The 72089-nt window shown below is 39.2% G+C and overlaps 1 protein-coding gene across 1 annotated transcript; it reads left to right on the top strand.

Annotated features, from left to right (window-relative positions):
- Nucleotides 1–22735: 22735 nt before the first annotated feature.
- Nucleotides 22736–57305, top strand: LOC138223968 (cytosolic phospholipase A2 gamma-like). The gene is made up of 14 exons (XM_069180150.1): nucleotides 22736–22786; nucleotides 38675–38817; nucleotides 39129–39148; nucleotides 42270–42410; nucleotides 42952–43005; nucleotides 44267–44344; nucleotides 46268–46339; nucleotides 47429–47542; nucleotides 47676–47795; nucleotides 48492–48539; nucleotides 50314–50451; nucleotides 51519–51673; nucleotides 52337–52502; nucleotides 55631–57305. Exons 1-14 carry the CDS (start codon nucleotides 22736–22738, stop codon nucleotides 55807–55809), a joined length of 1479 nt encoding a protein of 492 aa, XP_069036251.1. The 3' UTR covers nucleotides 55810–57305.
- The last annotated feature ends 14784 nt before the right edge of the window (nucleotides 57306–72089 follow it).

Genomic DNA, 72089 nt, shown 5'->3' with positions numbered 1-72089 from the left:
GTCTTCATTGACCTGAAAGATGCCCGCTGTTAGGAGCCCGTTCTTATGGTGCAGGATTTCGGGAAGCTGTTCCTCCTACAGACCCACACCTTGAGAAGGGAATTGGACAGCGTTCTGTCTCAGGAATTTGACGTAGTGGAGCATCCTCTTATGTTCCTGAGCAGGAAACTACTCCCGAGAGAACAAAAATAAACCATGGTAGAATAGGAATGTCTGGTCGTAAAGTGGGCTATAGAATCACCATGGTTTTATCTGCTGGGGAGGGAATACACATGCACATGGGAATGCCGATGTCCTGTCCAGGAGGCACAACCTGACCGCTTAGGGCGGACCACTCTAAGCTGGAAGCAAGGATGTGTGGTGCACCACTAGAGGGCCCTCTAACTGCTCCCTCTCTATCTAATTCCAGATGAGAATGTATATCCCCACCACCTGGTGTCATCATTAGAAACCCTATATTACATTCTCAGGTGATCTATGGTACCAGCTGAAAGGCTGCAGAAACCCTTTTTCCTTCTCGATTCTCGCTATTCAGTATTTCCTGTGGGCTGAAAGAACGCAACTCAAAGTGACTGCACATTGGTTCTTTACCTCAACCTGGGGTATCAAACCTCCGCCGGCGAAAAGGCAGCCAGAAATTCCATACTGTTACAATGAGACCACCTTCGGGGTGGACTGCCTAGTCATGTATATCAGGGGTGCTGGTTGCTCTGCAAACTGAGGAATAAACTTGAGGAAATCAGATCACCTGGAGAAAACCCATGTGAACCCAGAGAGAAGTGCAATTTTTATGAACGTGCAGTTTTATGAACTCCACACATACAGTACTCCAGGTATTGAACTTAGAGCCACAGCACTGGAAGTTATCAATGCTAACCTCTGTGCCAACATTAGAAATGGATGGGTAGATAGTAATCTTTCTTGTTCAAATTTTTGCATGCATTATTTAATTTTGAAAGCCACTGAGCCATCTAGTGTTACTGTTGAATTTATGACAAAGATACAAAAAGCATGCTAACCAGTGTGCCACCCTATTCGTCCGGTAAACCATTAAATTTTTATGAACAGTTACATTGTTATTAATTGTTGATGGTTTAGTTAGAAAAATATTTTAAATTATATTTTACCCTTTTTGATATTTTATAATTTTGTCTTTTACTTATTTTATGATAGTCAGACTAATCATATATTTGAAAATGTATTGTCAATTAATATTTTTACAAAATGTGAAAAAATTTCAACACTTTATTTCATTGCCAATTTTAATCTTAGCCATTCAAAATGCACGGTACAAACCCGCGGTACGGGAAAGCCACTGCAGGGCACCGCTGTAAGTGACTGACTGGCCAAAATGACCGACAGGGGCACTTGTGGTGCATTGGTTGGTAGTGAAAAGATTTAATAATTTAATCTCTTTACTGTGCACATTTTAATCCGCTTAGTAGTGAATATGTATATGGAATTTTACCACTAAAGGGAAATTTTAGTAGCTGAGCATAAAAAGAAGAGGAGCATAACGCATCTGAAGGTCATAAATGATATTAAATTAGGAACATAAACATTATTGTATGGAAACTGTACTGTGTATGGCTGTTCTTGGTAGTTTAAAGAAAAAATACACACCAGTCTTCCATTTCTCCCTAAACATTTTAAGCATGAAAGTTTTATGAAACGGTACCCAGATATGCGATTGCTGTATAGAATGAATTTTAATTAAAAAAAATATTTAACACGAAAATTAAGCTGTTTACATCTTCCGCCTGAGAACATAGTCATCCGTTGCTACCCAACGCGGAAACACAGCCACTAACTAGCAAAGAGAGGACATTAGCTAGCCAATATGATAAAGAAATAAATGATTATTTTGTTTATTTCTTTTGCACATTTATTTGAACATTTCCATCGATTGCACAAGCACTTGGAAATGCCCTTTTTCCATGTAAATAGTTCCCTGGTTCCGCAACCCGCACCAAACAAATTTATATTTCTTAATATCACAGCATGATCGAATTTAAGTCATTTTAATAACAATGAATAGTCACCTATGTGTTACAATATAAACTATTATATTGATTTAAATCGCGTTTAATTCACCTTTATTTAAAACCCATAAATAAAGCTGATACTGTTTAGGCTTTTAATTATTTAAAACTGTATTACAGCAGCGCAATGCACAATGCAACGTAAATCGCTATCTTTGTCTTCTGCGTAATAATGTTCACCTCTCTGTCCAGCAAATTAACAATAAGAATAATAATGAATTTTATTGTACATGGCGCCTTTAAAGGTGGCTCCTGAAAGTGCTTTACAGGATAAAAACAATAACAACAATAGTGTTAGGCTGGGCAAACGATTTTTTTTTAAAAATAGAAATACAAAATGAGATATAATGATGTGTCCCGGCTTAGACATTAACGAAGAGCATAACACGTGGGCGGCGTAGCGGTTGGCTCTGGCTTTCCCATCTATACTGATGCACTGCAAGTACAATCCCCCTCTCTGCGGGAGTGCTGGCTGTAACGAATTAAACTGGTTTCACAGGTATTTTCAAAGTAGAAGGGGGCGAGATTTCCAGCGAAAGACACCTCCCCCCGTCCAAAACCACCCAGTAAGTACAGTACTTACTAGTTAAGAAAGCTAGGCTCCTCAATTAAATCACTTTAACATGCTAATGCGTTGGTGTAACTGTCCGGGCGTGGCAAGCTTCTAATGTCAACCCGACTATGGTGAAAGGAACCCTTCTTTCATTGGAGGACAATGAACATATTCTAGCCCTAAATGAATTAATAGCAAACATGGTTTACATAAAAGACATTTTTCCAAGAAAGTTTAGCCTTAGTCACTAATGAAACCACTAAATAAAGACATAAATATAGAAATCTTAAGATTTTTAAAATACATGATTTTGCTAAAATTTATTTAAAAATAAAAACGATTACAAACGCCAGCGGAGAGAGAGAACAGGGGAGGGATGTTGGTTTTGCATAAGGGACTATGGAAATGAAGTCTATTTGGGACTTTGTGTAATGCCCCCCGCCAGGGGGAGCTTAACCTCTCATGTACAGCATTTGAGCCTTTAATTTTGAACTGTGTATTACAGCATGTTAATCATCAGTCATTAAAATGTTGGTATATTTTATGAAAGCAAGATTGCTCAGTTGGACAAAAGTACACAACCTACCTTTATCAGAAATATTTATGCATCAAAGCCTTTACTGAAGATATTACTAATAGTATTAATAATGGATGACTTTGGACAAGCTGTAAACTCAAAGTATAATTTCTTTAGCACATTTGTACAAGCACTTGGAATCTGTCCAAGCCATACTTTGTCAGGCATTTTGTTTTACTTCAACGGGCATAAAAACTTCCTTGCTTTTAACAGGGCGTTTCATAATTTCTAGCTACGAAAATGATTTAAAATGCGACACCTATCATTCAACTAGAGCTTAAAATATCACAAGGAAAATTACACACCGGTATTCCATTTCTCCCTAAACATTGTAAGCTTCGAAGTCTTTAACTAACGTGATACCGGAGTCAACAAGCATACTTTTAGAATTTGATTAAAAGGGAATATAATATGGAATCGCGTATCTAAAGAATTTAATAACGGTATGATTATATCCGTGTACTGCGGCAGGGCTGTGTAGGGGTGTTTCGCCTGCCTGATCATGCGACCTGTCTTGTAGCCTACTGGTCTAGGTATGTGACTACCAACTGGCAGGTTGTGTGTTCAAATCCAGCTGGTGCTGGACTTTTCATTTTTATTTATTTATTTTTTAATCACGTAACATAAACATATTACCGTATGCAAACTGTACTGTATACAGTATGTATATGTATATTTAATGTCTTAACTGTGCCCGTTTAATTGAATTAAAAAAAAATATTTAACACGAACATTAAGCTGTTTACATCTTCCGCCTGAGAACAGTCACCCGTTGCTACCCAACGCAGAATGGTCATTGGCTGACACTATCTGACACCCCTCTGATTGGAGAAAAAAGACATGCTGGTTTGCTATACACACTGTGCCAGGAAGAGGATTTCTTTCTATTCAAAACGTGTATTTTAAAAGTTTAAGAAGTAAAAACCTTACAGCGTACACAGATTTCTAAACTGATCAGGATCGTTATCTTTGTCTTATGCATAATAATGTTCACCGCTCTGTCCAGCAAATTAATAATAAACTTTATTTTATATAGCGTTTTAAACGAATAAGTAATTAGATTGCTCATAAACCTAATCACTTGCTTTTTCTTTTTATTTAGGCTCAGATTTCAACTATACATCGTATTATTAATAACCATAATAACAACCAACCAACAAAAACAACCATATAAACATAATGGTGGTGCTGGACCTTCCAGTTTTATTTATTTTTTAATCGCGTAACATAAACATATTACCGCAATATGGAATCCGCAATATGGAAACAGAACCTGTGTAATTGTTGATAGATGATGTACTCGTAACATTTTTTCAAGACGAACTACAACATTTAAAAAATGACTTGTATGTACTTGATATCTCTAATCAATCCACGGGTCCCAGCACAAAACGAAAGTAAAACGCATACCGTTTCGCGCTTCTTATTAGTTGCTCAAAAGTAATTTGACCGTATGAAATGCATAATATAAACCTAGAAACATATACGTGAGCAGTACTTAAGCACTGTAGTATCGGTGTTAAGACATACCTCTCAAATACTGTAAATCAAGTTAAAAATATCTCAAGACCGATTCTGGTCGTAATGAAACCATGCAAGGGAGTTTTTATGTCCGTTGCAGTTCTTTTGCAACATGAATATAATTATATCGTTATTAATTTCTTGAGATACGCGATTCCATATTATATTCCCTTTTAATCAAATTCTAAAAGTATGGTTGTTGACTCCGGTATCACGTTAGTTAAAGACTTCGAAGCTTACAATGTTTAGGGAGAAATGGAATACCGGTGTGTATTTTTTTCTTTAAAGTACCGAGACCAGCCATATACTGTATGTTTATGTTAAGATTTCCCTTCAGTGGTAAAATTAGATATGAATATTCAATACTTAAATGGGCACAGTTAAGACATTAAATATACATATACATACTGTATACAGTACAGTTTGCATACGGTAATATGTTTATGTTACGTGATTAAAAAATAAATAAATAAAACTGAAAGGTCCAGCACCAGCTGGATTCGATCACACAACCTGCCAGTTGGTAGACACGCACCTAGACCAGTAGGCTACAAGACAGCTCACATGATCAGGCAGGCGAAACAGCCCTACACAGCCCTGCCGCAGTACACGGATATAATCATACCGTTATTAAATTCTTTAGATACGCGATTCCATATTATATTCCCTTTTAATCAAATTCTAAAAGTATGCTTGTTGACTCCGGTATCACGTTAGTTAAAGACTTCGAAGCTTACAATGTTTAGGGAGAAATGGAATACCGGTGTGTATTTTTTTCTTTAAAATACCAAGACCAGCTATATACTGTATGTTTACGTTCCAAAATTAATATCGTTTATGGCCTTCACACGCGTTACAGTATGCTCCTATTCTTTTTATGCTCAGCTACTAAGATTTCCCTTCAGTGGTAAAATTCAATATCTACAACGGGCACAGTAAAGACGTTTACAGTAAGTCTTTCTACGATAGACCAACGGACCACGAGTGCCCCTGTCGGTCAACCAATCACGCACCGCGGTACCCCGTGTCATCATACCTGCGGTATCTGTACCGCGGTGTCTGTACCGCGCACTTTGAATGGCTGCATCTGTACATGTTCCTAAATCAATATCTTCTATGAGCATGTGAAAGGCATGGTGAATGTGAACCAGGGCAATACTTTGAGTTTACAGCTTGTCCAAGGTCATTCATTATACTGTAAATACTATTAGTAATATCTTCTGTAAAGACTTTGATGGCGACAGCTCAAACATGCTCCCCCCCTCCCTCTCTCGATTCATTTTAATTTAAGGTGCTTTATTACCATGACAGATGGGTACAATCAGTGTTGGGTATTTACTTTGTAATCTGTATTGCTTTGAGATGCCACTTTTAAAGGTGGTATATAAAATCAAGGCTTTAACTTGCTTTAACTCCGCAAGTCTGAGCTCTTGTGTCCGTCCTATCCGAGCCCGAAAGTATTACAATATGTATCTTTATAGCAGGTGGTGTACAGCTTTTTAGTATAGATTACACTTTTCTAAAATGTATTTAAAAAATAAAAATGATTACAATCTAATCTTTCCACGTTTGATCCCAAGATCCCAAGAAAAATAAATCTAAACGGGGAGAAAGCTGAAAGTTTATTAAGATACTTAGAAGACAAAGATATCAATTTATGTTGCATTTGTCTGATTGTGAGTCAAAAAACACATATATTTAAACACGCATTTGCGATTTAAATCAAAACGTGATTTAAATCAATATAAATGTTTATATTGTAATGCATAGGTGACTATTAATTGTTATTAAAATGACTTAAATTCGATCATGTTGTGATATTTAGAAATATAAAAGTCAATTAATTGTCCATAATATTGCTATTCTATTTTTTTAAAGAAATGTCACAGTACACGAATATAATCATATCGTTATTAATTTCTTTAGATACGCGATTCCATATTATATTAGCAGAAAAGCTTAAAACTACTACTTTTTTACACGCTATTTCACATGTTGGTTAAAGACTTTGATGCTTAAAATGTTTAGGGAGAAATGGAATACCGGTGTGTATTTTTTCTTTAAAGTACCGATTCCTGGAATCTGACTGGCTGACACCCTTCTGAAGTGGTTCCATAATATCTGGTATACGGAAAAGAAAGCGTTGATTTTATGAAAAATCAATTATGAAATTATGAAATGCTCTATTAAAAGCAAGGGAGTTTTTATGTCCGTTGCAGTAAAAGAAAATGCCTGATAAAAGTAGGGCTTGGACAGATTCCAAGTGCTTGTACAAATGTGCTAAAGAAATTAGCAAAAAAAGTCATTCCTTTATCATTCCTTTATCGTATTGGCTAGCTAATGTCCTGTTTGTCAAAGTAAAACGTAAAGTATTTTCATTTAAAATGACGGTTAGAAAGAATGTGGACCAGCGTAATACTTTGAGTTTACAGCTTGTCCAAAATCATTCATTATTAATACTATTAGTAATATCTTCTGCAAAGGCTTTGATGCATAAATATTTCTGATAAAGGTAGGTTGTGTACTTTTGTCCAACTGAGCAATCTTGCTTTCATAAAATATACCAATTTTTTAATGACTGATGATTAACGTGCTGTAATACACAGTTTAAATTTAAAAGCTCAAATGCTGTACATGAGAGGTTAAGCTTTATTGGCTCCTCCTGGCGGTTTTACAAGGTGATTCCAGATACTTTCCGGCATGACGTCAAATGACGCGATATACCCCGTGATACTGCGTTTTGATGCGACACGCCCACCGGGGTATACCGCGAAATACCCCAGCCATTTTGAATGGCTGCATCTGTATGCAAACACCTGACATTCTTATTTAGATGTACTGTATATAAAACATTAAAATAAGTGTGACATTCAGAAAACATTCAGAAATACAAGTTTTGTGGTATTTTTATAGATGGCACTTTTCCCAAATTTTCCATATGAACACATTAAATCATGTTGTATCTGCTTAGCTATGTCGTAGGTATTACGGCCATTACATACACTATCTTTCAAGAATGGTTCTCCCGTAAACATGAGTAGCTCACTTTGGAGTTAACTTTTCTTCACTAAAGCTGAATCTTCAATAAAAATAGAGAACAACAGGTAGACCTCCAAATAACACTCTTATACTGTACAATGATATTTCTTCTCCACGGTAAGGAAACAAAACGTGCAAAAAAGGTTCCACATACTGTAGTATATTGCTCCACATAGTATTCAGATTCCATGTACTGTATAAGACTGTAAATTGTTGTGTTTGATTGATCACTAACAGTTCCTAAAGCACTCCAGAAATTTACTGTTTCAATTTCAGATCATTTCAGTAAATGAATGACCGGCCCTCACATCACCATACTGAAATGTTTCTTCTGGTTTCGATGATATATTTTTCCTGACTTGCTAATAAATATCCATGTCTATCAACACATAATTTAAACATAAGATATAAACACAAATTGTTTGGAGATCTAAACAATAATGAATAATAATTTAATTAGAAATGCATAGGTTAATGAGGAGAAAAAAAAATATTTGTGTCCTGAGATTGGCTCTGAAAATCTTCTTTTCATACAAGGTGTGCTATAAAGATCTCTGCCAGGATATAATTCTCAAAAACAATCTCTCTTACTGTATCTCTCATACCTACTGTAGCTGAAAACAAAATGCCATTAACAGGTTTATGATTTTATTAGCAAAATGTATGATTCCAACTTAGAAAGCTGTATAATCAAATTACATTTGCTTAAAATACTGATAAGATTGTGTAAGCTCAAGTTCCAAGGGTTGTATTCTGAATCACTTTAAATGTTACTTAGTGAATTGCTTAATAGTCTAAATGCTCTGCACATACACTAACATGGAGGAATAATGATAAAACAAAATTATTTTCTAAGGGACAATTTTAAAGCTTCTCATCTGCAGTCTATTCAGGTGTTTTCTCAAAAGGTAAATTAATCAATAAATAACTTACGATGACAAACAGTATTTCTTTATTGAATTCAATAACTTCAACACAGAACTTACCGCCCTCTCTCACTGAATGACTATATACTGTACATCAAAGTAATAAATGCTTGACACTGACTTCTGCTAAGAATTGCTTTGAAGTTCCTTTCTATCTCTTAGATCCTGGGCTATTGCAAGAAATACTTAGAGATACTATACTAGGTTTTCTAAATAAATTTCACAACAGGTTTAGAAAATATCATTGGCACACGGTTTATATCAGCTTTCCCATGAGGATGATTTTTGTTGGTTAAACACAATCAAAAGGCCTATTTGAAATGGACACATTCACCAAATCAGAAATGATTTTTCTGTTTAAAAGCATGGACATTTCAAACTTCAGGTGTTTATAATTAGACACAATATAATGAGATATATAAATGATGAATGACTAAATAGTTTTTTACTTTTTTAGAGTTGATATTTGGAATTTCAGTATTTATAGTATGAGTTGTTGTTTATGAAGAACAACTAAATAGTTGTGTCTTGTTAAGAAATCCTGTATTCTATGTTCTATGTTTCTAAGTAGACAGGATAGGAGCTGTGAAAGTCTGGCCTGCAGATCTACAGTAGCTCAGGCTCCAAACGGATCTTGCTGAGCATGATAATCTCACTGCCGAGGCTAATAGGAAGCACATTGCAACCCAGCCTTCATTGCAATATTATTGCAGCTTGTCAGAGACATAAAAGTCATTTTACAACAAAGCTACACAGCACCAAATAGCTAGAGATACATAGACTGGACTTCATGGCCCCTGTTACGGCTAAATACTTGTGAAACATGGTGGGTTATCATGTTCAGCATAAACATAATGTATCACAGAGAATTACACCATTTTGAAAACTTTCCGTGCTTCAAGAACATATTGTGCAAAATTACAAATAATTTAAGTTTGGTGTTTCAACTATGAATACTTTTTCGGGGGGGAGGGGGGAGGGGTGTAAATACGAGTTAATTTTTTTCTTGTTTTTGTTTTTCTGTCAATAAAGTCTAATTGAACTCTTATCTGAGCTGAGATCAGTATCACTTTTGATAATCTTCTGAAACCTGACAAAATGTCAGAAACATTTGTAATACTAATAAGCAACTCAGTTAAGCACACTGATTACTCCAGTTTGTGTAAAAAAAAATTAATAAGCTATATTTAATTACGTGTATCTTCTTCTGCTCTAGTGATGTCACCAGTCACTGCTGTATTCAACGTAAACTGTAAACAGAGCATTTTACCGTTCCACTATACAGTAGGTACGTTAATGCAATAGAAAAGTTAATTGGCATTGCCAGAAATACATATAAAACAGTAATTATTATTTTAGGTGATCAAATTATATTTAAATGTGACTCAAAATCATAGTTCTTGCTTCAGATTTCCAATTGAGAACAGATCTCTCCGAGAGTTGGGTATCCTGATTTTCAACAAAAGGAACATTTGACTCAACATTATTGAGGTATGTTGTGTTTCTTTTCTTCTCTTTTCAGTGTGGAATAACCCTTTACTTGTTCGTTTGCAGCCTACTCATGCTGACACAGCTCCCCACTTGATATTTCACAGATGACAATTTACAGAAGATCTTGAGAAGACATGGAAATAGTCAGTTGTTGCAAATTAAACACAGTAACCATTTGATTCCAAAGATATTAAAACAATCCTTCAGTTATATCTAGATGCTGTCATCAAGGAGGTGTCTGTTAGGAGGTGTACTGCACCTCCAAATTGAGCTGCTGGGCAAGGGTAATACTGGATAGGGATGCAACTGTGAGGTCATTGGCTACTCTTACAGTTTAATAATGTGTTCTGCAAACAAATCAGATTTTATTCTCCCGAATTGTTTTATATCTTAAGTGCAATACGGTTTATCTGCTAACAGTGATAAACTACTGCCAACATAGACAAGACATATATATATATATTAATCATGTGCACCTTAACTCACTTCAGGACTCTTCTGAATTAAAATTTCCCTAAAATCCTGCAAAATACTTTCAGAAATGTGATTCAGCACTGTGTTATGTGAGTCAATATTTTTAAAGTGTTCTACTAAGATTGCACATAATTGACATGAATAGTTGCACATTGCAAAAAAACAACTTTGAAACAGACATTATTAAGCATCCAATTTATGCCATATCTTTATTGCTTCTGATTTCCAAGATGATTCATCAGTGAGCTAAAGTACAGACAGAACAGTTGTGTAGATGTCAGAGTGGATATAGTGGACAATTATGTAACTGAGAGCTCAAGTGGCATAAAAGAATATGACCCAGTTGGTTTTGTGAGAATTGAGTCTGAAACTCCTCACTCCCAATGTATATCTCCATCAAAAGACAGATAGTCATCTTATCTGCCCATATCTGTTAATCAGAGCTGATAACTTGACTGTGACACTAATCAGCTCATGAAAGGAATGTAAGATTAAAAGAGGCCATACCAACAGCCGCGTGTTGCCATCAAGTTCTAGCTGTCTGGAGTGCCCTCAGATGTCCACACAGCAATGACCGCTGTGGCTTTCCAAACACCTGAGAACCTGTTCAGAGCCACAGTCCTCCTCCCTCTGATGATCACCTGGCTGGGGCACTTCAGAGTTCACAGTGTGAAAAAAGCAGATGGGTCCCACAGTGCACATGTTCTTAATAGCAGTGGTAGCGTGAATTGAAAATTAGTGTTAAAGGAAAAAATATATACTTTTGGCCATGGACACCATCTGTAATCAAAAGAGGTTTAACTACAGTAGACTTCATGATAAATGCATCTGTCTCTTTCAGTTCCCTTTAAAGACTTTAGAGTTCTCAACTCACTTAGTACTTCACAAAAATTTCACATCTCACTTATCACACAGTCATATGACAAAGACCACAAAGAACAAAGAGCTCTCAAAACAAATTGGCAGCACAGTGGTACAAAGGCCCAGATCATGAGAAGGCAACTTCACTTTTTTGAGTACAGTCACATCCATCATTAAGAAGTGGAATGTGTGTCATAGCTCCCAGACCTCATCTGCTGTAGATCAGGCCAACTTCACAAAAGAGCAAAGGGACCAGCAGAAAATGTACCATTAAAATCAGCAATAATTTTGAGAAATGTGTACATTTCTGTAGCTAAGGTGGTAAAATATTCACATAGGCCTAATAACTCAGTGCAAGGGAAATTGTCCATTCCATACCATGCATAAAACAATAGATTGATAGATAGTAGTTTTCAATTGGGGGATAAGACAAGGATGTTCTTCAGAAGAAAGGGAGTAGTGAAATGCTGTGCATGTTACTGTAACTTAAGGAAGAACACATTTCATACTGTACTTGTAAAAGAACAGAGATAGCCAATGGCAGTCTGGGTTAAGGTGCTCTTCTGGATTAAAATGCTTAACATGCAGTAATAAAATACTAATCTAGATTTAATAACTACAAAGCAGGTAGTTCCCTGGAAGAATAAATTAGAAAAAAATATTGTCCCCAATAGCACATAAAACATGTTTGTACTTCGATCTCTTTAAAGATTAAAGGGAATCAGTTCTGCAAAAAGATAGTGAGTAATGAATTTCCATTAACACAAGGTCTGCCTGTTCCTTCTGTGAAAAAATGTCATGTGGTAGAAATGTCAATATTTTTATGCGGAACAAATCTTTAGGTACTGTAGGTGGCTTGACTTATCTGAGGTAGGAGTAAAACGTTAGAAGTATAGATAACTGCAGAAGAAGTCTGATATAGATAAGATGCCGTAGGTATAAGATATGACATGACTCCTTTGATCTATCGGGGAGAATAAAATCTGATTTGTTTGCAGAACACATTATTAAACTGTAAGAGCAGCCAATGACCTCACAGTTGCATCCCTATCCAGAATTGCCCTTGACCAGCAGCTCAATTTGGAGGTACACCTCCTAACAGACACCTCCTTGATGACAGCATCTAGATATAACTGAAGGATTGTTTTAATATCTTTGGAATCAAATGGTTACTGTGTTTAATTTGCAACAACTGACTATTTCCATGTCTTCTCAAGATCTTCTGTAAATTGTCATCTGTGAAATATCAAGTGGGGAGCTGTGTCAGCATGAGTAGGCTGCAAACGAACAAGTAAAGGGTTATTCCACACTGAAAAGAGAAGAAAAGAAACACAACATACCTCAATAATGTTGAGTCAAATGTTCCTTTTGTTGAAAATCAGGATACCCAACTCTCGGAGAGATCTGTTCTCAATTGGAAATCTGAAGCAAGAACTATGATTTTGAGTCACATTTAAATATAATTTGATCACCTAAAATAATAATTACTGTTTTATATGTATTTCTGGCAATGCCAATTAACTTTTCTATTGCATTAACGTACCTACTGTATAGTGGAACGGTAAAATGCTCTGTTTACAGTTTACGTTGAATACAGCAGTGACTGGTGACATCACTAGAGCAGAAGAAGATACACGTAATTAAATATAGCTTATTAATTTTTTTTTACACAAACTGGAGTAATCAGTGTGCTTAACTGAGTTGCTTATTAGTATTACAAATGTTTCTGACATTTTGTCAGGTTTCAGAAGATTATCAAAAGTGATACTGATCTCAGCTCAGATAAGAGTTCAATTAGACTTTATTGACAGAAAAACAAAAACAAGAAAAAAATTAACTCGTATTTACACCCCTCCCCCCTCCCCCCCGAAAAAGTATTCATAGTTGAAACACCAAACTTAAATTATTTGTAATTTTGCACAATATGTTCTTGAAGCACGGAAAGTTTTCAAAATGGTGTAATTCTCTGTGATACATTATGTTTATGCTGAACATGATAACCCACCATGTTTCACAAGTATTTAGCCGTAACAGGGGCCATGAAGTCCAGTCTATGTATCTCTAGCTATTTGGTGCTGTGTAGCTTTGTTGTAAAATGACTTTTATGTCTCTGACAAGCTGCAATAATATTGCAATGAAGGCTGAGTTGCAATGTGCTTCCTATTAGCCTCGGCAGTGAGATTATCATGCTCAGCAATATCCATTTGTAGCCTAAACTATTGTATATCTGCAAGCCAGACTTTCACAGCTCCTATCCTGTCTACTTCTTAAAACATAGAATACAGTATTTCTTAGCACGACACAACTATTCAGTTGTTCTTGATGTATAAACAACAACTGCAGTCATTGCAGCCAGCAGCCATGTCACCCTGCACCTCACAACTGGCAACCCACTTAAGCTAAACAGGTGTGTGCCTGGTCAGTACCTGGATGGGAGACCTCCTGGGAAAAATTAAGGTTGCTGCTGGAAGAGGTGTAAGTGGGGCCAGCAGGGGGTGCTCACCCTGTGGTCCACGTGGGTCCTAATGCCCCAGTATAGTGATGGGGACACTATACTGTAAACAGGTGCTGTCCTTTGGATGAGACGTAAAACTGAGGTCCTGACTCTCTGTGGTTTCTTGAAAAGAGTAGGGGTGTAACCCTGGTGTCCTGGCCAAATTTCCCATTGGCCCTAACCAATCATGGCCTCCTAATAATCCCCATCTATGAAATGGCTTCATTAGTCTGCTCTCCTCCCCACTGATAGCTGATGTCATCTGATGGCACTATGGCTGCCGTCGCATCATCCAGGTGGATGCTGCCCATTGGTGGTGGTGGTGGAGGGGAGACCCCATTACCTGTAAAGTGCTTTGAGTGGAGTGTCCAGAAAAGCGCTATATAAGTGTAAGCAATTATTATTATTAACTCATACTATAAATACTGAACACCAACTTCAGAAATGTAGTCATTCATCATTTTTATATTTCATTATACTGTATCTAATTATAAACACCTGAAGTTTGAAATGTCCATGCTTTTAAACAGAAACATCATTTCTGATACGGTGAATGTGTTCATTTCAAGTAGCCCTTTTGATTGTGTTAAACCAAGAAAAGCCATTCCTCATAGGAAAGCTGATGTAAACTGTGTGCCAATGACATTTTCTTAGCCTGTTGTGAACTTTATTTAGGAAACCTAGTCTAGTATCTCTAAGTATTTCTGGCAATAGCCCAGGATCTGAGAGATAGGAACTTCAAAGCAATGCTTAGCGGAAGTCAGTGTCAAGCATTTAATACTTTGATGTACATAGTCATTCAGTGACAGAGGGTGTTCTGTGTTGAAGTTATTGAATTCAAGAAATAAATATTTTTTGTCATTGTAAGTTATTTATTGATTAATCTTTTGAGAAAACACCTGAATAATACAAAAAGGATCAATTATAAACATTGATGAAGCTTTAAAATTGTCCCTAAAAAAATAATTTTGTTTTATCATTATTCCTCCATGTTAGTGTACAGTATGTGCAGTGCATTTAGACTTTTGAATTTCATTTATTCACTTAGTAAAATTTAAAGTGATTCAGAATACAATCCTTGGAACTTGAGCTTACACAATCTTATCAGTATTTTTAGCTAATGTAATTTGATTATATAGCTTTGTAAGTTGGAATCCTAAATCTTGCTAATAAATCATAAACATGTTAATGGCATTTTTTTTTTCAGCTAGGTGTGAGAAATAAGATATTTTTTTGTGAATTATATCCTGGCAGAGATCCTTATAGCACACGTTGTATGATAAGAAGAAGATTTTTACAGCCAATCTCAGGACAAAAACATTTATTTTTCTCCTCATTAACCTATATATTTCCTAATTAAATAATTATTCATTATTGTTTAGACCTCCAAACAATTTATGTTTATATGTTATGTTTAAATTATGTGTTGATAGACATTGATATTTATTAGCAGGTCAGGAAAAATATATCACTAAAAACCAGAAGAAACATTTTAGTATGGTGATGTGAGGGTCGGTCATTAATTTACTGAAACAATCTGAAATTGAAACAGTAAATTTATGGAGTGCTTTAGGAACTGTTAGTTATCAATCAAACATAACAATTTACAGTCTTATACATGAAATCTGAATACTATGTGGAGCAATATACTATGTGAAACCTTTTTTGCATGTTTTGTTTCCTTATGGCATGTACAGATGCAGCCATTCAAAGTGCGCGGCACAGACACGTACCGGGGGTAATTGGCTACGGCCTCGCGCATCGTGACGCGTTGACGCAGAATACTGCAGTACGTGATTGGTTGACTGACAGGGGCACTCGTGATGCGTTGGTCGGTCATAGAATGATTTAATGTCTTTACTGTGCCTGTTTTAGTATTGAATATTTATATGGAATTTTACCACTGAAGGGAAGTCTTAGTAGCTGAGCATAAAAAGAATAGGAGCATAACGCATGTGAAGGCCATAAATAATATTAATTTTGGAACATAAACATACAGTATTACAGTATATGGCTGGTCTCGGTACTTTAAAAAAAATACACACCATTATTCCATTTTATCCCTAAACATTTTAAGCATCAAAGTCTTTAACATGTGAAATAGAGTGTAAAAAAGTGGTAGTTTTAAGCTTTTCTGCTTAAAATATGGAATCACGTACTGTATCTAAATAAATTAATAATGATATAATTATATTCGTGTACTGCGACAGGGCTGTGTAGGGCTGTTTTGCCTCTCTTCATGTGACTTCCTCAGTAGCCTGCTGGTTTACGTGCCTGCTTAGTAGCCTGCAGGTTGTGTGTTCAAATCCAGGCAGTGCGGTGACTTTTCTTTTAACAAACATTTCTTTGAAAAAATAGAATAGCAATATTATGGACAATTAATTGACTTTTTATATTTCTAAATATCACAACATGGTCAAATTTAAGTCATTTTTAATAACAACGAATAGTCACCTTCTTTCCTTCTGACAACTGTCCCTGCTTCTGCTTCCTGCTTCTATCGTGTGTGTTTTTTTTAAATACATTTTAGAAAAGTGTAATCTGTACTAAAAAGCTGTACACCACCTGCTATATAGATACATATTGTAATACTTTCGGGTTCAGATAGGACGGACACAAGAACTCAGACTTGCGTAGTTAAAGCATGTTAAACCTTTATTTTTCTTCTCCGTCACCACCTGCCAGCCTGGCTCTCCCGAAACCCCCGAAAGATATGTGTACTGTATAAGATACTGTCCATGGGAATCCAAGCTTTTTTATCGATGCTAAGTAGTCTTTAATATTTCTTCATTACACAGTGAAGTCAAAATTACGGGATGTGCCTATGTACGCTGGGCAAACATTTAGAGGTAAAATTCTTCCAACACGGGGGTACCTTTAAAGTGGAGACGACGAAACCGAAACTTTTTGGTGCGCCCTCTCTTTAAAGCCCTGGCCAAGTATGAAGACAGTACATAGTTATAATTCAAACTGAATTAAAAACTACACATTCTAGTTACCATGGTGGTGCTTGTGATCATTGTGTTTAACCAACAAAACAGGGCGAAAAATCAGTCACATGACTTTGGGGTTTCGAAAGCTTAACCTATCAGCAAGACAGCAAAGACATTTTTCCAAGAAAGTTTAGCCTTTGTCACTAATGAAACCACTAAATAAAGACATAAATATAGAAATGGACAATTAATTGACTTTTATATTTCTAAATATCACAACATGTTCGAATCCAAGTCATTTTTAATAACAATGGGTAAACTGGGTAAACTACCACAAAGCTTTAGAGAACTTAACATTTTTATTATCAACAAATTGTAAATACGACGTTTACATTGGCTTAATTAATTTTTCACTTGAGTGTATGGAGGATTGTCACTGAGAGCAGACCCCCCCTCTTAGGCTGGGCAAATGATTGTTTACATTTTTATTAAGAAATGGAGGCTGTATGTGTCACAATATAAACATTTACTTTCAAACTTTAAATCAACAATTGATTTAAAGACGATCTGTCAAAGTGCAATGAAATACAATTTAAACTGTATTACAGCAGCACAATGTGCTTTTTCATCGTGTGTCTCTCTCTGGTCGGGGCGCGGGAGAGCTCGCTGGCAGGTGGTGACGGAAAGAAATAAAATAAAGGCAGCTTTTAACTCCACAAGTCACACACCAATACTCCATTTCTCCCTAAACATTTTAAACACCAAAGTCTTTCATGTGTTTTTCATCACTCTCTGCAGGAGTGCTGGCTGTGACCAATTAAACCGGTTTCACAGGTATTTTCAAGTGGTCCAGTCTTCAGCGGGAGGGGGGAACAAGCTGCCCAGCGGTGTGGAATGCTACAGAACCCTAAACAGACAATACACACTAGCCAAATATTTGACCAAGATATCCAGACACAGCTGTATGAGCTTCACCAGTAAAACTCAAAGTATTACGCTGGTCCACACTATTTGCAACCGCTGGTCCACACTATTCGCAACAGACTTTATTTTTTCATCGACAAAAAGTAACACCCACCACAGCATTTTGTTGATCTAACTAACAAGGATGGGACATTAGCTAGCCAATATGATAAAGGAATAACTTTTTTATTTCTTTAGCACATTTATTTGAACATTTCCATCAATTGTACAAGCACTGAAAAACTGTTCAATCCCTAGTTCGTCGGGCATTTTCTTTAACTATAACAGATAGAAAAACTCCCTTGGTTTTAACAGAGCGTTTCATAATTTCTAACAACGAAAATTATTTAAACTGCGACACTTTTATCATTCAACGAGAGCTCAAAATATCACAAGGATCCTCAAGAGATCAACAAAGACAATAGAAAAAGATATGTGTATAAGATACTGTCCATGGGAGTCCAAGCTTTTTTATCTGTGCTAAGTAGTCTTTCATATTTCTTCTTTACACAGTCAAGTCAAAATTCCGGGATGTGCCTATATTAGTACACTGGGCAAACGTTCTGAGGTCAAATTCTTCCAGCACGGGTGTACCTTTAAAGCGGAGACGACGGGACCGAAAATTGGTTTACATAAAACACATTTTTACAAGAAAGTTTCGCCTTTGTCACTAATGAAACCACTAAATAAAGACATAAATATATAAATCTTAAGATTTTAAAAATACATGACTTTGCTAAAATGTATTTAAAAATAAAAATGATTACAAACGCCAGGGAAGCGAGAGAGTGCTTACTTTGTCAGCACCCAGACAAAAATACAATGCTTTTATTCATTCTTAATCAGATGGTGAGAGTAAAGAGGGAGCGATAAGGTTGAAGGTGAGGAAAAAGATTCCCTTCCCCCCATGGAAAGACAGACACATGTTTTCACAGTTTAGAAGTCCCCTAGATAAAACATCAACTTTATTTAAACTCCAATGAAAGTATTAATGGTTTTTAATTACCGTACTCTTATGGAACATGTCACCAGCCATCTGCATGAAAATTAATTAAAAGTCTAAACAGTATCAGCTTATTTATGGGTTGTAATTTAAAAAAAAAGACCAAAACCAAGAGGAGACACCCAAATTAATAATGTAACATGCTACTGTTTGTGCATGAACATAGTTACTGTATACTGTTATTTCTTTAGATACGGGATTTTTTTTTTTTAATCCCTGGCGGGACCGGGAGTCCATAAGAATAGAGTAATAGGTTTCATTTTGTGGTGTTGCGGTCGCTCCGTGGGGCAGTTCTCCAAGCGGTGCACTGCCAGCCAGAAGCCGCCAAGCAGTGACCTCGCCGCTGTAGGGCACCTGCCACCCCCGGCGCAGCACCCCGTGTTGGACACCAGGCCTGGCAGGGTGATGGTCGAACCGGTGTCGACGAGGGCTTGGCAGGGTCTGCCCTCGATGAGGCAGGGAAGAAATAAGCCCTGGCTGTGGCCAACCCTTCCCACGGCAGCAGGCGGGGTGAAGCTCTCCTTCTGGCTTTCCGGAGTGCGGGTAGCGTCACTCAAGGGCGGCCTTCTCCCCTTTAGGCCGCCCTGCTCCTGTTTCCCGTCGACCTCCGGAGTCCCCGGGGCTCCAGCGCCCGGCACTCCCATGCAATGTGCCCCCTCTCCCCACAGCGGTGGCAGATGACCAGCCATCGTTGTTCCCCCAGCATCGCCGTGCTGGCCCTCTCCTCCTCCCCATCTGATTCCCTGTGCACCCTTCCGTTGGTGCCCACCGGTCTCCTCGAATACGGCATCAGCCTGCTCAGCCAGAGCCAGGACCTGCTCCAAGGGGACCGGCATAGCCAGCATCAAGTGGCGCTGCACCTCAGTCGGCGCCAGGGCCCAGAGGAACGCCTGGAGCGTTATCTCCCGGTGGGCCTCCTCCAGGAGAGTAGGGTAATCCTGGCGGGCTAAGTAGGCCATCTGCGGCTGTTACCTTCACTGTTACCTGGATACCTCTTTATTTAGAACTCACTCTTCCCCCTGCCTGTCTGGCTTCTTTTAATCCTTCTGTGCCTGGATTGCAGTGGGTAAGATGTTTTTCCAAGAAAAAAAGAGAAATTAAAAACCAGAGCCTTCTTCTCGAGTCTAATTTTTAGTTTAGAAGGATTCAAACAGGATTTTAGATGAAAGGCAGTGTCCTTAATCAAGCCCAAATCATAACTGAACCCATTCAGAGCCTACATTGCATTTTAGCGTTTAATTCTGAGCAGAAGACCGTCACACCTGAAGAAGGCTTGCGTTTTACCATCTTACTGGTTTCTTTTTTACTGTCCTGGTGGTAGATTTCGAAGATCGTTTCGCCCGTGCGGTGATTTCCTGAAGAACAGGCTACGAATAAATATTTATAATCTAATGTAAAATTCAAAACGGCAATAATACCTTGTAATATGCGCTATAATCGTGTATTTCAGATGAAGCCTGCTGTATTTGCTTACCCTTCACTCTTTGGAAGCTGGGCCGGCAGAAGCACATGTCTCTTCAAGTAAAAGGTCTTGGTCTCCATACTGTACTGTGGTCGCTGTAGTGCAGGCTCGCAGTTTTTTTTGTGATGGGAACTCACCCAATCCTTGGTGTATTTATGCTATATTCTCATGTACGGCTAGAATGTGTTCATTGTCTTCCAATGAAAGGCAGGTTCCTTTTGCTGAAGTCGGGAGACATTAGAGGCTTGCCACACCCGGACTGTTAAACCAACGCATTAGGACGTCAAAGCCCATTGAGGAGCCGAGCGCAATAATTGTTTTGTTCCTTGATTTTCTGATCTGCATTAATTACAGAAATCAAGTTCCTGCTCCATGCAGACGACCTGGTCCTGCTGTTGCCCACAGAACAGAGGCCGCGGCAGAACCTGGCACTTCTGGAGCAGCACTGTCAGACCTGGGTGCTGACAGTCAATCTGGACAAGACCAGAGTTATGGTTTTCCAGAAAAAAAGCCAGACCTCAGGGAAACAGGTACAAATTCACACTTAACAACAACACATTAACACTTAACAATTGGTGCAGGGCTGAATTAGGCCAGTACCCACTATTGTTAAACATACAGAAAAGAATATTAAATTACTGGCTTTAATATTAGCCGTACAGAACATTAAAGTGCCTCTTTCCATTCAGCGGGTCTCTGAGCCGCTGTGTCCTATCTTCTGACAGTCGCTGTTGTGAATGTCTGTAGAGTGTATCTTATTTTTAGTACTATATTTTTATATTATATTCCCTATTAATCAAACTCTAAGAGTATGTATCGGCTTGTCCCCCCCCTCCCGCCCCTCTCTGTGTACAGTAGAGCCTCCTGTCCTGGATGGTGGAGCCCTTACAGCTGTGTCTGGAGAGAATCCAGGGTATCAGCTTCAACCACACAGCTGTGCAGCTTGTTCCCCCCTCCCGCCCCTCTCTGTGTACAGTAGAGCCTCCTGTCCAGCCAGCACAGGAGGCTCTACTGTACACAGAGAGGGGCGGGAGGGGGGAACAAGCTGTCCAGCCCTGTGGAATGCTACAGAACCCTAAACAGACAATACACACTAGCGGCATAATTGACGGAGATATCCAGACACAGCTGGATGAGCTCCACCAGCCAGAACAGGCAAATAAGATACACTCCACAGACATTCAAAACAGCGACATATCATGAAACGTTTGCACATATTGTTAAATTATTAGTTGTTTTTCAGGAAGTTAAAAAAACACTTGAATTACTTATCCAGTCTCTCGAAATAAAATTATTTTTCAAGCAATGCAACCAATGTCGGGCAATGTGTTCTTTTTAATCCAACATTGACAGCCACATCTTAAATCTTGTCAGCCAGCTCTTTTTTCTCTATTTGAATTGTGGCGATTCAAACAACTTAGGATAACAAGTGGTCTCAAAGTCACTGAGCTCACAGAGCTTCAACAACAGATGACAATTCCCTTAGTCCTTCCTTAGTCTTCCTGAAATTGTCAGATTATGAGTGAATAAAAGTATTTTATTAAAAACACGTTTGCTTTTGTTTGGGAGCTATATTATGTATTTTTCATATGTAAGATATAATGATGTGTTCCTGCTTACACATCGCACGACTTTAAAAGTTAGAAAAACAGGTTTCGATTCACATTATCTGGCAAGCCTTGTTTTGTCTAAGGACAGCACATACAAGGGTTAATTGCACAATGGACCGCACAAAGAAATTTAAAATAGTCTTCTTTAGGTATAAGGGCAGGAGTGGATCGCAGCAGGCATAATCGGCAAATTAGGAAAACAGAGAACAGGACAGGTGAGACGTGTATCCAGAGAGCGAGTGATCAGAAAAAGGAACAGCTGTTACACCCAGGTTTTCGACGCAATTGTTTTAACTTGCTAATGCATCAGACACATTTCCTGACGTATTGTGTTTTAAATAAAATAGGAGTGCCTTTCCCTGGTATTAGCTCATCGGTATGGTGTAAATTTTATCTGTACCATACTATACAGTATATTGGTACAGACTATAAGCTGCACCACTGTATCGGTTTGGTAAGGAGACGGACTATGGCCAAAATCACGAAGACTCTCTCACACCAAATAATGAAGATGAAAAAACACAGGAAGTCAACACGGGACATTGTACAGCATTTGGCTCCGATGGACATCTTCGTTTATGAAAGCACAGTGAGACGACATTATATAGGGGAGAGGAGGCAAAGAAAATCTAAACTGAGGACGATTCAAAGGTAAATAACTTTCTAAAAATAATTCTCTTGCATGTAAATACAAGAAAATTACGCACATTATTTTTAAAAACTAACTGTTGATCTCTTTTTTTTCAAGTCCTATTGTGCGAGCTATCGACAGACTGATTGATGAAAATGATGAGCTACCGCCGATGCAAGTCCAAAGACGGCTATGGGCTGACCTCGGTGCGAGCGTTAGTCCGACATCGATAAGAAGAGTGCGCAGGAGGCTTGGATGGAGATACAGAAAAACCAACACATGCCCCATGATAAGGCTAAAAAACAAAGAGGAAAGATTCATACAAGCGCTCCAATGGATTGAACAGGGGGAGGCATTTCATGATGTACTTCTCACTGACGAAACAACAGTGGCTCTGGAACAGTTTGCAACAATGTCATTTTGCAAAAAGGGGAGATATGTGGACAAGCCAAAGCCCAAACATCCACTGAAGGTTCATGTCTGGGGGGTATATCTAGAAGAGGCCCGGGACCACTTCTTATTTTCGAAGGAATTATGGATCGTGAATTCTTCGAGGAAGTTGTGGTCAAACAGCATGCCGCCCCATATATCAGGGAGCACTTTGGATCAAGGGACCGTCTCTTTCAAAACAACGATCCGAAAAACACAGCAGTAAGGGCGAGGCTTATAGCAGAAGGAGTGAACTGGGTGAAAACTCCAGCCGAATCCCCAGATTTAAATCCGACAGAGATGGTTTGGCATTCGCTGAAAGACTATGTTCGGAAAACTTCTAAACCCAGCACAAAGCAAGAACTGTTCAATGCGATCTGCAAATTATGGGAGGAAGAACTGACCGAACAAAATTGCAACAATTTTATTAACAGGCTGTTTGGTGTTCTTCCTAGGATTGTTGAGCGGGGCGGGGGACATTGGGGAATGTGAGTCTGATTAAGAATGAATAAAAGCATTTTATTAAAAACCCATTTGCGTTTGTCTGGGTGCTTACAAAGTAAAAAAACAATTACTTTTTGACAATGAAAAACTGTGTGTCTTTCTGTCTCTCTGCTGGCGTTTGTAATCGTTTTTATTTTAAAATACATTTTAGCAAAGTCATGTACCATAAAAGTATGGTAATTAAAAACCATTAATACTTTTGCTGTAGTTTAAATAAAGCCGATGTTTTCTCTTTTCTTTTTTTTGGCTAGACTTAACTATCTAGCCCTGAGATTAACAATAGTTTGTCATTAAACAACCTTATGTTTATTAATCTTCCTTGTTATTCACAGCGAGAATGATAATGTAATGAGAATTAATTTAATCAGAGTGCTCATAAATTGTGCTAGGAAGAAAAAAGATAGGTGTTCTGAAAGGTCACATATAAACAGGTTTTCGATGGACAGAATGAAAACACAAAAACTCAGACTTGAGGAGTTAAAAGCTGCCTTTATTTTCTTCTCCGTCACCCACCGCCTGCCTGCCGGCTCTCCCGCTCCCCAACCAGAGACATCTCTTTGATTAAATTAATTCCCATTACATTACCATTCCCACAGTGCATAACAAGGAAGATTAATAAACATAAGGTTGTTTAATGACAATCTATTGTATATCTCATGGCACAAAAGTCAAGTCTACCCTAAAAAAAGTCAAGTCTACTAATGTAACATGCTACTGTTTGTGCATGAACATAGTTATACTGTTATTTCTTTAGATACGCGATTGCATGTTTTTTTTAATCCCTGGCGGGACCGGGCGTCCATAAGAATCAAGTTATAGGTTTCATTGCGCTTTGACATAAACCAAATTTCCCAAATTTAATATGTGCTTTTTTATATTTATTGTCAATTCATTGTCCATAATATTGCTATTCTATTTTTTCAAAGAAATGTTTGTTAAAAAAAAAGGTCATGGCTCCAGCTAGATTTCAACACCCAACCTGTGATTTATAAATCAGGAACAGTAAAGACATTAAATACAGTACAGTTAGCATACAGTAATATGTTTATGTTCCTAAATCAATATATTTTATGAGCATGTGAAAGGCATGGTGAATCGGAGATTCTCAAAAATTACTGTACTTTGCATGATTGGAAACAAATGCGTGATTGGATCAACGAAATGCTGTGGTGTTACTCTTACAAAGACGGTCAATGAAAAAAAGAATGTGGACCAGGGCAATACTTTAAGTTTACAGTGTAAGAAAACCGGCTCAGGGACGCCAAATATGTAACGTTGCCATAGCAAAATTAAATGTAGTGGCTCTCTGAAGGCACCAGTTCTGTAGGGTTTGGGCATTTACTGAGACAATTATTAATTGTAGCAGTAAATCACAAAGTGGTTTTAGAGTCCAATCATGCGACATAACTCAAACAACGCACACACACAGGTACTAATACACGAGGATACATTTATTAATACATAAAATATGCATGTAAACCTAACAGATCTTATCGAGAGGGTTATCAGAATACAAAAGGTATATATTCAGTCAGTTACAAAGTGTTACACACATCAAGAGGACATACGTTCAGTATATCATTCATTAAGACCGTTTCGTAACTGAACTTGGTTATAACTTCTACATTAGATACTCAAAACAAGTATATAACTCTTAGGAATTAAATTGATATCGACTGGTTGGGATAACAATTGAATTCTCGAGCTGTAATGCATTGAAGTTGAATACTCATCCAATCTCTGGGGATTCAGATCTCCTGCGGGCACAAAGAAACAGTTGCAGGCTGTTGCTGTCCAATCTGCGCTCTCTGGCTGTGTGCCAGGCTGTGCTGTGCGGCTTGCGACGGTGCGCTGCTGATGCTCACTGTCCGGCTAGTTACTGTTGGCTTTAACTAGTAAAGTTTGTGCACAGGAGAAAAGATGACTGTGGGTCCCAGCAAGTCAGGAAGAGTACCGGTTCGTTCCTGGTGAAGAGCTAGTTCTGAATAGTGATTCAGCTGTCCACAGTTCCGACCTGTCCACGAGGCCTGCTGCTGGTTACTCCTCGGGTGGATCCTCTTGTTACTCTCTGGCACCCTCCGCTCTAGACTCTTAGAACAAAGCAAAGTTCTGGCACTCGGACACACTGGCCGTTCCGTGGTTGTCCGGGCTGAGTCTCAGGATGGTCAGGAGGCACGCTGCGAGAATGTCCTGCCCTTGGGAGCCTTCTGCTCCTGAGCGGTCCTGCCCTGGAATTTTCCTTTGAATTCCCTTTAGGAAAAGTCCACAGAATTCTCCACTGAATCTTACTGAATCTCTCTGAATCTCTCAGGCTCTCTGTGTTGCCTGTTTTTACCTGGAGGAACTTCAGCTCATTGATTGGCTGAAAGTTCCATGGGCATCAGAGTCCCACGTGGGTTACTCGGCCCTACCAGTCCCTGATTGGTTGATCAAGGTGAGATATGAGTCACTTACTCCTGACACTTAGGAATGCAGTCCAGATGTCCATCTGGCACTCCCTAGACAAATAGGCGCCAATGGATGACCATTGATCATGATAGCCAGGCTTAGCTAAGTGCATCCCCCTTTGGGAGCTGTCCTTATCAGGAACCTTAAATCAGCCTGCATGAATAGTTTCTCTGTGGCTGCACCACAGAGATGAACAAAGAAATGGGGCCTCATTTGGGAAAGCTTAGAACACTTAATTCTTTCTTATTAATAAGCCTTGCCGCTACAACAGCTTGTCCAAGGTCATTCATTATAAATACTACTAGTAATTATCTTCGGTAAAGACTTAGATGGCGACAGCTCAAACATGAGAGGTTGAGCTTTATTAACTCCACCTTGCGGAAATTCCGGATACTATCATTTTACCTGCGGTAAAGACATTTAAATCTTTCTATGACTGACCAACGCACCACTAGTGCCCCTGTCGGTCAACCAATCACGTACCGCGGCGTGATGACGTAGCCAATTACCCGCGGTACGTGTCTGTGCCGCGCACTTTGAATGGCTGCATCTGTATGTAACACAATAATATATATTTTCCTGAATAGAATCAGATTTCACAGCATATATCATGTAAAATAATGAAATTCAATCTCTAGTTTTTTCTATTCTTCAAATGTATTTATTTTTTTCCAACATACCTGCACCTGCCACACAGGGCATGTTCTTAAGAACTATTTCATAATCTGCATTCTTTCACTGTTTAAAAACATTTCTGTGGAATAAGGAAACAATTTCCAGTTATTTATCGACATGCCTGCAGTTTTAAGAGCAATGAACAATGAACCCAAAACACATTTTCTCTTCTCTTCATGTTATGCTCAGCTACTAAATTTTCCCTACTAAATTAGTTGTAAAATTCCCCAGAAATATTCAATATTAAGTAGATTAAAACATGCACAGTAAAGAGATTCAATGATTAAATCTTTTCACTAACAACCAATGCACCACAAGTGCCCCTGTCGGTCATTTTGGCCAGCCAATCAAGTACCGTAGTACAACGCAGTGACTTGTGGGTAATTGCATGCAGTTCGGGTTTCTACTATGCATTTTGAATGGCTGAATCTGTACCTTTCCAACAATGCTCAGGACGGACATTCCTCGATAGCTACTGCAGTCACTACGGTCTCCTTTCTTCTCATACGGGGTGATTATGTTGGTGACGCACATGTCTTGTGGGACCATCCTTCTTCCCAACACTGGCACAGGAGTTTGTGGAGATGCTTTAACTGTCCGTTAACCTGCCTTTATGACCTCAGGTGGGATGCCATCCTTTCTTGGGGCTTTGTCGTAGGAATGGGAGTCAATGACCTTACCAATCTCGTCTACTGTTGGTAGGCCATCGAGGTCTTCCATGATAGACAGGTTCTCAATGCTTTTGATTGCTTCCTCTGTCACTATTTTCTCCTGGTCATAGAGTGATTGATAGCTCTCAGCCCATCTAGCCATTTGTTTATTCCTATCTGAGATGGGTTCACCAGTAGATGACTTCAGTGGTGCCATCTTAAATTTTGAAGGGCCCCAATGCTGCCTTGATTCCGTGGTGAATGCCATGGATGTTTCCACTGTCTGTGCACAACTGAATGTTCTTGGAGAGCTTCAGCCAATAGTCGTTGGCACAGCGCCTAGCAGTAGGTTGAGCGTTGATCTGTGTTTTCCTGCTGTGAGGGTCCCTCTTGTTGTTGACGAGGGCTGTCCACTTTGCCTCAATAACTGGTTTCAGCTCAGCAAATCCAGCTTCGAACCAGTCTGGACTTCCGTCACGGATGTTGTTCCATCTCTTCTCGGTTTCGTCTATAGTGCAATTCTGAAGTGCTTTTTCGATGGAGTCTGCAAAACACTCGTTCAGGGATTGCTGTCTTTGCAGTATTGGTGCAAGGGCGACCTTTCTACTTTGAGGCTGGGCTGGGGTTGCATCTTACAGCAAACCAGGGAATGGTCAGTGTCACAGTCAGCGCTGTGGTAGCTGCAAGTGTTTAGGATGTTGTTTAGTGATGTCTTCCTTGTAATGACCATGTCCAACTGGTGCCAGTGACCAGACCTGGGATGTCTCCAGGACACTCTGTTTTGCGGCTTGTTGGAGAATGTGTTCGTTATGCAGAGGTTGTGGTAAGAACATAGTTTCAGAAGCCTTTGCCCAATCTCATTCATGTTGCCCATGCCAAAATGCCCAATGCTGGTGGCCCAGAAGTCCTGGTTGGATCCTACTAGGGGGTTGAAGTCACCAAGTAGGTACAGCTGCTCCATGACAGATACATCTCTGATTACAGTGTCAAGCTCCTCGTAAAACTGGTCCTTGGCCCCAGCAGGGGAGCAAAGTGTTGGTGCATAGACGCTCAGGATGTTCACTGGGCCTTGAGAGCTTGAAAGACGAAGCGAGAGGATGCGTTCTTAGCCTCTAGTTGGAAGGATAGAGTTTTTCACTGCAAACCCGACACCATGCTGTCGTGGTTCATATGGGCCCCTTCCCTGCCAGTAGAAAGTGTAGTCCTATTCCCTGAGGTTGCCATCTGAAGGGAACCTAGTCTCCTGGAGGGCAGCAATGTTAATACTCAGCCTCTTGAGTTCTAGGTTGATAATGGCTGTCTTTCTAGAGTCGTTGATTTGACCTTGGGCATCAGAAAGGCCTGGACACATGGTCCTGATGTTCCAATTGCTAAGCGCAAGACTGGTGATCATTTAGTGCTTCTGTGTTTGCTTGGTGCAGTGTTTTCAGTCTGCTTGTCAAGTTGATTCTCTAAGCTCCATGCACCCAATGAAGCAAAAAGACTGTGGCAGGTCAACACCTTACTAGGTGGGGGCTGCCCAGCTTCAGGTGGGCGGTAGCTGACCAGTGGGATACGATGATCCCTCCCACCGGTGGAGGCAACCCGTAACGTCATTTGCTACGCCAATTGTTGTGGGCTTATCACTTGTAACTGCTGCCTACCATGTTGTTCTGTCGCTGTCATCAGAGTCCCCCTCTTGTCCTCGTCAGTGTGGTTCAAAGGAGTGCAGAGCATAACATTTTCCATACTTTTTTGTTCTTAATAAATAACTGTATCTTGAGAGGCCAACAAGAGTAATGTCCTACTGCATATACAAGAGTTCTACCCAAGACTAAATATCCCTTCCTACAACAAAGATGCCCAAAAGTGCATGAGTATCTATCCACCTATTCAAAAAATACATCCCCAAATTAGGAGAGTACATTTTTAGCTTGAGGATTCCGCAATAAATGAAATAATAATTTCCTAAAATAAATAGAATAGCACTTTCTGACTAATCATGTTCAATTTATTTAGCCAGAATGAATCTGGTCTGTAAGACTGATCAGAGAAAGGTCCTCTTGCACTACCAAACCAAAGGAAGAAAAGGCTGATACTTTTATTTCTTCTCTCTGTGTCTTCTGTTTCTGTGTTTCCTTCTGTGTCACACCTCTCTGTTTTTTTCTGTGTTTTTGTGCGTCCTCTCATTCACTCAGAGAGATGTTAATTACCAGAAAATCCCCCTTGATCATCTGTGTTTACTTGTCTCTCTTGCAGACAGACATCTCAAATGAAAAATATTTATCCCAGACTCTTTATTTAGGACTAGAGTAGTGCGACACAATATTATATATACTGTACAGTATATGTTTATTTATGCAAAGGAACAAGCAATAGGTTTATTCCATGCTGAAAAAAAGAAGAAAGAGAACACAACGTTTCGGCCGTGGAGCCTTTTCGGCTGTGTGAGAGAGACAGGGCAGTAGGCAAAGGTAAAGTAGCGGGAGAACAAAGGTTGGGAGGGAGGAGGAGTGAGAGGCGGGAGCAGGGGACAGAAAGAGAGGCCAATCAAGAGGTGTGAAGTCAGAATGGGTGCAGAGAGGTGTGAAATGAAACTTCCAATGAATGGAGAAAATTTAAAAGAACAGTAGTCTGTCGTTAAGGGAAGGGAGAATGTGTGATCCTAGCTGCAGAATAATTTTAGTTTCGGTGGTCTTTCTGATGTATGAGTTTGGAAAACCGTCTTTGAGAACACAGACGGAGAGATTAGAGTGGTCGTGGCCGTCAGAGGTGAAATGAGAAACAATGGGCTTGGAGAGATCTTTAATCTTCACAGCCCTGACGTGTTCTCTGAAGCGGTCTCCGAGTCTCCTTCCTGTTTCTCCAATGTAGATGGCTGGGCATTTACTGCAAGAGATACAGTAAATAAGGTTGCTGGAGGTATAAGATGCTGTCTGGGTGATCCAGAATTGTCCTGAGGGGCCTTGAATGAGTGTGGTGGTGGCTGTGTATTTGCAGGTGATACAGCGAGCTCTTTTGCAAGGGAAAGTGCCTGGTGTGGATGGTTGTTGAGGGCGGTCAAGGGAGCTGTGAACAAGTAGGTTACGCAGATTAGGTGGTCGGCGATATGAGATGATAGGGCGTTCAGAAAAGAGGGCCCTAATGGAGGGATCATCCTGTAGGATGGAAAAGTTGTGGTTAATGGTCCTGGGGATAGGAAGTGTGTTAGGGTGGTAAGGAAGCACCAAAGGAATGCGGTTGTTACGGTGGGAGTTCCTGATCGGGTTGATGGTCCGGGGGGTGTTTTTGGCTCGGGCAAGGGCCCTGTCAATCACACTGCTGGGGTATCCTCTGTTGATGAAAAATGAGTACATTTCGAGGGCTTGGTTCTCGAAGTCGATGTCGTCGCTGCATAATCGTCGTAACCTAAGGAACTGTGAAAAAGGAAGAGAGTTTTGAGTGTGGTTGGGGTGAAATGAGCTGTACAGGAGGTAGCTGTGTGAGTCCGTGGGTTTGTAATAAACTGAAGTGGACAGTCGGGGGTAGTTGATAGAGAAGTTGATGTCTAGAAACGGAAGAGTAGTGGAAGATATGTTAACCGTATATTTGAGGGACGGGTGGAAGTTGGTGAAATGGTGCAGGAAGAACTCAAGCTGATCGTTGGAGCATGTGGCGGCACCGACGCAGTCATCAATATATCGTTTGTAGAGGTCAGGGACATAGCCAGTGTAGGAAGCGAAGAAGCGTGTTTATTTATAAATTTATATATAAACATATATACTTATATGTTTATTTATGTTCTATACCAAGTGTACAGATATTGATGAGCCACAAAATTAGTTTAATGATCTCTCCCTGTGTGCAGTAATAATGTCTCATATGATTTCAGAATACACTATTGCCTCAAACCCCTACAGTGCATAAACTAGTTATCACCATCATTACTGTCAAGCATGGTGGTGACAACACAATGTTAAGGATCTGCTTCTGATCACCAGGGATGGTTGTCAAAATTGAATGGGAAATGAAAAGTACAAGGGTGGCAAGCTAGCACAATGGTTAACATTGCTGCCTCAGAGAGCTGGGGCGTTTAATTCAATTTCTGGGATGCAATATTCATGGATGTCTAAAGACATGCTGGGAGGCTATGGGAAAATTGGCTCTGGAGTATGTGTGTCTGTGTTTGTGTCTGCGTGTGCCCTGTGAAGGAATGGTGTCCCATACAGGGTGATTCCAACCTTGCTCCCAGTGCTTCCTGGGATAGTCTCCAAGCCACCATGCCCCTGAATTAGTAAGAGGTTACTGAAAATGAGTGAATGAATGGTACATAGTATTGACAAATCATAAAGAAAAACCCTTTTCAGGTTTTTAGCTGATTACCTAAAACTGGGATGAAAAGTCACCTTTTAGAAGGAGAATGCTTTAAAAGACACAGGAAAACACTGGAGTGATTTAAGAATAAGAAAGTATATGTCTTTGAGTGACCTAGACCCTGAGTTTGAATGAAAATTGGTGGCAAGAACTGATAATTTTAGTTGAATAACTTGACAGAGCTAAAATTCAGTAAGTTAATAAATAAGAATGCATTCTTTCACTCTTGCAGACCTCTTCCATGGAATAAGGAAACATTTTTCAATCATGTCTCCCCATGCTGCCTTTGTAGTTTGCTTCTGATTTATTCTGGGAATAGGTGTGTACAGGCGAAATAATTTCAAAAATGGAAGACATGTTTTCTCATGAGCAAAACATATTTGGCAGGAACAGGAAAAATGGGTGAAAATTGCATTATCCCATTGAACAAAGCTGGTAGGCACTTATCCAAACCAGATAACAGTAGTAACTGTGGCTAAAGGTGTTTCCACCAAATATTGATTCAGGATGCTGAATACATATGCACAACATATTTTCACTTTTGCAGAATTTGTCAGTTTGAGTATTCATGGTTTGTTTAAATATATTCACTTTAAAAATGTGTACACATTATCTGTAATTGAACAAAACAGGACATTATAGGAAAGAGATGAATGTTATTTTAAGACACTGCATGCTAGGTTTTCTTAGTCACCAACAAGTAAAAGCTCAGTTCTGACAGGTGTACAGTTGCTCTTCACCGCCTCCATTAAGATTCAATCATGATGGCTTGTGGTTCTGGGAACCACACAGTGCTGCTTCTTACACAAACTCCCCTATGCTAAAGACTGTGTCTCTTCCTGTGGGAGAATTCTACTCTGTCTAGATTTCACACAGAATGCTGACTTTCTGTAACATGTATAATGTCACGGAGCCCTGTCACACAATTAAGGGATTTAGTGTGTTTCTCTCGTAGCTGTCATGTCCTATATTCTAAAAACTAGGCGTGGGGTGGAGGGAATGTTTTGTTGCCTAAAGTTCCATAAAGTAAAGCTGTAGGATTATATTTTTATTTATATTTGTATTTTTATACTATAGTTCTGGTTAATAGTATAGTCTGCCACATCTTTTTTAGGTATATTGCATATTAAAATGTTGACATGTGTTGACATTTCTGGTATAAGACATTTTTACAGGAAGAACAGCCAGCTAGACCTTATGTGCTCCTGTGGCACAGCAAAGCATAATTTTGTTTTTCTCTTAAAGTTCTGCTGTAAGCCCAATGTTATTTTCCTTTTTTCTATCCTTTCACGGCTGCGCGAGACTGCAATTTCGGCTCCTCTATAAGAATTCTTCACGCTGCCACAAGGTGTACATTCGCCCAACCTCACTAAGAGCTCCAGAGCTAAGGCACATTTTTCTCTGCTCTCTCAAAGCGCCTGTAATTCAAATTCTCCAAGCGTGCATTTTTGTTTCTTCTCTCCCTTTGCTTTGGAGCACATTTAAAAGAAGCCCTTTCAAAATTGCCAAGCTGATCTCACACCACTTCCTCTGTTCTCCTCTCGAGGGCATTGACTCAAGCCGCTGTTCATATTTCTTTTTAAAGAAAACATAACCTGTAAGTGAGATCAAAGAGCAAACAGCTCTTATTTGCCCTGAGGACATTTATCTTTTGGAATTTTAATTATTCTTCCTGGGAAGTACTGTAGCTCTTTAGCAGTTAGTATTGTTACAAATGGGGAGTTACGAAACTGGTGAAAATCAGCAATTGACCGAGCAGTTTAGTCAATCAGTGAAATAATTATTCATAACCCCTGACTTTTAAGTGATTTCTAGCAATAAACCCAAGTGGCTGGTATAATTAGAGGCACATGAATTATTTGTTCTCCAGCACACCTTTGTTCAGAGGAGTGATAATCCCTGCACACTTGGTTAAAAAAAAAATATTTATTATAATTGCAAAATACAAGCTACACTACACAGAACATACAACAAACAAAGTTACTTTATGTAGAGTATTTACAAACAAGGCGTTTCAGATGCCTAACATTCTGGTCACCCAGAAAACCCCAGACTGTTACTATGCATTAAGCAAAAGAGAATCTTCTAATTTTCTTTAAAAATATATTAATTTCAGCATTCTTTGCATTTTTTATTTACAAAAAGGGTAACTAGAGTAGACTGTTAAGATTAAAAAACACAAAGTCCAATGCATCATGATTTCAATCTTGGACAAAACAAAATGCACAGACATTGCATTAGGATGAATCATTTTGCAAGGCAAATTTGTGCTACAAATAGAAACTACTTGAAGATAAATATTAAAGTTACACACTTATATATACTATGTTATATAATATATACTACATTATATTATATATTTAAATGGTTGTTTGAAAATAAATTATACATAAAATCAATTTCTGGATGCACATCCATACTAACAATAAACATCTGCAGAGTTCATTTGGTGTTCTATGTATCTGTGCTTCAGCTAAAAATGGAAAGAAATAAACTGAATAACACTACAGATTTACCTACAATACTATCTATTCTATAGCAGTGTTAGGAAATGTTTACACTATGAGTTGGTTGAGGTGCTCTTTCAATAACTTTTAACCCTACCAGTATGGAATCATTAATGAACTGGAAATGTATTACCAAAGTAGGAGAGAACATTGTTAGCCTGAGGACCCCACAATAAACAAATTCAAAATTTTCTAAAATAAATAGGGGACAGGCAGCACTTTGAGTGATGATGTTTCACTGACTTTACTGCCCGGCTTTGGGGTACTGCCTGGGGTCACTACTGAACTACTGTGTATAACTAGTCTGACTTAACTCCATCTGCTTATTGAGCACCAGTCCTTATTGAGGATGCCATTTGAGTGTTTACTGAGGAATCCTGGTCACAGCTGGTAATGACACAACTGATCAAGGTCTGAGGAAGTGATATGAGGGGTACAGGGCTCAGTTTGTGCTTTGACAAAATGCCTTTAGAGTTTCAGCAGTTAAATCTTAAACACATAACAAAATTTTATTTCTTTTTATATTGCTGATATTCAGTGAAACTGCCACTGCTGTGATTCTTGTATCTGCAGCAGAAGACCATGAACACTGTGGAACCCCTATGCTGTTTGTTGTCATCCTGTTTGTGAGCCCTAAAGAGACCCAGACAGCTAATTATCAGAGGGTGAAGTGGCTCTGAACAGGCTCTCAGGTGTTTGGGACATTGCAGTGGTCACAGTTGTGTGGACAGCTGAGGACACCACTGGACAGTTTGGAGCTGAAAACATGGCTATTGGTTCGGCCAGTTTTAATCGTATATTGTTTTAATTAGCTAACTGCTGTCACAATCAAGATACTGGCAACTTTTTACTGATATGAACAAAGGTTGGGGATATGTGGTCCAAGTCAGAAGACTCAGACTTAATTCCTTTAAAACCTACTGAGTTCTATTTTTTTGTGCCACCTGGGCTCTCAGTTACATATTTGGACTGTTTAATCAACAGCATCATTGTAATCCCTATGTGTACAATTAGGTTGTGTTCTGTTTTATCAGTAACTGTACCTTTAATTAAGTTAATATTTAGAAGAATCATCTGTAAAAGATTTTTAAAATACATATTTATCTGGGATAACAATGAGGTTAATCTTTAATTGACAGTTTGGAACAGAGAAAAATAAGACTGCAGGAAACTGTGATGATAAGGACTGTTCAGGTAGATGAAACAGGAAATACTTCTCAAACTAGGCTTGTCTTTTTTGTCACATATTTCGGTGGAATCAAGGTTATGTTTCAAATGAAATGCTGGCTTCCAGCCACGGACCTTGGCCTTTTATCTTGCCATCAACTGTAGACGTGAGCATTGTATGTAAATGTGGAGAGCACTGCAGCCTCCAGATGTATAAATACTCTGTGTGGAACAGTTGGACTACTGTACATCTCCACACTGAGGTACATCTGAGACAGGTGAGTATGTACAGGACACATTATGGTAAACTGCTAGTGTAAAAGGCCTAAATATGAACTTACTTTAGCAATATTATTGACGTTCTAGTGTGTACTAGTATGCACTGTGGCTAAGGATCTGTCCCTGTGGCTGGAAGGTTGCTGGTTCAAATCCACAGTTGGCAGAGAAATCCTACTCTGTTGGGCCCCTGAGCAAGGCCCTTAACCCCAACTACTCCAGGGGTGCTGTACTGTACAATGGCTAACCTGGTGCTCTAACCCCAAGCTTCTCTCCCTGTCTGTGTTTCATGGAGAGCAAGCTGGGGTATGCAAGAAGATGAATTCCTAATGCAGGAAATTGTATATGGCCAATAAAGTGATCTTATCTTATCTATCACTGTATTTGATAATATACACAACTAGACTATCTATACTTATTCTATAAACTTGTGCATGAAATCTTTTATAAATAATGTTCTGGGATAAATATAATGCTCAACACTGTCTGTATTTTTTTGCATATTGCAATTTTTAATATCAGTTACTGTGTTGCATGCAATCGTAATAGAGAATTATAAAAATATTCCTTTGTTTAACCCTTGGATCACATTTCTTCCAGTATTGCACAGGATTTTAGGGAAGTCGATTTAGAAGAAATCTTTAAGGTGAGGCACACATTGCTTTAAAACAGAACAAAAAAATAATGTCTTTAAATATACTAATAATAAATTTAAATGATGGAATTGTTAACAAAATTGTTAATTTCAGGAAGACATTCCCTTCTGTCATTTCTGTGTTATTTTAGATCCAGGTATCGGTTGTGGGAAAATAATCTTTTTACAATCTGACTCAGGAAATTAAGCAGTACCTGTACTGTATATTCCAAAAGTGAATGCGTCTGGCGATTTTACATAGTAGTTTTTCGTTATCTGATAATTACACTTTAGAGACATAAAATAATGTCAGTTTTTCATGTGAAAGTAAAAGACTCAGGCTGCCAGAAGACACTTTTCCTGCTCCAGTGAGCCATCTTGAATGAAAGTTAAAGGACATGACAGGGAAGCCCATCTTGTAAATAACTGGTCCTTGCTCATTTCAGGTGATATGTCAGGATAAATTGGGAACTATGTGGCTGAGAATCACTCTCAGGAGGCCTGTGCCTCTCTTAAGTCTGGACTAGTACAACCTATTCTTGGATGTCTTCTTAATGTGAAGAGTTTTCTTCTGACATATTGTTTCTTTGACAGATCCACTGAAGCAAGTGAATTCTTCACAAAAAAGACAGCATGAACCCCCACAAGGTAGATGAATGCTTATCATCTTAATACTGATAAGGCTTAGAAGGTGATAATTAAATTATGACTTGCAGCTTCTGCCTTACACTGGTATATGTTTTACTAGTAATCTCCAGCAGTGCTCTTTAATTATGTGTTGCACTCATGTGTTATTTGTTTCTGAAAATTGAGTATTACGACACAGTTCAAGCCTGCAGGTAGATCAGTGTGTGTAAGTACTCCATCAGAGGACTTTTTATTCTTGGAGAGTTCAGTAAAAGCAAACACGCAAGCAATTCTGAAAAGCAGAAGACTACATTCCTAAAACACTCAGACACTGTATTGGGTAGCAGTTTGACAGAACATAGGTACCTGTATTCTCATCAGAAGACCGGTTCCGGTTCCGGTCGAGAGGGAACGCTGGCGCATTTGGCTGCCGCTCCTCTCACCAGTTTTTCATTTCTATCTACTTATTTATGTTTTTTTTTTTCCCCTTTTTTTTTCTTCTCCTCGATTGCACTGATTTCTAGTTTATCTATTTTCATCCGCTTCACGTTACAAGTTCACGGGTGCGACTTCCACTGCATTGTGAACTTACTCAACTGAAGACCTTCACCTCTTGCTACCGCCTTCTCTGGATTTCCTTCCCGTCTCGTTTCATCAATCATGTCTCTGAGGTACACTGCACTGAAACTTCTTCAACTAAAACAAAGCTACTTCCTGGTCAAAGACACATTCGATTACTGCCGTTCTACTGGGATTTTACGACCGACTCGCTACATCCATCGCAGCACAGGACGCCGTTCTCTACGTTCGTCTGCCTGCGGAGTCTCTATCCCTGCCTTTCGCCGCACGTCTGTAAGTCCATCACGTACCGGCGCCGATCTAAAAAATCTCCTCTCACTCTCACATGTCCCAGTGCATACGTCTGCCACATTTGGAATTAATTGGCTAAACGGATTTCAGCAGCAGCTCAGTGGGCATGATCTCATCCTGGTTTCTAAAGTGTTAAGCAGACGAGAGACCACATGACTCCCCCAGGATGTGATGCTGGTCTGTCACAAGGCATTTCCCCAGCAGTGCTCGTAAGTCTAACTGAACAGGAGCAGTGCTGGTGCCCACTTATACAGTTGGGTGAACCGGAAGAACTGGAGAGATGTACCTCATTCAAGGTGCAACAGCAGTGTCTGCAAGGGGCACTCAAACCCTCTACACTGCACCGCCCCAAGCTGTATGCAGTGATGTAAAGTCCACACTCTAGTCTAACAGCTGCTCAGGCTCAAACTCACGCTGCTGTCCAGACTGATGGAAGGTCTGAAGGTTCTCCTCCTGGACTGGAGGCCAGTCTGCCACAGGGTCACCCTCAGCAATGCTGCATTTGTACAGCTGGGAGGACTGGAGCAGTACAGAGGAAGTGTAGCAGGACAGCACAGCAATGGAACAATGATCCCACAACCCTCTGTTTGCAAGACCAGACACTTTACTGCTGCACACCGTCTGTAAGAGAAATAGACAAAATTATCTTTCAGAACAATATGACTTTAGAAATAATCACAGGTTTTCTCCTGGTAGATGTTTTTTTTACAGAAAAATTACAAATGGTTTTATGGTCAAAATTAATACTTTAAAATATCAGTATTTAACATAAACCCAGCATCTATGAGCATCACAAGGGAGTCCTTTCAATCAGTAAGTAAGAGCTCCATCCTCTTTGAGACAGAAGGAGAGGGAAATTAAAAGAAGATACTGTAAGGCCAAGTAACTATTAATGGTGTTTCTGAAGTCGCTGGGTCACTAGACCTGGCCTCCATGACCTCTGTGATTCTGTCTTCTCCTCTCTTCCTCAATCAGGACTGTGTTCCCCCCATCGCTGTGCTGGGCTCTGGGGGGGGTCTGCGCGCCACGGTGGCTCTCATGGGGACTTTAACTGAGCTGGGGGCTCAGAACCTGCTGGACACCATCATGTACCTGTGTGGAGTGTCAGGATCCACCTGGTGAGTCTGAGAGACTGGGCTCCAAGATAAGCTATGAGCCTGTGAATTCAGTTCCCATTTTGAATTATAATAATAATAATAATAATAATAATAATAATAATAATAATAATTAAAAAAACTGTATTTTATAAAGCGCCTTTAAAGGTGGCTTCTCAAAGTGCTTGAAAGATTTGAAAGAGCAATAGATCTGTCAGGTGTGCATTGTAACCCTGCAAATTCAGAAGGTTCAGGATTCAGGCTGTGAATTCAGCTGTGCACAGTGCATACACTGGTGAAATGTTTTCTGTGTGTTTGTGTGTCTAACACTGCAGGTGTATGTCCTCTCTGTACCGTAACCCACAGTGGTCCTCTCAAGTGGATGTGCAGAAACAAAAATGGTGGAAACTCTCAACAATGGAAAATTCAGCTACATAAAAAGTTTGCTGAAAATCATGAAGACAATAGAGGATGAGAACTTTTCTTGTACAGATATTTGGGCGGCAATATTTGTTTACATGGTGGTGAAAGAGGTCAGCATTCTTGTCCTTCTTGTATGTGTGTTTGTACAGTATGTAACCAGTTGTATGTGAGTCAAGCTCTCTGTCTCACTCTGCAGTGTCTCTTTCTCCCTGTCTGGGTGTCAGTTTGAGAACTTGTCCTTTTTTCCATAAGATATAGTGTCAGATTTCTCAAAAGTGCCTGCGAAGAGAAAGGACAAATGGCAAGTGACAAAGGATTTATTTTCATGTTCAGATATAAATAGGAAAAAAATAAAATATTGGTGTTAATAATACCAATAACAGCAAAAATCATGGTGATTCTATAAAGCCCTCCAGGAGACAATGAAGTAGAAGGTGTTTAGTACACCTTTGGGAGCAGTTACATTAACTGGCCACTAGAGGTCAGGGTGACCCAGCTCTGTGTAGCATCTGTCTTTGGCAGTGTTCAACACCTGCACTCTCAATTGCGATTTACAGTAGCTGGGAGGGAAGCTGGACTGACAAATTGCAGCTCTGTGTTAGTCATTTTCACCTTAAAGAGGTGACCTACTCCAGAGAGCGGGGTTCTCTCAAGATGAATTTGAAGTGAGAGTCCCAGCTCCCTTAAAGATATCAGACATCTTCCATAAAAGATAATCATTCACTGAATCTGTAATGGAAAAGCAGCAAAAAGTTGAGTTTCTCATATAGATATTCTCATGAAAATGCTCATATCTGTTGCCCTAGTACACATAGATTGCAAATTACACAGTTGGAAATAGTGGTAGAAATGCTGAATCCCATTAATGTAGATCAACCATTACAAAGAAATTACAAAACTCAGTCTTTGTTAGAAACACTTATTTGTCAGGAAACTGGTAAATTTGCTAACAATATTAATATTTTAACAAACAACTAATATTTTCAAGCTGTAACATCCATCCATTCATACCACCCATTTTTTATACTTTTTATATTTATGTACATATATCAATATAAAATATATACATACTGTACTTTTATATTTTATACATGACCAATCAAGTGCTCAACCTTGCTGTCCTCATCCTTCATCTCATTGAATCTGTGCTCAATCCAGGCCGACACCAGCAGCATCATGCTGTGAGAACTGGTTTAAATTTAAAATATGGACTTTCAGTGACAATGCAGAACAGAATGAGATAATTACATACTCAGTGATACAAATGGTGTAAAACAACATTTACTTTTGTGTTGTTTTTAGAACAAAACCTTCTTTAAATCTACACTGCTTTGTGAATACTTTACAGAGCAATAGCAGGTTTGTAAAATATTAACGATTATATTTTTAAATAGAAAGACAAGAATGATTCAATTAACCCATAGACCAATGATTTTATAACAGTTACAAAAACAGATAGACCATTTGATAGTTAGTAACCTAACTTTATGCTGTAAGGCATATCTCTTTCTCCCCCACAAATATCTTGAATGGCTGGATACAAAATTGCACAAAATGCAAGTCGTGAGATTTCTTTAGACTTTTTTTTCAAATTGAGGCATGTGCAACTGAAGCAGCAGTGATTTTACACTAACCAATTGCTGTATTTGTCATTTGGTTAGTACAGAAACACAGCACAGTATTAGGCAAATGTCATCATGTCATATCATTTTCCAAACCACTTTATACTCTATGGTGTCACAGGAAGCCAGAGCCTACCAGGCAAGCAACAAGCACAAGGCAGGGTACACCCTGGAGGGGGTGCCAGACCATCATACATGGGGACAATTTGGAGGCCACAATAAAGGCTGAGGGGTGAAATTTGTCCCGGACACCAGGATAACTCCAAATCCAATTTTTCACTTTAATGACCACAGAGAGTCCGGACCTCGGTTTAATGTGTCATCTGAAAGACGGCTCCCACTACAGTAAAGCATCCCCGCCACTATACCGGAGCATTTGGACCCACACAGACCACAGGGTCCAACAAACACCACTTCCAGCAGCAATCATAGCTTCTGTGGCAGTACAGACCACCTCACCCAGCTCACACAGTGCATATCATTCTTCACCTTCATTTGCATATTAGTATTTGTGTCTCCTCTCATCACTCACAATACAGAAAACGCTCAATTCAGATCTGTTGTGTTTGTCCTCTTTGTGCCTTCAGCCTTTCATCAGAACTGAAGGTGTCCTGTGGCTCTTCTCTGGACTTTGATGGTTATTTATACACACTTGGTTCTTTCCAGATGGACGATCGCAAACTTTCGAAGGAGGAAGATGCAGAAATGACCAACCCTTACCCCATCTATGCTGCAGTGAATAAGTCACAGCTGGGTGACAAGGAAAAATACAACAAAGGCAAGACTCCCACTTCATATACTGTATTTGCTCTAGAGCCCAACATTATAGGGATGAATTGGCTTAAAAAATATTCTAGGGAATTCTTGTAATATATAATATTACATATTAATGCTCGTAGCAACGACAGCAGTATCTCTCAAAGCAATGGCAGTAGTAGCACTACCAGCAGTTGTAAAAGTATCTACAGCTGCACCATGAAGCAGAATTAAGTAACAGCTAAATTAAATTACGTTCAACATCATTTATCCCTTACATCTTGCACTAATCAGGGCATCTTGTTAAAGCAAGCTGAGTTAAATTCCTTGCTTAAAAGCACAGCTGCTGTGTCTTGACTACAATCTGAACCCAAACCACAATGGTCCACAATGCTGCACCCATGGCAGCTGTAGTAGTGTTTGTAGCAAGTGCTTCAAAAGCAGCAACATTAAAATAAGCAGTTCTTGTGTTTGAGAGGAAGGTGGGTGTTTTTTATTAGAAACCAAACACCCTGCAGCTTCTAAAATCAGTGATCAGAGGCAGTGAGGTAATTTACATAAAGTGACAATATTGCAGTGGAAGTTGTTGGCTGGCAATGTGCTCTTCTTGATTTATTCAAGATTCTCAAATTCGGTCTTTTTGTCTTCCTTTCCTCCCTGTCTCTCCCTTTCCAGGGACTTGGTTTGAAATAACCCGTCATGAAGCAGGATACCCTGAGTATGGAGCCTTTGTAGACACCAGTGCCCTGGGGAGTCAATTCCATGGAGGAAACAAGATAAAACACAAAGATGAGATGGACATGCTGTGCTTGCAAGGTTTCTGTTCCTTCTTTTAGAAATTCATAGCAGTTTTGTACATCATGTGTTTTTAGAATGGTACTTGTTCAGGATGGCCAGTATATAATATTGATGTTATCTGACAATATAGTATTTATTTATAGTATTATTTATTATTTTAAAAATTTACTGCACCAAGGTGATAATTACTCTTGAATGACCAAGTGGAAATCCAGTGATATATTAATTGATGATCCAAATTTTTCCTGATTACTTATCGGTTTAAAACAGTCTGATGTGTTAGGAGAGGAGATGATAGGAATGTTTAACACTTTATAAACACTTAGTAATTAATAAATAAGTGACACACATCTCGTGGGAAAAAAAAGTGTATGTAATGATACAGCTAATACTACCGAGAAAGTGTGAAAAAGCCTTACAAAAAAATAATAAAACCACTGGTGGCCCAGGCATATTGCAGGGATTGCTGTGGGATGAAGAAGGACTTACCTCTTCTGTAGTTTAGTTCAACACTGAACCAGCTTTCCTGTTCAATTCATACTCTTCTGTGTTTCTTCAGGACTGTGTGGAAGTGCCATAGGCGATATGAAGGAGAACATAAAATTCTTAATAGGTATTTTACCTTTTGTGCATTTTTTAAACAGAAATTAGTATTTGTTTTTACTTTTTGCCCACCTAATTCATTATTTTCACATACTGTTTTAGTCAGGCTGACACAATACTACAGTCCTTGTAGCAGTCCAGGGGAAAGAGGGTTGGTAAGCTTTCTTCTAACATCACCTACCAAGACAGACAGTTTTACACACTCCAGCGATGAATAGCGTGTGGCAGGAGGAATGGTGCTGCTCTCAATTAAAGGCACATGAACAGTTACAAACCAGAGGGAGAGTACCTGACCCCTCTTGCCTTTTTGGAAGTTAGTAATTACAGAATTTCATCCAAGGATCTCATCCAGCTTTCTCTTGTAAGAAGCCAGACACATGGTAGATTCCAGATGGATCAGTATTGCAGAGCACGCTGAGGCTACCTTGGTAAATTTACCCAGTCATTAAAGTACTAACCAGAGTTGACTGCTTAGCTTTTGATAACAGATGAGATCAGATGTTTGTACAGGCTGGTGTCATAGTAAGTGTAAATTCACCTAGTCCTTCGGTACAGTATCTCTACTGATTTTTCAGTAATGCTCAAGGAATTCCTGGTCACAGATGGCAGATGACACTGACTTGATGTACAGTGCCTTGCAAAAGTATCCACCCCCTTGGACTTTTCACATTTTATTGTGTTACAGCATGGAACCATGATGTATTTAATTGAGAATTGTAGCCGCTCATCAACACAAAGTACTCTATAATGTCAAAGTGAAGAAAAAATGCAGACATTTTTAAATTAATTTCAAAAAAAGAAAATATTTGAATGCTGCCAGTTTCTTTCTAAGAAATAAACTCTGGGGATCCAGAATAACAATAAAACAGTATAGCTTCAGAAACAGTCTGAACCAGTTTTCTGATGCTGCTGGTTTCAAGTATGTATCAGGTCATTAACCATCTAATGGAGACCCACAACTGTCTGGACTACATGGAAGGGTATAGTTTAACAGGCCAGGACTATATGAGTTTTCTTGAAGCTTAAGTTGACATCAGACAGAGAGAACACTGCCTCAGATCTCGCTGCTGCTGCTTAAATAACACACATCTGTAACTGGGCATGTCAGAGCATTTCTCCCTGTCTTGTCGCAACCAATACAGGAACTGATGCCATAGAGCTGAGTTATATACAAATGGTGGTTCCAGATTTTTTAGTTCGTAGAAAATTAAACAGAAAATTCATCTTTCTTAAATGTACATGTGACTATTGTTAATTTCTTTTCATTTCAGAAAAGATAATTTCTTTTTTTAAAGATTTATTCCATCCTAAAAGAAAGTTACATAGAAACCTTCTCCAGAGTTCTGGCGGTAAGATGCTCTTATTTTCTGATATTCTTTTCCACAAAATCAGGCATCTTCTTATGTACAGTACAGGTACACTACTTTTTACATATTGCAGCAGGTGTGATTATATGCAGCAAACACTAGTTGAATAATGAAATGATGGTGAATCAATTCTCACACAGAAGGATCAATTTTGTTACTGTTTTGAGTTGTTTATCCCAATAAACCATTTCTTCCTAACTGACAGTTGCCCAATAAATTGATTCTGCTGGTTGTTAGTGGAGTACAAGCTCCTTGGTTTGTCTCAGAAATTGTCATGGGCAATTTTATTTCAAAGTGTAAAGGATCTTGGAATAAATCCAACATCAATTAAACATTAAAGGGTGTTGTCATAGAAATAAATAAAAGACAAAATCTGGGAAATATGTGAGCATTTTCTGTATGTATTGTGCATTTACAGTGTATTTGAAAGATCTATTCAATTTAATTTATAATCATCACTGATTTATTTCTATTTTTGTACTTCACCTGATAGGAACTCAAATTGTTCATTTGCTTCTGCATTACATAAAATTGCTATACTACAAAGCTGATTATTGAGAGGACTACTCTACAGTATGTGGTCCAATTGGATGCTGAAAATGTATTATTTTCATGAATGAAGGCACACCTGTAGCTTCAGTGACATGGTTCTAGAGTTTCACATTTTAAAGACGTGATTCTTCTCTCTGTTGAAGGCCTTGTAATTACTTTTTCTCCCTCCACCAGCAGCAAGAACGGGGCAGTCCTGACTCACATCTACAATATCTGCCACTTTTCACACTGCAAGCTCTTCCATGATTGTACTGAGATACACTGTTGAAATTTAACAGGCTATTTATCACCCATTGTCACCCATTGTCTAATTGTGGCTACTAACCATGTTTTGACAGGCCTTTGAAAAAGGTTAGTTAACATTCTATGTGGCATGTCTTGTACAGGATCTTTCTGTGGAATAGATTTAATGCTATCAAGACTGACAGGCTTGTTTAACTTAAGGATTTCTAGTACCTGTAATAGCTCTGCATGTCTTTAAACTGTTGCCATCCTTTCTGCACTGATTCCATACCTATCCTGCTCCATTCTACTGTTCTTCAGCTCTTTTTTCTTTAATGCAATAAGAAATAAAACTATACAGAAGACTTAAATAAAAGTTCTGTCTGCTTTATTTAAATCTGGAATCTACCTGTGTAATTTCAATGCATACAGCACTTCAGGACAACACCATATTATGATAATTCTGTTCTAATGGTTTTCTCACCCCTGTTTCCTCACTCTATCTTGACTTTTTTTAAAAGATCTGTACAAGTATTCCGTCTCGTATCTGCTCTGACTAAGGAAGTAGTCATTAGGCATGTCTACCATTTGAGTGTCAGCTTCTGACATTCATATTGGATTTACAAATCTGCATGAGGAGAGGTCCAATCTCCAACAATATATAAGAAATATAAATATGAAAAGAAGTATGTTTTTCTGAACTTGGTGGTCTGTAACATCATGCACTGTGGTTTTATGTTTCAGCCATAAAGGTTGAGACCTTGGCTTTATCTGGCTTAAGTTCTGTGCAAGAAAGTTGTTTTTGAAGTATAGAGCTAGTCCTTCTCCTCTCCCATCTTCCCATCTCTCCTCAATGCAATGTCCACATGAATGTCTCTAGCACTTATATTTTAGTTCATCCAATTCCCAAAAAATCTAAATAATGTTTTCTCCTGTTTTTCCCTTGGAGATTTTATTAAGACCCACTTTCTTTCCACTTAACATGTTTTTGCATTTCTCTGTAGATCCTTGTCAAAAGCTTATTGGTAATTAATCATCTGGAAATAAACACACAGTGGGTTATCAAAAAATCAGAAGGTATCTCTGTCAGAATTAAACCACAGAATAACAGACCCTCTCTTCTTTTCACAGGTAGACCCCCCTCTGAAGATGTGTTCTCTTTTTACAATGATGTGGAGGAAGATGAGGAAGACCTCAGTTTAGGTAATGGTAAAGCAGGTTGAGTCACATGCACTCAATGTAGGTTTGAGAGTTTAGGGGTAGTCTTAATATACCCACAATAATCCATTGCCAGGTAACTGTCTTGCAAGCCAAGACTCTTCCCACTCTGACCTGTCTTGCAGGTGACAATACCACCCAATAATGGCTGAATGCCAAGACTAGTACAAGAAATATCCCTCCCGAAGACTTATCCCCCCAATCTCAGTTCCAGGCAATCTCATGTTGACTGTATCTTGTTCAAGCTAAGGTTCACCCAATCCCAATTAATATACCCTTTTCTCTGTTTTTCTGCACTGAGCTCCCACGTTGTCTAATGTCTTCACAGCTAGAACAGCTACTGATCAAACCTGCTAGTGTGGAGAACAAGACCCTCTATTTACATTGTTAGACTAGGAAGAAAAACAGTCTAGGACTGGAAAAGATTATTAAAGCTATTCTGTATCATAGCCTTAGAACTTCAGCAGTCCAGGAGTGAAGAAAATGCTTTTGCCGATGTGGTGCTGGTGTGGTGGGGTATTTAGAATAAGTTGCTGTGTTTTCTTTTCTCTGCCCAATTTGGGGAAAAAATGATAAATTACACTAGGAGCTAAAGTAACTTTCTCTATTAAAACCAGCAGTTTACAAGTTTCCACAGTTACCACAGTTCTTTAGCTGAAACTTTTTTAGAAAAGGTAAGTTTGAACTTTTTTAGAAAACACTCTACTGGTAAAGAAGCCACTGCAGGGGTTTGCAGAGGTATACTCTAAACACCCCAGTATACAACTGTGAACAAATTAATATTCTCTTTTCTCTGGGATATGTCTGTACTTCATAACTTACAGACCCTCACCTGTTCCAAAACCTTTGCAGTAATTTTTCCATTTCAAGGCTAATTTAGTTTAGAACTTTTCTTCTGTGTGTGGGATGAGCTGTAACCCAAACTAGCGGTTACTATGGAATATCCTTGTTAGGACTGTAGTTCTCTTGAAGTGAACATTTTGGCCTGCCTACTCTTTCCAGTAAGGGAACCAAAACATTCCCTTATCTGATTTCTTTCTAAACTTGTACTCAAAGTGTGGGTCTCATTCACAGGTGATGAATGTGAAAAGAGAGCTATGATCTTTTGCCTGCTTAAGCTCCACTGGAACGTCCTCTGTGGCAAAGACTGCAAACACATCCTCAACTCTATGAAGAACATTGTCAAAGGTACACTTCTCTTACATGTAAATTTCCAATTACTTCAGAATGCAAGGAGGGTTACAACCGAAAGGAAACCTCTTCCCCCATCTGCCTCTTACCATGTGTGAGACTCTTTTATCCTCTTTTCTCTGTCCACCAGATGAAAAGGTGATATATGAGTTGGTCTCACTGATGTATGATACGTGGGACGTCGTCGGCAAGGACATCCAGCACAGGATGATATCAGCTCTTTCCATGGTTGTCCTTAAGCATTTTGAAGGCAAGTGTGTCTCACCTGAAATAAGAGTGTCAGTGATGCTGTAAGATCTGGGAATCAGTATTTTGCAGAAATTGCCCATAAGTCATGACAAAAACCTTGTCACACTGCATCCATAAAGCATGAGCTTACCGAAACTCCTCCAACAGAAAAATCAACTGAATCATGAAATGGGACAAGCCTGGAAGTTGTAACCAGAAGACAAAAAAAAATGTGTTCACTAAAAACACTAAAATGTGTAAAAGTAGAAAAAACATTCCCGTCCATACCTTATACAGTAATACATTTCAATTTCCTCTGGAATTCTTAATGATTTAAAGTAAGTTCTTATTTCATTATTTTTACATTTCCTATTCTAGACATTTGATCTATTTTCACTTGTGTAAAAACAGCAATGAGTTCTCCAGCGTACTGTATGATTCTGTACACAGCAGCTCTTCTCACTGTCTGCTGAGTGTCAGAAGTGACACATATAAATGCTTGTATTCTTTTGAGCACCGAATCAATGCAGATACAATACTAAACATGGATCTTCCTTTTGCTTCAAAATTCAGTTTACCACATTGCTTTACTGTTAAATAACAGGAGTATAGTCTGGTCTTTTAAAGGTGCTGTATCAGATGATCACAAAATTTAATACAAGGGGAATTTGCTTGGGAGCCTTTTCTAATTTAATGTTCGGTTTCACGTTCATTTCAGAAGCAAATGAACAGCTCATGGTCACCACGCAAGCAACAGAGAATGCAGGTAAGTTGGTTTTGGAAATTATACAGTAGTATGATTTAGATGTACAGGCACCCATCACTTTATATGATAGCTTTTACACACCTGAAGCACTATCCAGCTAAATCATACTCAGAAATAGGAGAAACTAATTAATACTACAATATAACTATGGCTATAATACAGTTTAGATTATGGATAAATAATACTGAATTATTCATGAGGGGGAGAGAGAAAAAAAACGCTACAGAGGCATAGAGAGAGACAGGGGCAGTTAATATTGAATTGATTGCTCTTAGTGTTATATAAAGAGTAGTTGTAAGAGAAGAAGTCATTGGGCCTGCTTAGACAGATTGATGGTTAGATAAATAGCTTATTCTGTAGTTTCATGAAACTCCATTATACAAAGCCAGAGAAGCAGGAGAGGAACAAAAAACAACACTGACACAAATACAACTGGGTTTTCACTATTGCTTTTACAGACATCTACTGGGTTGGCTCTTTGAGGGCTTTTAATACAGTATCAGGTTTCTTCACAGCTGTGTCTTTTCAAGATGACATAGGTCCACATCCTTCAGTTTATCAGTGCAGGACATTCCTTTAAGCCTTGGAGTATATCTGGTTGATCCTATCTGGTCTGATTTGAAAGTAGTAGTCTCTTGTAGTTTATTTCATTTCAGGAAATCTCTAGTTTTCTTGTCTAAGTCTTGCTTGTCTAAGTTTGCATCTTAGTCTTCACTGTTTTCAGTCTCACACATACACTTATGGATCAGCCTGTTTAGTTATTTTGTGAAAATCCTAGCTCATTGTTTATGTGCTAGCACATACAGTGTGGTGTGTACAGCTGGCTACAAATTGTAATAATTAAAAAAATCATTAATTTGGTACATTCATTTGTTATATCAAATAAATATAGACCTTTCTCTTGCAATATATGCTAAATCAACTTTCAGTTATATTGTATCAAGGGTATGAATACTTTTAGAGAAATTTGTTTTGTATGCACACACAGACCTTCTGTAGTTACTTTCAAAGTGACAATAGCATCTCAGTGAATTAGTTTGGATTCAAATACTGGATTTTTAGCTTGCCTAGATTTTCCAATTGGTGTTTTAAATCCATTTCTAGAATAAAAAAAAAACAATTGTATTCCTTCCTCCTCTTTTCTAGCAGCCACTGAAACAGAATTGAAGGACTGAGTTCTGACAAGTACAGTATTTCCACTAGACATTTTATTAGATAGATAGATAATACTTTATTAATCCCAAAGGGAAATTGATGTATTATGTGTACCTACTGAACTAAAGTGTACTGGAATTGCTTCAGTGTGCATCACACTTTTCACACATTTGGAGGTTCAGGCTGGCAACAATGCTCTGATGATATTAATTTGGCACAATGGCAATTACTGTAAACAAGGAACAAACAGTTTAAACAGCAAGATAGGGTACCATCATATTGATTTTAATTTATGCCTATGTGGTATTTTGTGAGGTAGAATATAGTGTCTGTGAAGTGAAGTCTGTGTTTTGTTGTGTCCAGAAAAGAAATGCTAAAGGTTAAAGGTTACTGGTTCTTTTGGTTAGATTGACCTAACTTAACAGCAAAATACTGCTGTAAAGTAAACACCAAAAGAATCCAGTTGATACAAGAATTCTGTCCAAGAATTAAATCTTTGGGAATAGTAATTGTTCAATACAGCCATATTGTCTACTGGATTGTAGCAATCTGATATGCTTGGAAATGTTTGAACTTCTCTTGCTCAGAAACAACAGGTCATGTTTATCTCTTCTTCCAGCTTCCTATGGGAATGTGACCATGAACTGCGACAAATCTGATGTGTTCCTTCTCACAAAGTTTCACGAGATTCATAAAATGGTATCTTTCTGGATCTGGGGAACCAAGCACAACTTTCTGTATGAGTACCCCAACACAGGTGAGACTCCAATATAGCGCAGTAGCACAGAAAATAACTTTTAACAGTGCAATGTGCAATATATACTGTAGCAAAAGTGAACTGATTGGTCCCAAGACTGTAACAGGTCTGGACTTGTAACAGTGTAACAGTGTTCACTCAGTGGGCAGTGGGAGGCCCACAGTCTACTAGTCAGCTGTTCAGGATTAGGCAAACTGTAACTGAGGTTTCTCCAAGTAGCTAATAAAATCCAATAAAATTGGATGGACTTAGCTGGTTTGGGTCCTCATTTGACTTGACCTGCCTGGCACCTCACAGAGAGACACCCCACTCAGGCACTGTGGAAAACTAGATATAACAAATTAGAAATGCACATGTTAAAAGAGCTTGTCCTCAAGTCTTTATTCTTCCCATTTTTAGGTTAGCCAGCAGCTGAAAGCTTGAAGTGATAAAGTAATAATTTCATTATATTTTTGTATAGTATCTCGTAAAATAGTACAGCATTGTGATTATTATAGTGGATTATGAAAAAGTAGTCAGATGATGCCTTTATCCAGGACTACTGTCAATCTGATACTTACCTTAAAAATTAATCTAGGAAACACTCTACATTATACATTCTGATGGTATATAAAATGATTCAAAATAACTCAAAGAGAAAAGCAATTTCACAGCACTTTAAGAATTGGTAAACCATAGCAGGTTGCATTTGTCGAGGTTTTAGACCAACCTGTAACACTGACTTTTTTTTCTTAAACGAATGTTGTTATCCACCTTTTTTTAGTTTTTTTAAGTGTGAATCCCTCATTCTGGATGTTTTTTGTTGTAGTTTTGAATCCATGTATTTGCTGTGTCATAAAAAAACAGATCTCAATGGTTCCTAGTACAGCAGCTTCTTTCTATTTACTAAATAATAATAATAATAATTAATAATAATTGCTTACACTTATATAGCGCTTTTCTGGACACTCCACTCAAAGCGCTTTACAGGTAATGGGGACTCCCCTCCACCACCACCAATGTGCAGCATCCACCTGGAATCCAAATGTGCCTCTGAACTCTTTCTCTTGTGTTTAAATAATCCCTAGATAACAGACTCCCCAGGAACCTGGTCACTGAGGACAAAATCTACCTCATTGATGCTGGTCTGTCCATCAACAGTGCCTACCCACTGGTCCTGAGGAGAGACAGGGGAGTGCAGCTCATTCTGTCCTTTGATTTCAGCGAAGGAGACCCATTCATGGTAAAGTACATCATACAAGTCATCACGTTCATCTGGTTCTGCTGTCTTGAGTTCACACTTCAGTGGTCCAGGCTCAGGCTACTGTAGGAGCTCCTGTAGTCTAGGTGATTCCCTCAGTTACAGTGTAGGTGTGCCAATGCCAGATTTCTATTTCAAACTGCTCTACCATAAAACAGGGCTTCAACAAGCTGGTAGCCTAATATTGGACTAATACTAGGTTTCTGCGAAGATGCTGAAGTACCTACTGTATCTCATAGGTTTCACCAGGTACACATTTAAACATCAGTGCCTGTTAATTTGACTTTCTGTATTAAAGATCCATAAATGTATAATTTCCCAGCATTTTTTTCTAGTTTAAATCAGGTTACCTATGCAAAGGGCTTTCCTATTAATAATTGGAATAGAATAGAATACTCTAGGAACAGAATAATAATATTAATATTCCTAATAATAATAAAGCTATTGGAGATTATCTGTGCACTCAAACTGTAGTTTCTTATAACCAAATAATATATCCACAGTTTGCCTGGATACAAAATTAGCTACTGTATGCTTTTGTTTTTCTGCAATTGTCTTTTTTTTCTTTTTATTACAATGTAATGACTGGATGACTGATCAGTTGATGACAGTGAGGGTGGACAGTGTGTTTTTTCTTCCTTCCAGACTGTCACCAAGGCAGCTGAATACTGTGATAAAAACAAAATTCCCTTCCCACCCATTCCAGTGAGTGAGGAGGAGAAGAACTGTCCAGCAAGCGTCTACATCTTCAAGGGTACAAACACCCCCACTGTCATGCACTTCCCTCTCTTCAACAAGGACAACTGTGGAGGCAAGTGAACCAGCAGGCATTTTAGATTTCAGCTACAGGATTCATGTCACTGCTGTGAGAAATTCACCACTGGTTGGTGAAAGACAAGACTTATGGTTTCAAGCCAGCCCAGTGTTAATTTGATTATTAATATTTGATATATCTAATGCCTTACTTAAGTTGAATAAAATGTCTATTAGATATAATTGTATTTTAGCCATACTTGTAATTTTGATTTGGTCAACTAAAAATTAACTAAAGTTCACTTGCAGTACTTTTAGCCAACAAACTGAATTAGTTTCAGTCACATTTCAGTCATGCAGTTAAATTAAGTTTTAGTCTAATTCGTTAGTCTTTGGAATATTAAGTTTTGCAACATGGTGGCACATGCTGGCATTGCTGCCTTGTAGTACTGGCACCCTCTTTACTTCCAGACCTGGAGTGCTATCTGTGTGGAGATTCCTCCCACAGTCCAAAGACATAGTGGTAGGTTCACTGGCTTCAGTGAAAACTGGCCCTAAGTGTACAGGTAAGTGTGTGTCTGCCCTGTAACACCCATCCAGGGTGTACCCCACGTTGTGTCTGTTGTTTGTTAGGATAGGGTAACAGGGGCTCTGGTTCTCCTGTTACCCTGAATTGGAAAAAAGCAGTTTGAAAATAGATGGATTGTACTTTTTTTTACTTCATTGCAGTTTAAGAATTATAAATGGATGGAATGTGCTGAAGTACTGAGTAGATTGAATGTTGAGTTCAGCAGAGAGACCCCATTGTGTGAAGACCAAAGAAAACATATAGTAGTGTAAATCTGAAAATGATCACAGAAAGCAAAAATCATATCAGGCTATTACATCATAATGCCATTTTCATGAAAACTTTTGTACTTTCACTGTTGCAATGCAAAACGTGATTCCTACATGATTTCATACAATTGATAACATTCTACTAAAAAGCAAGAGTCTTTGTGTCTCCTGCCTTGAGCTCGTTGCTTGCTGGGACGAGCTACCCCACAACCCTGTGGTAGATAGGATGGTTGGAAACTGGATGAATGGATACATTTTCAGTTACTGTACATTGCTTCACTGGCATGAATATTTTTTTGGGAAACTATACAGCCATTCAAAATGTGCATCAAAACTCATTCTCATGGACAGCTGGCTGCACCGTGTAGCAATGTGATTCAGGAAGTTGAATCATCCTGCCAAAAGAATCTTCACTGGCCAAGATAGATCAATAAGTGGTGTGTTAGATGTTAATAAAAACATTAGCTCAATGTATTCTGTTGTCCTACAGTATGCCTTTAAATCCTCTTAATATGGAATATTAATATGGAATCATAACTAAAGCCTTACTACAGGGAAATGTTGGTAGCTGAAAATATATTTCCTTGGTAGTGGTACAAGTAGATGAAAATAAAAAGTGTGCTACCTTTTATAAAAAAATAATCAATCTACCACAAGTGCCATCTATCATATTTCTCTGACCAATAAAAATTCTCTGAGCTGTGTGATGTATCATTATGTAGCATTATGACAGAGTCATTTTACTGCCGTATTGAGTTTTGATGTGCAATCTGAGTGGCTGCCTCAGTAATTATACAGCTAAACGAACAACATCCAGCCTTTTGGGTTTCACTTCCTGGTTAAGTTCCCAAGGAAAAAGAGCCTCAGCTGTAAGATGACTATTGTAAGTTTCTGCTAAGAATCAGGACTCCCATGGGTACTGCTTACTGTAGTTCTGTTTTTCATCATTCACTGAAATAAACAATAGCTAATTGACAAAATATTTTCTTCTTCACTTTGACAACTGAATTAATACTACAAGGTGTTACATGACTTTAATATTCTTTCAAACAGCAATGCTGCCCAATTTTCTTTGAAATGACCGAAGAACTATTATGTGCTGACACACAGAGTAATTTTAAACCCAGTATATCAGAGATCATTCTCTGCAGGCTCTTAGGCAACCTCCTCCTGTTTCACCAAAACTCCAGGCCATCAGCTCTCCTATCTATCCCCATATGCTCCGGTCTAATCAAACAGGAAGCACTAAGTCTTTTGAGACTACCCCAAACTTGCCACTTATCAGAGACATGCAATACAATAACACAACACAAAATTCCCAGGGCACAGCTTTGAACAGAACAGTACTCTAAGAGTTAAACATTTATAAGTAAAAAATAAATAAATAATAATACAGCATTACCATGTTCCTTAATGTCTTCACTAATATTGTGTTGTACAGTATTTCAGAACATTAATACAACAAAAGACACTCATGCAGTATGAAACCCAAATCTTTGATTTTGTCTTAACAACCTCCCATTGTTTTAGGAACAGCTTTACAGAGTCTAGACTTTAATAACTCATGCAATGTTTAGATATGCTCAATATTTTCTGTATTTTGTGGCATCTGTTTTCTTAGTTTTCTGTCAGACTCATCCCAGAAATGTACATTCATATATAGAAACAGACTTCAGAGAAAACAAGACCTGCAATGTAGCTGAGTACCCCACCTGGATGCTGTCCTGTCTTGCACCCTGTGATCCCTGGGTTGATATACCTGTAGCCCTTACCAGGAATAACTGGCTTTCTAGTAATAGATGAACAGATGGAATGTTTTAAAAATGCTAAAATCTGTTTTCTGGAGAATCGCATAGAGCAGTATTTTGAAAAAGAAAAGATTGATTGGGAACATTTTAGTAGTTTTTATGTCCAGTAGTAATATACAAACAATAATTTAATCCTGAATGATTTGTGCTATTGAAAATTATTTGTTCGTTAAGGGATTACCAGGTGAAGTGCTGTCCGTATTTCTCTAGATCTGCTGCTGGTCAGAATGGTTGCATCAGGTTAGCAGTTCACTGTTGGATAAACAGCATCTCCACCTACTAATATACTAATATAACCATGGACAATAAATGACAAAGTAAAACAAGGTTAAGGTTTACTTTCAGGTAGACCTTAAAGGGGAGCAGCCACAGAGCTGGAGAAGCAGGGAAACAAACTTAACAGAACTAACCTTCTGATGGACTACATTTTTTCTGAAATTGGTCACTATAACAATGAGCACAACAGGCCAGTGAGGTCTATTCTTAAATTCTGGGTCAAAATCCAACATCCTTCAGCTGAACATCATCATTCTTTCCTCAGGTGAAGAAAAGATTGAAGCGATGAGGGAGACCTACACAACTTTCAAAAGGTCCTACAGTGAAAATGAGCTTCAGGATCTCCTGAAAGCAGCTAAGAAGAATGTTGAGATCAATAGAAATAAGATCGTCGCTGAGATTCAAAATGCTGTGGATGCAGAAAGGAGAAAGAAACATCAGTAGAATCAAAATATGACAACAGAAGAGTTCAGTGATTCACTTGAGTTAGTAGTATAGAGGAGTCGAGGGGCTGGGGGTGTTCACTGTTTGTTTTGTGTCTGAACTGGTCAATCACTTAACCTTTTAAAGATTTTTATACTTTTTCCAGTAACAAATACAACACTGTCAGAACAAAACAAATGGTGCTTCAGCAATTGCAATATCGTGTAGTATAATGGACAGTTTATTCCCTTGTAAAGCAGGTTAAAAGTGATTCCATCTGTAAGTCTGCATTATAGTGATTGAGAATAATTTAATCTCCTTTATTTCTTTAATAATTTCAGGCCAGTGTTTTTTAGACAATGCCATCTGATCAATATTTTAAAACTTTTGATTCATTTTTAATCGTTATCGCTTTCAGAGTCTCTGCTGTGCAGTGTCAAACCACAGTTTAAAAAAGTTAAGATTTTTATAAGAAAAATCAAAGAAACAGTTTTAACTCACCTAAGGTAAGTGGACCTGCGCTGGAGGAAGGTCCTGGCTGTTACTCTTTTTGTTTCTAATCTGAGCAGTCAATTAAACAATTAACCTCATTATTATATCCTTCAGACATATGCAGGATGTTGCTTATGGTTTTTTACATTTAACTCAACGCAGTGACTTCTGAAACACCTCAGAGACAAGTTACAAGTAATATACTTAATGAGTTTCATTATTTAACTCACCATGTTACTGTGAGCTCAGGCTGGAACAGAAAGCAGAGGACACTGGGGCTGAAGGTACCAAGACACACACCACTATTTCACAGCCACTGTCACAACTCTCAGACCATGAAGTCACACAGTGTATAGTCAAGTGAAAGTTGGCAGAAAGAACAATCAAGTGACCATGCAAATGTTTACTGGCTCTTTAGTTCTAGAGGGTAATGTCCACATAATAGTCGCATACAAATAGCCCCGATAAACTTTTATTTCTATAGCTTGCAAATATAGAGAACGATCTTAAAATCGATATGATACATAACCTTTGAAGATAATCTAACCCAGGAACAAAGTTATGTTTTTGACAAAGCTTTAAAGGTATTATCAGTCACCTGTACATTGAGAACACCTGTATATTGTTTAATTTAATGAATTACAAAAAAGGAAAGGTACAACTGACCTTTGAGGAGTGAGATGTTTGCAAAATGCTCTATAATTTACTTAGAGTAACAATCACCTGTTTAATGATGACCTGATCAGGACATTTTGAAAATAAACATTGAAAATAAAGAACTCTTTACTATAGGCATTATTAAGTGTTAATTATGTTGTCTTAGATTGAATTTTATGTTTTAAATGTAATAGGGTTTATGGAAATCTTGAGAAGAATGCATCTTACTGGGCAGAATCACCTTCTTTAACAGAAGAAATGATATCCTTCAAAATACTGTGAAGTGTAAGAACTGACTGTACAGTATGTTTCACAAAATGGAGAGTGACCAAGAAACTACAAAAATGGCAACACTAATTTAAAAGATGGAATCGAAACAATTAAATGAAATTTCCAGCACCTCCTCAGGCTGTCCTGTGTCTTTATCTTCACCCTCAGCTTCTGCAGGAGGTCCCAGCTGCAGCAGTTCAGTCGTTGTACAGTCCTGTTGAGGGAGGTGTTTGTAAGGGTGTGTAGCACAGTGTTTGTACCAACATTCTTTTGGGCAACTGTAAACTCTGACAGCAATAGTCTGCTGCATCTTCAGCCTGGACTCCTGTGATGGTCAGAGTAATGTCAGTCCCAGATCTACTGTCACTGAAATGCTCAGGGATCCCAGTCTAATGGGTTGTTTCCTGATAGATCAGGAGATAAGGAGCTTCTCCAGCCTTTGTTTGGTACCAGGCTAGGCAGTGCTTGAAAAAAAATGAAAATGAAAATAATAATAATAAATGTGTCAGAAAAATCTTGAAAACACTAATTCATTAATGGATTTGATTTCAATATATTTTCTATTAATGTATTATTTTCACATGAAATTAAACTAAAATATTTCAGTCCCATTTCTACTGTTACACTGTGGGGCAGTGATTAGCAAAGGGATGGACCCTATGCGGGCAGGATATCACAAAACACTGAAGCAACAGAAAATCCAGGGTCATGGTCAAAGACTAGCAAAAGGATCAAGAGGCCAAAAACCTAGGAGAAACTTAGCAAAATGTTTCCAAGATGAATTCCAAAAATCGTGTTCAAGAGGGTAACCAAAAGTCCAAAAACCAAGAAGGATTCCAGAGAAGATAACACAATAGAAGGCCTGTAGCTCAAGAGGTCTGCACCAATACTAAGCACTGAATGAACAGGGAGCAAGGTTTAAACAGGCTGGAGGAGAGGCATGGTGATGGGTTAACGAGGTGTGGTTAACCTAAGCCTCTCCCGAGTGGATGAAGTACTTGGTTGGAGTGTTCTCTGGTGGCGGGATGTTGGAACTATAACATTACCCCCCCCCCCCCCCCCTTAAGGGAGGTTCCTGACACCCTCCCGGGATGGTTTGGTTTGTTTTGAATCAGCAATGGAAATCATGAATTAATGTGCGGTCAAGAATGTCTTTCTCGGATACCCATGAACGCTCCTCTGGTCCATAGTCTTCCGTCAACTAGATATTGCAATCTTCCATGATGCCAGCTGGAGTCCAGGATTTCATTTACTGCAGAAGGGTCCGATGTATCTATGGCCCAATTTATGGGAACACTGCCGAAGTGGTAAATTACGGGTAGATGACCACACAAATTGTCCACGTCTGAGCTAGGGTACCGCACAGCGATAGTGGTTGATGGTTTTCATTTGCTGGTCCACTGTACGCAACAGGGTAGTTTTTGCCAATTTCCATAAATCCTGCAAGTTGGATATATACTCCTGGACTGAAGGGACAGGTGATTCTGGGAAGGATTGTGGTATGAGAGGTGGTTGATATCCCAAAGAGCATTGAAACAGACATACCTGTTGAGGATGTTGAGAGGGAATTGTGTGCGTATTCAGCCCAAGGTAGGAGACGTACCCAGTCGTCCTGAGCTGATAACACATACTGTAAGCCTGTAAGTATGTCTGGAGTTCCTGGTTGATGCATTCTGATTGACCATTGGACTGTGGGTGGTAACCAGATGTTAAAGAAACCGATTCCCACAAGGAATGGCAGAAGGCTTTCCAGAACCTGGAGACTGTGTGTCACGTAGCAATTCCTTCCAGGCCCTATGTGGACGACGCAATCCAGAATAGTGAAGATTCACTAGGGAAAAAGTCATGCGGGAGAGGGTCTGGAGACAGGGGGGCGTGTCTATGCAGTGCTGGTGTCCAGGGGGAGTGAATCCGGGGCGAACAAACAAGGCGAAATCCAAAAGAGTAATCCGAGACAAAGGGTAGAGTCCAAGGCCAGGGGATCCATCCAGGAAGTTAAAACACGAACCGGGTCGGGACCGGTGAAGGGAGGGGAATCAGGAACAGAAGATTAAAACCATAACGGAGCCAGATGCAGCAGGACCCCGGGCTCTCACGATGCGGAATTCAATGAGGAACCAGGAGTGAGGTCCGCGTCTGGCTTTTAAGGGGGACCGGGAATAGGGAACAGGTGCAGACAAAGGGAGGGAACAAGGAAGGGCTGGAGCGCCCTTAAGAGGAGGGGTTAGCGATCGTGACACTGTGGTCCACAGTCCGAGATGACGTCATCTGGGACAACATGAAGTCTGAACACATGTTGAACAATCAAGTCAGCCATTTCATGAGCAGAGGGTAATGCTGGTAGGCGAACAAACTGTGCAGTTTTGGAAAATCTGTCAACAATAACCAGTATTGAGGTATAATAATAATTATAATAATTAATAATAATAATTAACATCGGACCCTTCTCCGTCGTTTCCCAAGTCACGCCAGTCACCTACTGTTTGGCCATTCCACACGCTCTCAGGATTCACCCTGCCTTTCACGTTATGTCCTTGACCCTTGACTTGATCTGTAATAAAGTTGGCGATGATGTGAGACCAGGGACAATCATGTACAGGTAAGTGTTGTAGTGAGGTTGCTGGTCTCATACAGGCTGACTTAATCCTGATACATGCCTTTACATAGTCTGATACGTTTTCCTTCATGGGAAGGAAGGGCAGCTCTCAGTCACGAAGTCTTAAACTCACAGGGCTATAAACACTTTGAGAACACTGAAGCATGTGCTGCCAATGCACTTGATGTCTTGATATTGTCTTGATATATCAGTACTTTCAGCCAAGAAGCTCTGGAAACCCAGCTTGTACACTGGGTTTTGTGAAGAAATGTCTGCTGGTATCTGGTCATGTATCAATCTGCTTGATAACCTGGAGGCTCAGTTTTAAACATTTTTTCCTGCAGATGAACTCTAGTTCATTGTTTTGGATAATATTCAGTTTGGGAACTTGTTGTATTCTAGTAACATATGATACTTACTGAAATATATTGCTCATTGTTGTGGTTATTGGGGCAGGGGGCACTGGTGCAAACTAGGAACCATAATTTCTACCTCCACTTTCAGCTTCGTGCAATACTAACAGACATGTAAACACACAAAGCACCTTTCTGCTTAATTTATTAACAATTATTCCTGGAGTTAAACAAAACAAACAATGATACACACAGACTTCAGGTCCACACAGATCTAATTTCTGATTTTACACGTTGTAAACTGATCAGTTTAGGTATTGGAGCAGTGAATACAGTTTGCACTGATTGATGACTGCTAGTTGTTTGAAGGCAACATTGTCTCACAAATAGAAATCAGAAATGATTACAGTATTTAGACATACACATCTGGTGCAGTCTACACTTATTAAAAGCTGAAATAAATTGTTGTTTAATTTAAACCAGTCATCTACAGTTTCGATGACAAGTGGAGCATCCTGGAAACACTGCTGCAGTCAAACTGCAGATATTGAATGAGAGGGTTAAACTCCTGTTAAATGACACAACCAGGGCTCAGGAAGCTGGGTACCCGGATTGTCAGAGAAACACAAAGACACAGACTGAGGGGAGGTGGTCCCAGGTGGTGAAAACAAATAAATGTCAACACTCTCGTCCAAGCAATTCCTGCCAGCAGCAATCAATGACAGATTTGCCTTACTCCTCTCTCTAAAATCAGATCTGTGAGCTCAAGGCCAGGGCACATCCAGTGCTGACCAGAAAACTACTGTACAACCTAGTATAATGGAATGATGCCTGTTACTTATATCAGGAACATCTGTTTTCAAATAATTTGTTGTCCTTAACCTCAAAAAACTTGGTCAAGCTTTTACTGTCTAGATTCTAGGGGCAGAATTCTGAATTTTTCTATTCAGAATTCTGACAGGGGTTCCTGTCTTTTTGTTTATATACAGAAATTTTTAATGTACTCCAAAAAAGAGTACAGCAGAAGAGTAGCTTTCAAAGACTAGAGAATGAGATTGAAAGAATGGAAGAGAGGCTTAAGGCTCACATGGTTCTAGCTGTTAGAATTAAAGAGAGAAATTATCAGGTGTTACAGATAGTGTGGTTAGTGAAAAGATAAAGCTGTGTGTGAAGATCTAATATGACTAAGTTCTAAAGCTGATTAAAGGTTCTAGAATTAATTATCCAGTAAATTGGATAAATATTTTGCCTAAAGGTATACAGTAGTTATACTGTTCCTAGTATATTTTAGTGTTCCAGTTGTGGGGTTGTAGAACTCTGAGAATCAGTAAATCATGCTAAAGTACATCTTCAGCACTCATTGACCAGTCATCATAGAGTTGCCATGCAGAACCCAACTTCACACCAGCAGTTTACAAATGGTCAAATACGACCTCCATAAAGGAACCTCTTTCTTCACTGTCACCCGACAGGCATGATGTCTCTGATTCTGAGGAACATCCCAAAACTTTTATTCTCAGCCCCAGTGTTCTTTTTCCAACCAGTTTGACCAGCATACTGGACTAAGAGGAAGACTATGAGTGGCCCTATTCAATGCCAGACCACAGCACGACATAAATATTGTCTGCAGCAAGATTATTTCTTCAGCCCACTCTGCATGTGGAATGGGGGAGAGGGTACAGAATTGAATTTTTTATTTTAAGCTAATTGAAAATTTGAAATGTTTGATTTTTCTATCAGAAAATAATTCTACATCAACCCAAAATCAAACTTCCAATATGAAGTTTCCAAGGCTGGAGATCTGACTGTACAGAAGTCTTTCTGTCTTTAGGGATGTTTAAGCATTTAACCACAAAAGGCTTCTGGGTTTTATTAAAGGAACACCTGTCACGATTATAGTTCCCCCTCCTTAAGGGTGCTCCAGCCCTTTCACTCAAGACTTTATTCTGTGCACCTGTTTCCCATTCCCTGCCCACCTTAAAAGCCAGGCGCTGACGCTCATCCGGGCTCTGCATCTGGTTTCCGTATCAAGCGAGTCTGGCATCTGGAAGCGCATGGTCCCGTTAAGGTTTTAACCTCTGTTCCCGTTCCTGTTCCGACCCGCCCATCGTGGTTTTTAATTCCTTGTTCTGATGGATCTTCTGGTTTTGGACTTACCCTTGTGTTTTGGATATTCCCTAAGGACTACTCTCTCGGATTGTTCGCCTCGGCCACACCTCCCCCGTGCACCAGCGCACCGTGGACACGCCCCCCCTGTCTTCAGCCTCGTATTCCTGCATGACGTTTCCCTAGTGTTTCCCCACTCCGTCGGACTATGTCGTCCGCATAGGGTCCGGAAAGAACTGTTTGTTACAACACCTTTTAATTAACAAAGGGCAGTTTAATAAACAGTGAAGCAGAAATAAAGAGAGAAGTACACAGGCATGAACCAAATGGATACAATCTTGAAAATGGTATCTTAGGTTATCTTAACCAAGAACTGCATATTTGCAATGAATTTACACATTTGTTTAAAACAAAGACATTTAAATGGATTCAAAGTACATCTGTACCAGAAATGAAATGTTTAAAGACCAATTGTGAATTTAGAGTAATAACTGAGAACAAAAAGGCAGTACGGAGGTCAATTCCCTTGCAAAGGGTCAGATTTCCCAGAAGCCAATAAACTTACTGGCGTGCTTTTGGACAGTGGTTAGAAACCAGAGCACCTGGAGGAAACCCACATAAACACAGGGAGGGCATACAGTAAAAACTCCATACAGGTAGCACCCCAAGTCCCAGGGCCCCAGCACATCAGGGCATACAAACCAGTTTGGCACCCTATTTAGTTACTTAGATACTGTACATTCAAAAAGCCATGTGTAAAAAAAATGTAATATAACATATAATACTATAGATTTTTATATTACGTACAGACTCAGTTTTGTTTCAGTTCCCCTGTCGAAGCTCAGCTGTTCTTGTCAGCCTCAGACCTGTTGATAAACCAGAGGGAGGTTTTTGTACAGAAGTGTATCACTGTGTGAATGGAGTGCTCCAGTCCTGCACTCAGAAGTAATCTCCTGCATCTTCAACATTGACTCCATTGATTGTCAGTGTGAAGACTGTCCCAGAGTAACTGCCAGTAAATCGATCAGGAACCCCAGACTGATGGTTTGTTGCATGATAAACTATAAGCTGTGGAGCTTGGTCAGGTTTCAGCTGGTACCAGTTGAGCTCATTGCTAATAGACTGACTGGCTGTACAGCTGATAGAGACAGAGCTTCCTGGGAGAACAGACTGAGCTGGAGACTGAGTCAGAACAATCTGCCCACTGGACTCTGGAGAGGGAATAGTTATACAGTAAGTAAGACATACAGTAAATAATAATTACTTGTTATAAACATGTACTTTATGTGTTGTTTTACCTGGAAAAAAAACATTTACTATATTTCACATTACATTAAGTTTTATCAAAATACTCAGAATAATCTCAGTCACAGATTGAAACAATCATCTTTAATCCTTACCTTGAGCAAAGAGCCCCAGTGTCCCCAGCAGTAAATCAGTGGAATCATTGTCCTGTGTGTGTCAGTGACTCTGAAAGGGCTGAACAGTGACTGATCCACATTGTGAGTCTTAAAGTGTTTGGAGCAGTGAGGCGGCACAGGTATGCAAAGCTCCTTCCTGTATACAAATCCTGTAACAGACAGTTAGAAAAGGCCTGAGCTGGGAGAACATGTGCAATCTGCAAGGGTTGGGTCTGTTGTTATGTGTATATAATATGTAGTGCATGTACTGCTAGATCAGTACTCTGACGTTAGAACTCTACCACATTTAGGCAGTGCATATATGCCTCTTAAAACCAACATATTTTTTCCTAAACAATCTGAAAGCACTGATCCAGCAGAGACTCGCCTTCCCCTAGAGGTCCTCTTGCCAGCACTTGGGGATCCCAGTCCTCCGCTGGCCTTGCTACAGAACCTGTTATTCCTCTGTCTGTTTATTCCCAGTGAACTCTCCCCAGTGACCCTGCTATCTTCTTTCCACACAGCTCCTCTTACGCTGGTCTCCCCACCTTCTCCACAGACAGGTCCCAGTCTGCAGATTGCAGCCTTCATTCGCTCCCAGCCCAGCCAGCCCACACATCTCTCGGTCTCTGCTTCCTGCTCACTGCCTCACCTCCATCTTATCTCTCTGATCTCCCAAAGATCCCTGCAGTCCTGCGCTTGGGGCTCAAACTGTCATTTCACTGGGCTGAATAGCAGCTGCAGCATAACATACATGGTGTAGAACTTATTGATACAACACCAGAACATGCATAATAAACTATCAGTCTTAATAGAATATATTTGTGAAATGATCTTCTCTGATAGGAAAGATTGATCATTCACTCAGGGATTACCAAGATAAGACAATAACAATAACAATGTTCATATATATCACATACATTATCTCTAGTAATCTCATATCTCATAACATATATCGGCTATAAAGTGTTGTTTCCAACCTAGTAAGTTATTTCTGCATCAAATAGGTTAATCACATTTATTCTCACATACTAATAGATGTGTTTTCACTATCATGAACTATCAAACATATGTCAATACAATTTTGGTATACAGTACATGCAATGTTTTTGGCATCAAAACTTCCCGAAGTTCTTATCATGGAAAGGCGATCTATTTTGTAGGACTTTGGAAAGATGTAGTTTTGTGGTTGGGAATCTTCAAGGATGTTCTACTTGTTATTTAAGATGCATCTCAGGTGGGTTTTAATAGGATTTTAGGGATATGACTGTAAATTGTGCGATGATATACAGTAGGATACTAGCACCTTATTTACTGTATCTCTTGCAGTAAATGCCCAGCTATCTACATTGGAGAAACAGGAAGGAGACTCGGAGACCGCTTCAGAGAACACGTCAGGGCTGTGAAGATTAAAGATCTCTCCAAGCCCATTGTTTCTCATTTCACCTCTGACGGCCACGACCACACTAATCTCTCCGTCTGTGTTCTCAAAGACGGTTTTCCGAACTCATACATCAGAAAGACCACCGAAACTAAAATTATTCTGCAGTTAGGATCACACATTCTCCCTTCCCTTAACGACAGATTACTGTTCTTTTAAATTTTCTCCATTCATTGGAAGTTTCATTTCACACCTCTCTGCACCCATTCTGACTTCACACCTCTTGATTGGCCTCTCTTTCTGTCCCCTGCTCCCGCCTCTCACTCCTCCTCCCTCCCAACCTTTGTTCTCCCGCTACTTTACCTTTGCCTACTGCCCTGTCTCTCTCACACCTGAAGAAGGCTCCACGGCCGAAACGTTGTGTTCTCTTTCTTCTTTTTTTCAGCATGGAATAAACCTATTACTTGTTCCTTTGCAGGATACTAGTAATACTTGTTTCTGAACCCCTTCCATTCGCCAGATATTCTATAAATACCAGGGACTCCCATCTCAACTCATACAAATTATTTTTAATAAAAAGTCCATCTTAATTGCAATTGCCTCATACAATGTTTCTGACAACACAGTCTGATTATTTTTATTTTTGTATTTATATCGTAATACGTGTTTAATTAGACCCTGTTGATTCCATTTTTTCTATGTGAGCTTTTCAAATGATCACATTCTGTCTACATTGAAAGAAAAGTATCAGAAGCATTCTAATGCTTTTCTAATCATCTTTGTGTTCCTTGAGCAAGCAGAAAGGGCACAAGAATATAGCTGAAGAGGCCCCTGTCTTTAGCTCCATATGGCTCACATGCTGTGATCTCAGCCACAGAGTGACCTGGTGCTCTTTGTGAGTGGGGAAGTGAGGGAGATGAGTTTGTCTTTCACAGGACAGTGTTGACCCAGTATTCTCCATGATGGATGTTTGCCGCTGGTGGATGTATAGCAGAGAGTCATCTGGACAGGATCATAAGGTCCAAGATCACTGTTCATCACCCAAAGGAAGATCCACCAGTAGGAGATCAGTAGGGTGGTACCAGAACCTAACCTGACAGCATCTCAGCCAATCACCAGCTGTGATGTACAGAATCTGTCCAAGATATTCTTACTGTCGCAGACAAAATCTTGTGTTCATGATCCAACTGTTATTTATTTCTTATATTTTGAAATAAGACAGACTCTTTTTTTGTTGACATGTTGAATGTCTGAATATATTCTAAAACAAACCAAATTCTCCCACCTGTCTACCTTGTGACCAGTTTCTTCTAAAATTGAATAAATAAAAACTGTCTGAAGAGCATCAGTGCTTTATTAGTCCCAGGAGATATAATCTTACAATGTGTCTTTGAAGTATACAAATGTAAACAGTGCAGGATAAAGACTTTAAAGAAATATAAAAGAAATAGGGGTTTTCAAAACATTGTCCTGAAGCGATACAGTCTCGTATCAAGCTCCCTTGTAAATAAGGGGGACAAAACTCGGCATCAGCACAGTGTAACATGACAAAGTGGGGAGGAGACTTCAGTTTTAGAGAGCTGTGATACATGAATATTATGAAGCTGACAAGAGTTCCACATTCAAACGTCCTTTTGAGAGCAGTGTGAATACAACTACAGTCTATAGGAATGTTTTTGAGTTATGGCATTGCTGCCAGGCAGCACTGGGGCCCAGGACTCAATTCCCAGGATACAATGTGGTGATTGCATGTTCTCTCTTTTCACATGGGTTAACTCCTCTTTTGTCCTCCTACTGTCCAAGGATATACAGGTACAATAACTGGCTGCTGGGAAAGCTGACCCTGGTGTGAGTGTGTGTGTGTTTGTGTCTGTCTGCCCTGCAGTGGACTAGCTTCCCATCCAGAGTGTTCCTGCTTTACACACTTTGCCAATAATGCAAGCCATGTAGTATCATGTAGTATCTTGGATATTTCAAGCAGACCACAAAAATCTCCTATCAACCCAAAAGCTTGGTTTGGCAGTAACATTTGCATTGTTTAGAATACTTTGTGCCCTTGTACTGGATATAGTGGTTCGAAAATGGATGGACGGCCTGTTTGGTGCCACCAGGGAACACACTTCTCATGATTAAGAAAAAAAACCCTTGCATTTCAGACATTATCAGTATCTTTCTCTCCAGCTTTACACATTAAATGATTGACATGAGGAACAATGTAAATCACAGTTCTTCGAATACTGTTACTACTGTATGTTAACTGAAGTCTTATAACAGCAAATTAAACTCTGTAAGTGCACCTGCAGAAGGTCACAGCTGTGGCAGTGCAGTCGCTGTGCAGACCTGCTGAGGGAGGTTTTTGTACGACTGTGTAACACTGTGTGAACAGCCAGTTACTGCTGAGGTAGTGACAACTCTGGCAGTAATAATCTGCTGTATCTTCAGGCTGGACTGTGATGGTCAGAGTGAAGTCAGTCCCAAATCCACTGCCACTGAATCGCTCTGGGATCCCAGTATAACGGGAAGTTGCATCATAGATCAGGAGTTTGGGAGCTTCACCAGCTTTCTGTTGGTACCAGTGGAGGTAGTTGTTATTATACACTGCAGGACTGGTCTTACAGCTCACAGTGACTGTCTGTCCAGAGAGAACAGATTTCACTACTGATGTCTGAGTCACAGTTACCTGTCCACTGGATTCTGTAAATAAGACAAAACACAATTAATACAAAAATTTAATAACTATAAAGCTTCAATTTCCTTTACTTAATTTACACTTTTCTGTAAAGCATCTTTAAATAATATTCTACAAGCTACAGTATCTATCAAACATTGAAAAAAATATTTTTAAGTCAAAGTTAAATAATATGCTGAAAGCTGTAAACTATGTTTAAATCAACACCTGGCCAAGTATTAAATTATACCCGAGCAAAGATGAGGAGTGTCCAGAGAAAGATGGTGATGAAGGTCATTCTTGCTACGGGTTCTGTTGCCATGAAGGGCAGCTCTCTGTCATGAAGTGTTAATCTCACAGGCTATAAACACTCCCAGAGCACTGAAGCATGTGCTGCCTATGCAAAGTGTCTCTTCTATGCAAATTGTCTTCCTGTGTCTGTAGAAAATGGAGAAGAGCAACTGATGTAGTTGTTAATTAAAAGCGTGTTGCTCTTGGATGCAAAGCTCCTTTATATAAATCCTGTTTCAGACCAGTCAATGTGATCTGAGCTGTGAGCAGAGGTAGGACTTGAAAATGGATGAATCGTTTTTCTCTGTTTTGGATCATTCATTAATCAAAGGGTTTTGAAAGATGAGAGAGAGGGGCTTTCTGTCTGATCCCTGACTGAATTTGAAAGAGACATTGACCAACATGAGACAACAGTAGGCAAGGGCCAGGGAGAGATTACATCTCACTCTGTACAATCTCTCCCCCTGCTGGGGACTGTGGGGTGAGCATTATCATTACAACCATGCTCTCCTCACGATCTCAACCCAGGAGGAGGAATTTCTCACACAGCCTGCTCTCAGCCTCCAGGGGACAGCAGTGTTTCCTGTGTGTTGCCTCCTTTTTATACCTCAGGGAAACAGTAAACTATTGGAGGCCTCTATAGGTTTCTCTATATATTCTAGGAGATACTCATTGTACTCTATATATTCTTGGAGATACTAACGAGCTCAACACCTTCTATTCTCGGTTTGAAGCCAACAACACAGAACCCGTCATCAGAACTGCACCCTCTGCAGCTCACCAGCTGCTCTCGCTGTCTGCAGATGAGGTGAGGAGATCTCTGCTAAAAGTGAACACACGCAAGGCTACAGGACCCGACGGCATAACCAGTCGCGTCCTCAGAGCCTGCGCCAATCAACTGGCGGGTGTTTTCAGAGACATTTTCAACATGTCTCTGGCCCAAGCCGTAGTCCCCACCTGCTTCAAGACAACCACCATCATCCCAATACCAAAGAAAACCACAGTGACATGTCTTAATGACTACCGACCAGTGGCACTAACACCTGTCATCATGAAGTGCTTCGAGAGGCTGGTCATGAAGCACATTAAGGACACCATCCCAAACACAGTGGACCCGTACCAGTTTGCCTACCGGTCCAATAGATCCACAGTTGATGCAATCTCCATTGCCACACACACGGCCCTATCCCATCTGGACAAAAAGAACACATACACAAGACTACTATTCATCGACTTCAGCTCAGCTTTTAACACTATCATTCCAGAGAAACTAGTCAAGAAACTCAGTGCACTGGGTCTCAACACCACCCTCTGCAACTGGATTCGGGACTTTCTGACAGGCAGACCTCAGGATGTCAGGCTTGGAAACCACACCTCCGGCACACTAACTCTGAACACTGGGGTCCCCCAGGGGTGTGTGCTTAGTCCATTGCTCTACTCCCTCTATACCCACGACTGTAAGGCCAAACACAACACCAACTCCATCATCAAGTTTGCCGATGACACCACAGTTGTAGGTCTGATCACAGACAATGATGAGAGGGCCTACAGGGTGGAGGTCAATCTCCTTACAACATGGTGTGATGACAACAACCTCACCCTCAACGTCAGCAAAACCAAGGAGCTGATCGTTGATTTCAGGAAACTGCAAACTGGACATGCCCCTATCCACATCAACGGGATTGAAGTGGAAAGGGTCAGTAACTTTAAATTCCTTGGTGTCCATATCACGAGGACCTCACACGGTCTCTCAACACCACCTGTCTGATCAAGAAAGAGCAACAGTACTTCCTGTACTTCCTAAGACGGTTGAAGAAGGCTAAGATATATCCCCAGATCCTCACTAACTTTTACAGATGCACTACAGAAAGCACACTGACAGGCTGCATCACAGTGTGGTATGGCAACTGCAGTGCTGCTGACCGCAAAGCCCTACAGTGGGTGGTGAAAACTGCCCAGTCCATCACTGGGGTTACCCTCCCATCTATCCAGGACATTTATGACAGACGGTGCTTGAGGAAAGCTCTAAGCATAATCAAAGACCCCACACACCCCAGCTACAGACTTAATGATCTGCTACCATCTGGAAAACGGTACCGGAGCATTCGGGCCCAGACTACCAGACTCAGAGACAGTTTTTACCCCCGCACTATCAAACTGTTAAATTCCCAGCCTCTCTCACTCTCACTCTCACCTCACCACTCACCTATGATCTGAACCTCACACTGCCTTCTTCCTTATTTTCTTACCAAAAACCCAAACACACATTGAAAATCTAACTATACCATACATGTCAAAAGCTCACTCCCCATAATTTCTATCCCTTTATTTTATTCTGTTGATGCATATTTTTGCACATAACCTGTTACCTTTTTGTTGTTTTGCACATTGCCTGTTGTTGTTTTTTGCACATTGCCTGTTGTTGTTGTTTTTTAGCCTGTTGTTGTTGTTTTTTTGCACATAGTCTGTTGTTGTTTTTTGCACACTGCCTGTTGTCTCTGTCTTTCTTTTGCTACACAATTGTATTGTTGTTGTTATTGTTGTTGTTTTTTTCTCTTTGTACTACTTATGTCCGAGAGCTAGCTAAATAGCATTTTGTTATACTATATACCATGTAAAGGAACAAGTAATAGGTTTATTCCATGCTGAAAAAAAGAAGAAAGAGAACACAACGTTTCGGCCGTGGAGCCTTCTTCAGGTGTGAGCCTGAATATACCATGTATATGAGTGTACAATAAACTTGAAACTTGAAAACTTGAAACTTGTAATTGCAGACTGTAACATTATTGTTGATTTAATTGTGTTGGATTTTATTGTCAAATGGAAATATTTGCAGTATTAAAAGAAGTCTTTGCCACAGCCATTAGACTCCTAAACTCCAGCTCTTAATTAACCAGCCCCCACTCACACCCCACTGTTGCTGCACTGAACTCACAGCATTGCCTCTGCTGGGCTTTTGCACTCTGCTGCTGTCTGAATGCTACTGAACATTACAGCTGTTATACTTCTTATTTCTACTACCGCTGTTGTATTCTGTATTAATCACAAGCATATTCCCTTAAGAAAACGTATACATTAATATGAACCCAGTAATTGTAATTGAACAGCTCAGTAGAAACCAATTTGATGTTTAATGGAAAATTAATTAATCCATTCATTTTTAATTAAATATAAGTCCAGAAATTGAAAACAGAATCTGATCTTGAACTTGATTAACTGAGGTGAACAAAGGTGAATTTTATGAATGCTTTAATCACAGGATCTGGACTATCTAGCTTCTTCTCATCTATAGGTGTAATAATATACTGTATTTTGATGGCTAGATCTGACATGAAGAGACGAAGACAAGAAACACACATTTATAATATTTTTGGATTTTGTGAGTGTCATTAATTAATTTTACATTTCTCAAATAATTTTTAAGTTTTTTTTAAAGGGTCTGTTTAAATAGAACAGGAAATGTCTCCTTCACAGCATGTAACTTTTAATCATGCATGAGCTGAATACATGAACAGAAAAATGTGCCACACACATTAAAGATTTCCGTGAAGTAATATCTGCAGACATCCATGTTATACATCAACTAAAGAAGTTTAGTGGCATTCTTGCACACTGCCTTCATCTAGATGCAATTATTTACAACATTACAACACTACAATGCAACTTACAGTACACGACAAAGTCATTCAAATCATTATTATTATACAAAATGTGAACATCTTTCAACCAGTTTTAGACTGTTAGGAGGGTACTAGTAGCTAGATCATGTTTGATGCAACTGTTTTGATGCTGATGATTTAATCAACATTTTTATTTTTGTACATTTTAGGATTGCAGTTCAAAAACAAGCTGTTGTTTGCCTCAGAATTTGTTACTAGTCATTCTGTAGGAGCTGAGAGGGAATTTTTCATTTTCACTGTGTTTTTTTCTCCTTTTCACGAGCAGTCTTAACCCACCACAGATTCACCAAAAAACAGGAATTCAGTATATTTTTAAAGAAATTTGCTGCAGCAGGGTCTTACAAAATTTGTAAAATTTGTAAATTATAAAAATGTAAATTGCACAATGCACATTGCACTTAATGTAC

This window comes from Lepisosteus oculatus, chromosome 18, assembly GCF_040954835.1.
Source record: "Lepisosteus oculatus isolate fLepOcu1 chromosome 18, fLepOcu1.hap2, whole genome shotgun sequence".
Classification (NCBI taxonomy): domain Eukaryota; kingdom Metazoa; phylum Chordata; class Actinopteri; order Semionotiformes; family Lepisosteidae; genus Lepisosteus; species Lepisosteus oculatus.
This window is presented reverse-complemented; position numbering and strand designations above follow the sequence as displayed.

What these genes read in the sequence shown, in the direction of transcription:
- LOC138223968 (XM_069180150.1), top strand. Translation starts at nt 22,736, where the DNA reads ATGATGAGCTACCGCCGATGCAAGTCCAAAGACGGCTATGGGCTGACC. An exon ending in GAACATAAAATTCTTAATAG is followed by an intron (nt 43,006 to 44,266) that starts GTATTTTACCTT and finishes TTTTCATTTCAG; the next exon opens with AAAAGATAATTTCTTTTTTT. An exon ending in CCTTCTCCAGAGTTCTGGCG is followed by an intron (nt 44,345 to 46,267) that starts GTAAGATGCTCT and finishes TTCTTTTCACAG; the next exon opens with GTAGACCCCCCTCTGAAGAT.